The sequence below is a fragment of the Haemaphysalis longicornis genome, unplaced genomic scaffold, assembly GCF_048455015.1.
Source record: "Haemaphysalis longicornis isolate Haplotype H1 unplaced genomic scaffold, Haemaphysalis longicornis Haplotype H1 scaffold_12, whole genome shotgun sequence".
Lineage (NCBI taxonomy): Eukaryota > Metazoa > Arthropoda > Arachnida > Ixodida > Ixodidae > Haemaphysalis > Haemaphysalis longicornis.
Window position 1 is genome coordinate 88,643,274 of NW_027526225.1, and position 72,089 is coordinate 88,715,362.

A 72,089-nucleotide genomic window follows, 5' to 3' on the forward strand; every position below is an offset into this window, starting at 1 on the left:
TGAGTAGAATCTACGTTTTCCCTCTTTCAAAGATAACTACCCGGTTCATAGCTGGCGCTCTTTTCAACAACCAATTCAAACGCGAACATTGTAATTTAGATGCAAGGCATCTCTTACACTCGGCCTGTCCCTCCATCCGGCGTCCATCCGCAACCCTCCTCCTTTCCCCTCGCCCGCCAGCTGCGTTAGCGCGTTCTCCTCCCCATGCCAGCTGTGCGTCAGCGCGCCGTTAGCGCGCGTATGCTACACTCTCTCTCGTTCTCCTCGCCATGCCAGATGTGCGTTAACGCGCATGCGCGTCTCTCTCTCATCACTCTCTCTCGCGGAGCGACTATATAACCGCGGTATCTGGGGCGCACTCCGCAGTTGCTCCGTCAGTCGCTCTTGCTGCTACTGCTAAATCGCCCAAATAAAGACGTTCTTTACGTAATTGGAAATCTACGTGTGATTGAGCATCATTTAAGGTTCGCTACACTTCAACCACATTTGGGTAACCGACACAACGGAAACGCGAATTGAACCCCCGTGAGATGCCTTGCATCATCCCAGGGTTCCCCCCGCGGGAAGATGGTGTAATTTTTTTGGCTCGCAGACATAAAGGTACTGTGACGTCGTGTAAATATTAGGAAGCAGTTATTTAATATTAAAATATACAGTGATCACGCAAGGATAAATCAGGGGTCACGGGAAGAAAATGACTTACAATTGCGGCCTCTTTTATGTGTTGCATGACACTTCGAGTGTGAGCTTCCCAAAGCCAGGGCGCTTCTGTCCTTCCACCGTTCTCTCATGTCGGCGTAGTTGTGACTCAGGACCCTGAATATACACAGCTCTGGGCAGCCGCCGCCCAGGCAAAAAGCGGCCGTGGACGCAATGGAGGGGCTTTAGTTGTGACCGAGGTCGAAGATGGCCATCGGGTATTAGTTACTGTCGCGACCGCCGTCTGCCCGCAGTAGGGCTGGTGACTAGGGTGCCTGGATGTTCCTCCTCGCCGCTCCTCCGTGACGGGTGGAGACAACTGCGTCGTCTGCTACGGAAGCCGCCATGTTGAGTCCCGCCGCTGGGGCAGCGCGCTGCAAGCACGGGGATGTCCTATCGGATTCTTATATGCACACGCATTCCGTGGCCACAAACCACTTCCAGAGGGAAGGAGAACTTATTTGTGGGCTTGTTTGTACGTCTTAACAGTGAAAACACTGCGCTAGCTAAGTCGACAAGACGAAATAGCGGGAGAAACACGGCACACAGAGGCGCATCCGTGCCTACCGCCTATACGTGCGTCTCCTACTTTTTTCTTTTGTAAACTTAAGTCAGCGCAATGTCTCTACACTTTTAAATGTAACACGCATAATAATGCATCAATGAGGCTCGCTTCTTGATCGTTAGTTTTGGTGTTAAATCTCATCTGCGAAAAAGTTGCGTCTTATATAAGTACGTTCGACCGGCAATGTATTGTGAAAAGACTTCGCGGGAGAGGTATGTTACATGAATCGCCCTGTTCTTCCACTAAGTCTCTCTGATTTCGCAGTTAACTGATATTAATCATGAGCCTTCTTTGCCGAAAATCATAGCCTCAAAAAGCATACCTTGTATATGCAAGATAATGCGCAAATGGCGAAGCGAGGACTCAGTTGTTGTAGTAGTGTATGTAGTTGTTTCTCCAAGGGGAAAACAAAAGCTAAAAGTGAATGGACGAAATAGCAGATGCTTATCTAAAGCACCGCGGTTAACACATAAAGAAAAAAAAAGAAAAATCTGCCAAGAAGCCCCAAATGTAAACGCTTTGTAAATGAACAAAAATGCCTAATCGGCGAAGCCATTTAATAGGTACAGTAAATAGTGGCGCAGCATGGAGAAGTTAATTTTGGGTGAGGGGGTGGACCTTACAGCTGTGCACGGGCCGAAATTTCTAGGCCCGGCCCGACCCGCCCCGATAAAGACATGGCCCGGGCCCGGTCCGGGCCCGAGAAATTTATAAAAATTGAGCCCGGCCCGAGCCCGACGAATATTTAAAATCTGAGCGCGAGCCCGGCCCGAGCCCGCCAGAGTGTTGTTAAATATCATCCCTAGTCCGACAGGATATTAACATGAACTTGAAGATGTTTGTTGTTAACCTAAGAAGCGTAAGCACAAAGCGAATACGACTGTCTAAAATTTAAATTTCCTTTAAACTTGGACCGAACTTTGTACAACTTATCCTCATTTAGAAGCTTTTTTTTTCGGTAGCCGTGTAACTTCATTTGGTAGCCTTCGAAATCAAGGCACACCCGAGTATACCTTAAATGATTCCGAGTAAGGTGATTTTTTTTTATTATTGTAATTCTTCAACAGATATTGCACCTGGCGTTCTTCCATTCCCTGCTGAAATTTGATCAGACGATGCGTCCGGTTTCACCGTTAATTTTTGTCTTTCCCTCTAGTTACGTTGGCAGCATGATTTTATCTGCCCTTCAGTTCTTTCTTGCCTTTAGTCATGGCTCTAAAGAAATTCTAGCGCGAAAAAATTATGGGCTCTGCTTAGAAAATTGGTTTTTCAAACTCTGCACACACTGCGAAATCCAGGCCACGTTTGTTCTGTTTGTTTTAGTTTGAAAAGGAGACAGCAAATACAATCATGTTGTAGTCGGTGGCTGGAGTGTCCTCGTTTCCTGGCCCGCTCTCTCCCACTAAGCTGATGGTTTGATTGATTGTAGGGTTTAACGCGCCGACGCAACGCAGGCGATGAGGTGCGCCGTAGTGGAGGGCTCCGGATTAATTTTGACCACCTGGGGATCTAACGCGCGCCGAAATCTCGTACACACGGGCGTTTCTGCTTTTCGCTTCCATCAGAAAAGCGGCCGCCGCGGCCGGGAATCGAACCCGCGACCTCGTGCTCAGCAGCACGAACTAAGCTGGTGGGACCCAGACGTTTCTTTTATTGATGTGAAGGCTTTCTAAGTGCAATCGTTTTTTTATCATATCTTTTAACGGCGCGGTAGTGAATCAGCACTTCCTTTTTTTTTTTTTTCACATTACCGGAAATATCAACAAAAAAACTTTCTCTTGCCAACAATTTAGAATTTGCTGCACAGGATAGCCGTGCCTCAGGAACTGCCCGGGCCGGATCGGACCGGCCCGGCCCGACAAAATTTTTGGTTCAAGCCCGAGTCCGTCCCGGGCCCGAAATATTGCATGCTACCCGGCCCGAGCCGGGCCCGCGGGTCGGGCCGAGCTCGGGCTTTCGGGCCGTCCCGGGCCCGTGCACAGCTCTAGTGAACCTACCTCCAAAAATGGAGGAGGGGAACTTGTGAGAAAACTATAAGAAAAAAGAAAAATCGATTCACAATCGATTCATAATTAAAAGTAAAAGAATTGGGGGTCATTTGGTAAAAAGTTAAAAACAAACAAACACAACCAAACAAAGCGAGAAGTCATGAAATATAATTCAAGGGGAACTGATTACAACAGAAAGTCTCCCAGTTTGCTACACACAGCCACATCTCGTTATAATACTCAAAATGATGCAATGAAATCCCAAAAGTACGTGTCTGGTTCAGCACCTTCACTTGATCAATTAAAAATATTGCACAAGATACCAATACAGAAACATTCGCCAACCATTCCTGCAGTGGTTTGTGCACAGAGGCACGCAGCAACCAGGCATTTTGAGCCGCTAATCGCGGCCAGACAGTTGGGGTCGTAATGGCGGTCGGTGGCTCCGAAAACCGGTCGAGGCGGCGAGGGACCCTGCAAAGAATGTCTCCACCCTTCACGGAGGGGCGGGCGAGGAGGAACATCCAGGAACATCCAGGCACCCTACTGGTGACTGTCGCGCCTTCGCGCTTACAATAAACCCGCGCCGGATTCGCCGAACCAATGCGATACGCTGCTGTCGCATTCACGTAAACCCGCTTTGGGACTCGCTCGGCGAGCAGCAGCGCGCCCTTTTTGTCAAGTGGGTGTTCCCCAGTTTCCTAGGTTAGCGAAAAGCTGAGACCATTCAACTATCCCACGCCAACACCCTCCCGGGCTCCACAAAAAAAAAAAAAAGAATGAAGGCGTGACGTGGAGAAGAGGGGCATACTTTGCTGTGCGCCTCTCCCACAAAGGCCCTCTGCCCTCTGCCAGGCAGAGGGCAGAGTCTGCCCCCCCCCCCCCGACAGTCATCCAGCTAAAGCAGACGTGTCGCCCAATACGCAGACCCATCGTTTTCTAGAACTACCACCGCTTACACCGCTTACGCATACAAAGATCGTCTTTTCCCTTTCGGGCCTTCATCGTGCCAGTCTTCACCCATCAATGACCACGTAGAAAATTTTCTCCCTGGCTCCAGGCATTCCCGAAAAAATTCCCCCGCATTTCCCCGAGGGGGAGAATGTGAAAGTGCGAATGCACGGTTGTCGGCCCGCTTGCGGCGCTTGCGCTCGGCCCCCGCAGCCCACCGCCTCGCCGCCTTCTCTTCCATCTCTTCCATCGGGTTTGTAGTATCACGTGTACACCACGCAGTTATCAAGCCGCTATAACGCCGCTGAGTCGCCAACGCACGCCGCTGACGACGTAGTTTGAATGCGTTAAAGATATAAAGCGCGTTACTAACACTGATATCAGCGTCGCGTCCGTGCTTAGTCGGTAAAGCGTCGCGCTGCGGCCGCAAAGTCCTCGGATCGAAACCTGGCGCCGGATGCTGTTTTTTTTTATATATAGAGAGGAGGACTGCGGACGCCGCCGCCGCCGCCGCCGCCGCCGCCGGTGGATGGTTTGGGGTCACTTATAAAGTGCATTCGCACTTAAAAAGAAAATGCTCCGACTCTCTTTGCTTTAGCGGCGTTGCGACTCTACATCAACCGCATAAGAGATAATCTTCGTTTTCTTCATTTGTCTGAAGCGATTATCGAAAGCGTTAAGATCGCGAAGTATGCCAGCTTACATGCAGGCCAAATTCTTTGCAAACCGGGTCCTCGTTCGCTAATCGCTAAAACGATAAGCAGGGCAGAAAAGAAAGGAGTGACGCAGAAGTTGTTTACTTATTGGGAGTAGGAATGCTATCTTGGAACTTGCGTTTTCACCAGGAACACAGAGCCCAGAAACGGCACAGGCCCGTCCGTCACGTGGCGTTTCGTCATAATCCTATTCCTGGCAAGCCCTTTGCTCACATAGGCCATTCTTCATACATCAGTTCGTCAGATACGGCAATTCGTCATCAGGTGCAAAACCAAATATCCGAGTTTTTTTTATTCTTTTTAGGTAAGGATGTGAGCTTTTTGAGATACAGTTGTCTGAGATCTGACGAGGCTCATATTTCATCGTTCTGTACTGACATGCATGTACCGTATTATCGAAAGCGTTCAGATAACGATATAGGACGAATTCTTTACAAACTTGGTCCAAGATTCGCTAATCACTTCAAACAAAAGGCATAGCAGCGAAAAAATGGGAGCAACGCCGAAGTTAACTTGCGCTTGCGTTTTTACTGAGAACACAACGCCCCACAAACATAACATGGGAGGCTGGGTGCGAAGGCTAACGCGGTGAACAGTCTCGAAACAGCATGGCAGAAACCAAAAGTGCACGAAAGAAAATTGAGCAGTGAGAAAAAAGAAAAAAATGTGGTTGATCCCTCTGTCATAGGAATCGGTAAAACACGAAAGTAAAACGTGCACCGAAATCTGCAGGTGAGCATGATTTTCGGGTAGGCGGCTGTCTTGTGGGTGTACTTGGCGAACGTTATTTCGTGACGTATATGACGTCAGTGAAATCTTGGTGTATCCCGGCATAAAACACTGTCGTGTTGAAATATAAGAATCCGGCGTGTATCTATACATTTAGTTTCCCCTTATGCTGATTAGCAAACTTCCGCAATAAAAAAAAAACCCTAAGTGCAACGTACTCTTTACTACTAAAGGTTGCTTCCCCACAAGAAGACCCTGTGTGCAGGGGTCTTACAAGGGGTCTTACCCTTTACATGCCGCTTGCATCGTTGTACTGGCGTCATAGGCCGCTTCGTAATAGGCCGTTTGGTCACATAGGATCCTTCGTCATAGGACATTTTGTCACTTAGGAAAGTTCGTCACAGGAACGGTAAAACTAAATTTTCGGTGTGGTTTTCGACGTACGTGGTGACAAGGCATCCCTCATTACCGTTTGTACATGTTGCGTATTGGTTACTGAGTAGGAATGTGTAATTATAACTAATTTGCACACGTTTTTCTTACGAACTACGTGATTCTCGCAATCCTTTTTCAGCAATGTGGAGATAAAAAGTTTTGTACTATATCTTTACCTACCCGCCCGTGTGACACATTTATTTTGGAAGGAGAAGTAAGACAAGAGACAGCGTGTAAGACAAGAGACAACTAAAAAAATCATTCCAACCACCACCTTGTAAAAAAAGCAAAAGGGAAGGCCAACCCACCAAATGCCAAAGGCACAACTTTTGGTACGAATTATCAGAGTTGAAGCAGCTAATAACTCCCCCCCCCCCCCTCCCCCTCCCCCTTCTCGACATCCGCCCAAAATGAAACTTCCAGACGAAATTTCCAAGAGCGAGAAGGTCGGTGCTACCACTTTCCCCGTTACGGGACCACTTATTGTGCAGTTTTCCCATTACTAGAGGGCTGTGACGAGTGGGCATGTTTCCATGGAGGGTGCCCAAGCCGGCCGCAACACTGAAAATGCGGACGCGCGTTCTTGTAGCTCGTCTTCCAAGAACTTTATTAGGCTTCGTCCCTGCCCGAATTTTCTGTCTAGGGTTGTTGAGCTCTATCCGTATACTTGATCAACCCAGCTCACCCTACTTGCACACTCTGGCTTGCACTCTTTGCTGAACTTTCCCAGATGTACGGCCGAAAAGAGGGGACAAAAGAAAACTTGTTTGCCTCGTTTGTAACTTTTGAAAAGAACCATCCTACATAATTCGCTGAGACCCACATGTATACAAAAAAAGCACGTGGACATTCGTTTTGTGCACCTCTGACGAACTTTCCCATGTGTCGCACCGGCCTATGACGAACAACCCTATGTGACCAAACGGCCTATGACGAAAGGCCATGTGATGAACGGGCCGTATCCCCAAAAGGAGCAACGCTACAAAGCGCTCGTGCTATGTTGCTCTCTCTCTCTCTCTCTCTCTCTCTCTCTCTCTCTCTCTCTCTCTCTCTCTCTCTCTCTCTCTCTCTCTCTCTCTCTCTCTCTCTCTCTCTCTCTCTCTCTCTCTCTCTCTCTCTCTCTCTGCGTTTTTTTTTGTTGTTGTTTTGTGCTCTGAAGATGACTGTCGTACAACTAGCTCCATTTTCTGAACTTACACGAGTGGTTTTGCCAAACATGTCTCAGTGGTTCCCAGACAGTTTATCGAACGCCGTTTTATCGAACGCCGTCTTATCGAAAAAATGCCCGTTTTATCGAACGCCGTTTTATCGAACGCCGTTTTATCGAATGCCGTTTTATTGAACCACCTACGTCCGTTTTATCGAAAGTGCGGGTTTGCGGCTTTCATTGTAATTTTCGGTGTTTATATTGTTTAACTGGCCATCGCATTAACCTAAACTGCAGTAACCTTCATTCTACATTGTCTCTGTCGTGCATTACATTTTACCGTGTTTTCGTGTTTACCGTGCGCCTTTACCGTGTTTTCGATCACCTTTGTTTTATTAAATTATTTTTAATTTTTGAGTCTATTGAATTCACTCAAGCATGTATGACCTCCTTGTTTATATTACAGAATTTGCCCCTATAGTACCAACCCTAACCCCGATGCGCAATATTCCTTAGATGTGTATCGGCGTGTTTAGGTTAGTGGTGCCAAATATATCCCTTGCGCCATGGTTCATCATTACGTCATCCAGAGTCTTGTCCCCCCTAATTGTTCTAGTCACGTGGTTTACACGCGACTCCTACTTGGACATTAGGGTCACATTGTTTGCATCTGGAGAAATATTGGGCCAAGAACTTCTGAAAGATTAGTGCTATACGACTGGAACAGGGGCGTTCCGACCGTGATAGTGAGACCCCAACAGAGGTGGTGGAGTCTAGGAGAACTCGTCACAAGGGAACCCGTCACAGCCAACGCATCATAGATGAACTCGTCAAGTAGGACAAGTCGTCAGAGGTCATCTCGCACTAGGAAAACTCGTAAGCTAGTACAACTGGACAATTGCCCATCCCGTCACAATTTACGTTTTTTGTTAATCATGCTCAAATAAAAAAAAATACAGGATTTCGTATACTTTTCTACTTTTGCGTCAACACTCTTCGCCCCTCTTTCGATTCACCAACCTTACGTTTTCGTGGTGGCCTTAAAGGAACGCGCCCGACCAGGAAACGCATTTCGTTGGTTTTTGTGTACTTTGTTCAGGTAATCGCATGGGCCATAGTATTGCTCGTCCCCATTTTTTTTTTATTTTTCCATTTTCATTTACAGGTAATCGGGTCATGGCGTTGTATTTTGAGTAGACCTTCATGATTTCTCTATTTTTGGTGTTTACTATTTTGATCTTAGTGTTTTTATGCTTTGTGATAAAAAGGCAAAAGTATGCACCCCAGCAGACATGGTGGGGTGCAACCGGAGGAAGATGAAAACGAACCAACCTGCAGTACGGTGACAATTTTGTAACTAACGTTTTTCTCGTTAGTTCATGCAAGGCATGGAGAACAGTTGTACAAGGCTTGGTAACCTCTTAGCAATTGAACTAAGTAATTAAAAATTAGGAATGCAGAAATCAGGAGAGACTTTTGCTAGCGTTCAAGTTAAGCTTTTGACATTGGACCCTCAAGCGCCAAGAAGTGCCTTTTTTATGTACAACATACGCGGCGAAATAATTAGATTATATGTCGACACGGGATCCGGACAGTTTATCGAACGCCGTTTTATCGAACGCCGTTTTATCGAAGTCGTTTTATCGAACGCCGTTTTATCGAACGCCGTTTCATCGACGGACGTTTTATCGAAGCCGTTTTATCGAAAGTATTCTTCTCGGCCTTTTCGAGTAACAGAATTTCCAGTACGTTTTTTTTTAATTTCCTCCTTGCTATGTAATTTGCAAATTTGTAATTTTTTGTTTTTGTGATGCGCGAAAAATGTCACCAGAATTTTTTGTTGCGTTCATTGCGCAATTGGTACTGCCATAACGAATCTCCTTGTGTCTCTATCCCCTCTGATCCGAAGCATATCACGTCATTGTGGCGTATTGATTAAAATGCCTCGATATGCTTCGTACCTTTTTGTATACACCACTTTTGTGTCGACACATATTCTAATTATTTCCCCGCGTATGTTGTACATAAAAAAGGCACTTCTTGGCGCTTGAGGGTCCAATGTCAAAAGCTTAACTTGAACGCTAGCAAAAGTCTCTCCTGATTTCTGCATTCCTAATTTTTAATTACTTAGTTCAATTGCTAAGAGGTTACCAAGCCTTGTACAACTGTTCTCCATGCCTTGCATGAACTAACGAAATTGTCACCGTACTGCAGGTTGGTTCGTTTTCATCTTCCTCCGGTTGCACCCCACCATGTCTGCTGGGGTGCATACTTTTGCCTTTTTATCATAAAGCATAAAAACACTAAGATCAAAATAGTAAACACCAAAAATAGAGAAATCATGAAGGTCTACTCAAAATACAACGCCATGACCCGATTACCTGTAAATGAAAATGGAAAAATAAAAAAAAATGGGGACGAGCAATACTATGGCCCATGCGATTACCTGAACAAAGTACACAAAAACCAACGAAATGCGTTTCCTGGTCGGGCGCGTTCCTTTAAGGCCACCACGAAAACGTAAGGTTGGTGAATCGAAAGAGGGGCGAAGAGTGTTGACGCAAAAGTAGAAAAGTATACGAAATCCTGTATTTTTTTTTATTTGCGCATGATTAACAAAAAACGTAAATTGTGACGGGATGGGCAATTGTCCAGTTGTACTAGCTTACGAGTTTTCCTAGTGCGAGATGACCTCTGACGACTTGTCCTACTTGACGAGTTCATCTATGATGAGTTGGCTGTGACGGGTTCCCTTGTGACGAGTTCTCCTAGACTCCACCACCTCTGTTGGGGTCTCACTATCACGGTCGGAACGCCCCTGTTCCAGTAGTATAGCACTAATCTTTCAGAAGTTCTTGGCCCAATATTTCTCCAGATGCAAACAATGTGACCCCAATGTCCAAGTAGGAGTCGCGTGTAAACCACGTGACTAGAACAATTAGGGGGGACAAGACTGTGGATGACGTAATGATGAACAATGGCGCAAGGGATATATTTGGCACCACTAACCTAAACACGCCGATACACATCTAAGGAATATTGCGCATCGGGGTTAGGGTTGGTACTATAGGGGCAAATTCTGTAATATATAAACAAGGAGGTCATACATGCTTGAGTGAATTCAATAGACTCAAAAATTAAAAATAATTTAATAAAACAAAGGTGATCGAAAACACGGTAAAGGCGCACGGTAAACACGAAAACACGGTAAAATGTAATGCACGACAGAGACAATGTAGAATGAAGGTTACTGCAGTTTAGGTTAATGCGATGGCCAGTTAAACAATATAAACACCGAAAATTACAATGAAAGCCGCAAACCCGCACTTTCGATAAAACGGACGTAGGTGGTTCGATAAAACGGCATTCGATAAAACGGCGTTCGATAAAACGGGCATTTTTTCGATAAGACGGCGTTCGATAAAACGGCGTTCGATAAACTGTCTGGGAACCTGTCGACACAAAAGTGGTGTATACAAAAAGGTACGAAGCATATCGAGGCATTTTAATCAATACGCCACAATGACGTGATATGCTTCGGATCAGAGGGGATAGAGACACAAGGAGATTCGTTATGGCAGTACCAATTGCGCAATGAACGCAACAAAAAATTCTGGTGACATTTTTCGCGCATCACAAAAACAAAAAATTACAAATTTGCAAATTACATAGCAAGGAGGAAATTAAAAAAAACGTACTGGAAATTCTGTTACTCGAAAAGGCCGAGAAGAATACTTTCGATAAAACGGCTTCGATAAAACGTCCGTCGATGAAACGGTGTTCGATAAAACGGCGTTCGATAAAACGACTTCGATAAAACGGCGTTCGATAAAACGGCGTTCGATAAACTGTCCGGATCCCGTCTCGGTTCATAGCAAAATTAAAAAAAAAAGAACTTGATTCGCCAACGACCTCAAAAAAAACTCATACAAATTAGCGCTGACGAATTATTCTTTTTTAAAATTATTTATCACGTTCGAAGAATGCTAGCATCATTCTTGCCGCGTTGGAACTTGCAGACCACGACGAAATGCCAGGGTGAGCGCGACCGCGTGTCATTAGCCACAAGAACCCCCCTAGACCCTTTAGCCAGCGGTCATCAGGAGAGGCTGCGAACAAACCCATCTGCAATGCGAAGAAGCTGAGATTTCGTCAACGTGGTACCGGAGCAGAGAACAAGTTACGGACATTTTCTTTGTTTTTCCTCCGCTTTCACGGGAGATTCAAGGCTCTCAAATAGCGTGCGCACCAACGAACACAGAAACTGGTTTCTTCGAACACCTTTTTCGTGAAAAGGCTGACGCAGCCGAAGTTTGCCCAAAGCTGTTTTTTTTTTTTTTTTTTTTCTTCCCTTTTTCTTCCCCTTCTCGGGGTTTTTCCATCCAGAGGACGGGGCCGTGACGACGACCTCCCGGCGACCTTCCGACGAACCCGCCAATCGACTCCAACCTTTCTCGTTGTGTGCATGTATCCGGGGCTATGACAACGAAAACCGCGGGCATTGTCGGCTGAGCAGCGGTTAGAAGGCCGGCGGTAGGGGAGCATCGTGCCTGCCATTGAAAACGGCGACGGCCCCAGGGGGACCCGAAGTGTGTAGGGATGAAACCCGGCGACTCCTGCGAGATTTCCGAGGAGACGAGCTTGTCCGCGCTTTCAGGTCGCCGTACTCATGGTACAGGAGAGCGAATATCTGGGGAAAGGTTGGCACGTGCCCATGTGAAAGCTGCGCGTGCGAGTGCAATGTGGCTTTGCGCGAAGGAGGACAGAGAGGAATTGAGAGAGGCTTTGGGGGCGAATGGCGGCGGAGGGGTGGGAGCGCGGAGATTGGCGAGACAAAAGGTACTTCTGCTGACGGTCGGCTGCGCCCGCGGTAATGCATTCACTGGAAAACAAGTTCGATGGAGCAAAACCAGGGAATGCAGCTCAAAGAAGCAGTTCGAGGAAATGGCCCACTTCTTGCGTTCATTTCAATAAAATTTCGCTCTCTTTCTTCTGTTACATTAAGCAGTTGAATGTAAGAAGCAGCACGGGTTCGAAACGCTTAGAAGCGGAAGAATGCGGTATCTTTTGTGGAAGCCATTGTTGAAAAATATGGATAGAAAACATCGGGCGAATAAAAATAACGTCCGAATTTGTTCCCACGTGTGGGAAGAAAGGTTTCATTGTCCTGATTTTGGATTAAAACATTTTCAATTAGTCGTTTTGCCGTAACTGTTCATCGAAAGATTTTTTTTTTTTCGTGCGCGCTTTTGCAAGTTGTATGCCACAAAATCACTGTTTGCAGCCTTAACCAACTCGACTGAAAACAAAAATAAATGCGTACATTGCATTTTCGAAGTGTGTCATGAAGCGTGTGCTAAGCATCGGACTAGGGATCTAGCCTTCCACGGGGCGAGGCCCACTCATCAGCCTCTGCTCGACAAATAACATATTTATTCTCTCTCTCTCTCTTGTCGGTATAGCTAAAGTAACTACGAAGTAGTTAAAACAAGAACCGGCATGAATCCCACTACAAAATGCATGAATCCCAGTACACCAACATAACGCACTGAATGTCATTAAATCTGTGTTATAGAAAATTAGCATGCACCTCAAATATCTTCAATGCGAGAAAGAGCGTCATTATAGCATCTTGTTCAAGTTCTGTGCTACTGATGCCTGTTCTATCATAGTGTTCTGTTTAGTGCTTTTGAGCAGCACTCTCTTTTTTGCCTTCGCTGTCTTTCAAATCCAAATAAATGAGAATAAAAAAAAACTCCAACGATTTGTCCTGGCAACGGTCATTTGGAGCATTTCCTGCCACTATTGCGTACGGTGATTGTAGCTGTAATAACAAACCAGCAACAACGCCAAGAAAAAAAGAGCACGGGTGAAAGCTGGATTGAAGCAAAACTTCGCTGCCGCCAACGAACATGAAACCACCCGTGCGAAGCTTCGAAGCACACCCTTTGCGTTTTTTTTCTTTCTCAGGTAATTGTGGAAGAGCTTGCAAGGCACAAGGCACAAAATCACTAGCTAATTCGACTTAGAGCAAAAAGCCGCCCCGAGCGTCCACTCATCTGTGTACCCTACATAAGAGTAATCAGGCCTTCACCGTGAGCCTATCAGTGAAGCGACAAAATATTGATTGGAGAAGATGCAAATACGGACGCCAAAATATGCACCGAACGTAACTTCACAATCGAAAAATATCTGTGGCGTTAAACTATGCAGGAATACAGGCTGTTCTTACTGCAAGGCCTTCGTTGCAAATCTTCGCGGAAGTAATCATATTGTTTTTCTTTTGAGATGCGCAACCAGGTAACAATGCGAAAACGGGATTGTAACCTGCTGTTGCCTTCTAGTTGTCGCCCTCGTGGTGCGAAATGGACCTCAAACACTTTGCAATAACTTTAGTGGGCAAACTGGGTCGTGAATGCGTCAACTAAATTGTTTTTGTGTGTGCGGTTTTGTGTCATGCTTTCAGATCACTCCAACAAGTTGTCACACTGTGCCCAACGCTGTTCACCCAAAAATGTCTAAAACTTTCTTTTTATCACCATTAGTTTTAACAAGTCTTCAACGTGCTTAGAATCAATTTCCGCATCGTGTGACTCAGCGAACAGCATTTGTCTTCGCCCTTCCGAACAAACAAACAAAAACTCTAAAGTCGGGGGCACTCACGCTTTTCTATCAAAGCCGCGACGCATCGGTTGGCATGGCCAGTACGCGGAAGAGCAGAAAGTCAGGAGGGCGAGGGGAGGGGTGCGGTATATAGCTTTTCTAGGAAGAGGAGTGGAAGGGGTTGAAAAGCGCACCCCGTGACCCTGGCTGACCACTTAGCTTGACCTTCATTGTTGAGCAGCCTGGCACTGTCAGCCAATGCGGAGGCCACTCGCCCCTCCAAGAAGCTTCGCCAGCGCTCCCCAGCTTTCCTTCACAAGTTGAGAGGGCGAGGGCATATCTTGGCGAGACAAAGATTGCCGTGCGTATAAAATGCAGGGACTTCGGAGTCGCCGGTCTCGCCACCCCAGTATACAAGGATTGAAGACGCAGCAGCCCCCACCCTCGGACAACGGCAGACCGCGCACTGGTAAGTTCCTGCTGAAAAAATTGTTGGCGTTGTCATCATAGCTCTTTTTCGCCGTCTCGTCCGAATTAATGTTTGGTCACTCTCCTCTTGCGCTACGTCCAGCCCTCAAACTTTATTGCTCTGCCTGATATCCCGGTTGCCGCATTTGCACTGTAGCAGTTCCTTTCTGTGGGTTTGCTTCTCCGCCTGGGCATCTAAGCGTCTTCGAGTTTCTAAGCTCATTCTTGTCCAGCAAATGGGTCCTCGGTCGGCGTTAAATTTTCATCGTCACTGGTATCTATTTGCCCATACACGAGATGCTCCATCAACGGGCATGTCGGCCGATGGGTCAGTCCTTCTTGAAGAAAAGTGCTGCACCGGTTACTGTAGATTCATCCCTTGCGTGTTCGTCGCTAGCTCCGTGCGTCCACTTTGACTCTGCGCAATACGCGTTCTCCTGTTGCATTTTTTGCTCGCTCTTGTCTAGCGAATGGGTATCCGGTCGGCGTTGACGTTGGAATCGCCACCGGGGCCCCTTCGCTAGACCCGACGCTCCACGTCGACGGGGAATATCTCCTAGGCATTGCCGCAATGAGCTGTCTATACTCCGGACTCGCGCAGTCTTGGCGGGCGGGTTGCCGCACATGGGGCCCTGGTATATGTGTTCGTATATCCATAACCGGGCCCTATGAGCGACTATTCGTCCGCCCATATCTTGCGCCGTCTGTTTTTAATTCATGGGTCCTGAGCGGCGCGAATCGTCGCTAACGATTTTTTTAGCCATTACTCTCGAATATGCTTATCTTTGCTGCCTGCATCGCGCAGCCTCTCGGATCTAGCGCATGGGCCCTGGTTGACGTCTACCTGTTAGTCACGGGGTCTATCCGTCAAGACCCAAGACGGCGCCTCCCTTCGGCGTGTACTTCAGACTTGTTTCGGCGTCGTCGCAAAGCCATTCCGAGCGTTCTAGGATTCGGCAGGTGGGATCCCGGTCAACGTCTCTATGTATCGCCACCGGGACCTATCTACCACGACCCCAGACGCTACACCTCTTCGGCTTTTGTTCCAGCTGCGGTCGCAGTCACCTCTGTCCCGTCGCAGAGCCTTCCGGAACGCTCTCGGATCCGGCGCATGGGATCCGGTCGACTCCACCGGGACCTATTCTCTTTTAACCGAAGCCGGCAAACCGAAACGTTCGGGCATCAGTTCTGCGTTGACCTTGGCATGACGGCCCACATCAACCGGGGAATATCTGCTGGTGAATGCAGTAGTTCACTGTCTACTCAAGCGTTGCACACTCCTGGCGTACGTGTTGCCGCACATGGGTCCCTGGTATATGTGTTCGCAAATCCATAACCGGGCTTTATGTGTGTTTCTTCGTGCACCGATTTCTTCTCGCGGCTACCTTCCTGCTTCATGTTTTCGAATAGGGGTTCTCTGAGCGCGTAGCTGCACAACCTCGTTTGCTTACATGATTCGGTGGTAACTGCTTTTTCAATCGTGTAGCCTCTCTGCTCCGGCGCGTGGGCCCTGGATGACGTGTAATAGAGAGTTTTAGTATAGCGTTTTAGCTGTAGCGTTAACGTTTTGCGGGCCGCAATCGCGAACGGATAGCGCCTCGTTATGCTACGGTTAGCGTGCCCGCTAACGCTATGGGCGCGGTAAAGTAGTGCTTTCCGCTATACTAAAACTCCCTAATGTCACCGGGACCTACTCGCCAAGACCCAAGGAGGCGCAGCACTTCGGCGTGTATCGTCGAGCTGAGATCTCGGTCGCTCCTACTTCATCAAAGCCGTCCCGAGCGTTCTGGTATCTGCTTTTCGCCTTTGCGGGCCAACTGCATGCACTCAAATTTCACTTTACATGTAATGTGCAGTACGTACCTCCAAATCAGCTGGGGCACGGGCGGTAGCTCCGTGGAACGCTTCGGTAATCAGTGAGGAGCGTTTCAAAAAGCTCCGGCGCAGGCCACGCTGCACCTGCCGGCGGATTGCGTAAACAGCCATGACTCGTTACGGCCGGACTCTAGTCCCTTTCCGCCCCAATTCCGCGCTCCCTTTACGGCCTTCGTATTGGGGCGTCTTGGTGCCTGCCGCCGCAAGTTGGGGTGGCGCTGCCAAGGCACCGATAAAATTTAGAACAGCGAGGGTTTTAAAAAGGAGGGGGTGGGAGCGATGAGTTTAAAACAGGGAAGAGACGGAGACGAGAAAGAGGAAGCAAATATATTAGGTTAGCTGGGAGTAGGGCAAGTAAGCGTAATAAAACAGGCAAGACGGCTGCCACTAATCATCATCATCATGATCCGTCACCGCCAAGCGCGTTCACATGCAGAGTCTGCGCCGCAGCGCAGGGGGCAATTGTGAAGCGGAGAGTGCATAGTTTGCGCATCCGGTGATGGATATGCTGCCATGCGCTGCTTTTCAATACGCTGCCAGCAGCAAACCTAGTAACGCAACGAAAGCTTTATTCTCATTTTTCCTTGCATAACAATTGGCATGTGAATAAGGCGGCGCCGTTGGTTTTATTATTTCCAATTACGTATCGTGACATGAATTTCTTTATAAAACAAATTTAAGGGGTTCCTTTTGCGCTTGTCAATTATGTTTTGCTAATATGAATATCCTCAATCAAACCTTCTATGCTTGTCAAACGAAACTAACAAACGAAACTTCTATGCTTGTCAAACGAAACGAGACAAAAACGAAACTAACCGGCATAGGAGGCTGTCGTGCAGAAATGTAAATATTCAGTGACCCAATGCGAGTATCCAAGAATTCAATTTGATTGCAACTTCCCTTAATGAACAGCTCAGACAGAAATTCACATTCATATTAGAATTTATATTTATATTTATCGGATACGAATCGAATACCAATATCCAGCTTCGAATGTCGAATTGAATATCGACTAGTTAAGGAGGGACGTGACTTTCGAAATCAATTTTATTTCTTTGTGGATTTTGATGAAAATTAGCACAGCAACTGGTAATGCTTGTGTGAAAACACCATAAAAATTTGATACTACTAGTTCGAAAACTTGTTATAAAAAAATTCGTTCTTTTCACCTTGTAGTCCGTTTGTGAATGCACGAAAGTAAGAGACGGCTGGCACCGGAAAGAGGATTGTCCGGCCGATCCAGTGGTACCAAAATGGCCAACCCAGGTGACACTGTTGCGGCGTTTTTTCGCCCTTTTGCGCTGTCATTTTGTCACAGCGGCGTGCAAAGTATTTTTTTATGCCACTTTGCGACGGTTTTCGGCGGGGAAACTTTGTAAAACGCACATGATAGAAAACAGAAGCCGAATATGTGGCTCCCCCACCCCCCCCCCAAACAAAAAAAACGTTTGGTCATTTTTCAGAAGTCGAAAGCCGCGTCATCCCCCCCCTCCTTAAACTAATCAATCATATATTCGATGATAGCCGATTATTCGAACCCTTTCAAATATTCGAAATCGTTCGAATACATAGTTTCCGAAGCGAATACGAATATAACATGTTTAATATTTGAGTAATAGTCTAAATTTTGGTTTGGGGGCTCTGTCTGCGCCTCCAAATTTGTGCGCTTCCACTTTCCAGGCTGGCCGCTATATTATGTAGTTGCTGCAATTGCGAATTTGAGGTAAAACAAATTCATCGCAAACCAGGGAGCTTATCGGCCTTCGTGACACCATGACCTCCGAGATTCCTCCGCGCGCGTTTCGCTCCGGCCGTAGGAAGCAAAGGTTGGAAAGGGGGCATGGCGGCGTCTTTCGCCGAACCGCGGCGCTCGCCACTTATGCGTCAACTCGTGGAGGAAAGAAAAGGTTAGGAGAGGCCTTGACGTCACATTTGTGAAGCCGAGTCCCGCCATGACTTGAGCCCGCTGAGCCCAGCACTCTATCCCATCATCCTTTGCTGCCTCCGGTTTGATTTGACTAACATGGCGTCGCCCTGCCCTCCCGCTTCGAAGCGAAAACAGCTTCGTCGCTAATTCCCCGGTGCGATGTCATGTTCTAAGCTGTTCAAAGTTTTAAGATTAAGTACAGATTAAGCAGCAATCACCCGAACGAAGCACAGTCGGTTCTGGCACTCTATGCTGCGATTTCGCGTCCTTATTTTCAGTTTTTAAATTTTTAGATGTGTATTTACATGCGGTGCCCTTGAAAAATCTCTCGCGTCCGCCCATATCTTGCGCCGACTGTTTTTATGTTAATTAATAGGTCCTGCCATGACTCGAATCTGCTTATCTCCGCTGCCTGCATCGCGCAGCCTATCGGATCTGGCGCATGGGACGTGGTTGACGTCTACTTGTTAGTCACCGGGGCCTATCCGTCAAGACCCAAGACGGCGCCTCCCTTCGGCGTGTACTTCTCAGTCGTTTCGGCGTCGTCGCAAAGCCATCCCGAGCGTTCTAGGATTCGGTAGATGGGATCCCGGTCAGCGTCTCTTTGTATCGCCACCGGGACCTATCTACCACGACCCCAGACGCTGCATCTCTTCGGCTTGTTCCAGCTGCGGTCGCAGTCACTTGTGTTTCGTCGCAGCGCAAACCCAAGCGTGCTCGGATCCGATAAATGGGATCCCGGTCGACGTTGGTCTAGTATCGAAACCGGGTCCTATTTACCCGTCCCAGAGCGCTGCCACACATCGGTTTCTATTGGTGCCACGGCCTCGTCCTTGATGTCCAGCCCAAGTGCGCTAAGATAAGATTCGGCAAATGGGGCTGTACTCGTCGCTACAGAGACGCCTCTTCTAGGCGTCCAGTTTTTCATGTCATTGGTTACCACACTGACTGAAACGAACAGGGTTCAGTTCTGCGTTCAAATTGACGTGACGTCCCGCGTCAATGGGGGAAAATCTGCTGGTGAAGGCCTCATTTCACTCTGCTACAGACTTGTGCACTTCTGGCGTACGGGCTGCCGCACAAGGGTCCCTGGTATGTGTTCCGCAAATTCATAAACTGGGCTCCATGTGCGTCTAATCGTGCGCCGATTCCTTCTGGCGCCTACCTTCGGCTAAGTTCGGGTAATTTAGCGAGGCAAAATCCGACAACAGACCCGACACCAGGGATTTGTAAAGATTTTATTTGCTGAATTCAAAATGTGGAAGCGAGATCTGACGAGTGCTTCGTATACTTGCTTATCCAGCTTCCGGATTAAGTTTAGCAGAAAACATTACAGCTGTTTGCTTGTTCTTCACGCCATTAATGTAGCATTTACACGAAATTTTTTCCCTGCTATGGGATTAGGCGGTCCATGGCTGATTAGGCGGTCCATCGCATCGTAAATAATCATTTACGGCGTCGTTTCTTCGTCTGAATTTTGGGTTTCGACAAAACGAACAATGAGCGGCCGCCGTGACAGGAGGTACCACGTCAAGTCTCCGTTCTTTCCGGCAAGACAGAACACGGCGCCTCTCTTCGGCGTATAGGTTTAAGCTAAGGTCTCGGTCGCTCCTGCTTCATCTGAAAGCCAACCCCAGCGTTCTAGGACCCGGTGGGTAGGATCTTGGTGTGCGTCTATCTGTATCGCACCGGGTCCTATCCTCCGCGTCCAAGACACTGCCTCGCTTCGGCTTTTATTCTAGCTACGTCGCCGCAAAGCCAACCCGAACGCTCGGATCCGGCGCATGGGATCCCGGTCGACGTCTGTCTGGTATCGCCACCGGGACCTATTTGACAGACCCAGAGCGCGGCGACACACCGGTTTCGGAAAATAGGGCTCTGCTCTTCGCTTTAGATAGGGTTTCCATGGCGCCCAGTTTTCCATGCTCATGCGGTCCACACTGACAGACATAGCGGGGTTTAGTTCTTCGCTGACCTTGACACGACGTTCCATGTTAAGCATTTTGTGCCTCCGCGACACCGCGCAGAGTTTTCGTACTGCGTTTCGTCGGTTTTGCTTTGCGGCCCTCTGAAGCCCGTACTAAATGGAGCGATTTCGCCTGCGAATTCGCTGATGCGGCGCCGCTCGTGCGGCAAAACCACCTTTTTTCATTGCTGCGGCAAAGTGCCAAACATTTGAAGCGGTCGAGCAAACGCCGCTCGTGCGGCGTGTGCGGCGTAGAGGGGCCGGACCTGCGGCCAATAGGAGCACAGCTCGGCACCACTTGCACGCTTGGAAACCAGATGGCGTTGCTTGTATGTGAGAAAGGCTTGTCGCGGGATGTCGCGGGATGCGGTGCGGTTCGGAGCTCGGGAGCACGAGCCTGTCTAGCGAAGTTTTCTCAGAGTGTCGCTGCTGGTGTGACTACGTGTGAAGACGCCGGGAGCACTGCAGTACCACAGCGATGCACTACGGTATGTCGGCAGGCGTACGCTGCACAGTGCTGCGACTCGTTTCTGGTGCTGGTCGGCTAGGCCTCACGCGGCGCGGGCGCAGGGCCATCGGCCTTCCGCCAAGTGGTGCACCCATGTGAGAAAGGGAGTCAACAAACTACGCACGCCTGTTCGGACGCCCGATACGTGACGTAGGGACAGCGCCGCTGCAGTTCCTTGCAAAGCGGGCCCGTCGGAGGGGCAGTTGTTTCCTCCTCAAGGACGCTCCCCTCTTCCCTCTTCCCCCACCGCTCAACCCTCTCTGTGCGCCGACTCCATCCGCCTCTTCGCCGGCGCGCTCGGGAAAATGGTACGAAGTACGGTGCGACGGGAGGATGCCGACACGCCGCAAGTAAAATGCGACAACTGCAACAGGTGGGTGTACCTGGACGAGACGGGGTACAAGACGCTCCGGGAGGCCCGAGCCGCGGACGGCTTCATGTGCACTCTCTGCGTCTCAGATGCCACTTCTGCTGCGAAACTGGATGCTTTGGAAACGGAGACAATGAAGCTGCGAGAGTTGATAACCCGACTGCAAGAGCAAATCCTGGTGTTGAATACACAGCTCGCAAGAAGTGGCGTGATCTCTGAGCAGCGGAGCTCTGGACCCGAGCTGCAGTCTTCTCGACCGTCTGAGTCAACGTCAGCCCTCGTGCCCTCCAGTCCATCAGAGTGTGCTCAAGAAATTGCTCTGGAAAGTCAACAGCAGCCACCCCGGCGAGCTGAACCCACAGTCCTTCCTATACAAGCGCTCGGCGCGGGCAGCAGTACGCAGGATGAATCTGGAATTAACAACCTGAGCAACGTCGCTGACAAGCCCCTTGCTACAGCACCGGAAGTAACAAGCTTCCGGGATGCGAATCTGGATGCAGCACCGAACTCTAGTGAGGACGAACCACCAAGGAAACATCTGGAGGAAAGGACCCCTGCGCGTAAGCCAGATATACAGAAAAGTGCCGCACATGAATCATCGGGAACAAGTCCAGATGAGGTGGCTTTTGGGACTGGGCAAGGTGACACGCAACTAAATGCCTCATCGAAGAACAACCTCAGACAAAATAGCCAAGAGAAGTTGCCCAATGCCCTGGATGTGGAAGAGTCATGTGACCTGGGACATGCTCAGCTAAAGGGAACGCGAGGAAAAACGCACCGGAAGCTGCGGCGTAATGAAAAGAACAAGGCTTCGCAGTGGAACACCCCAGAGCGCATCAGTGGTGGAGCTCAGGCTCTGACCACTGCTGGAAAGAATCCGGACAAGCCACAGGTTGCCAACGACCAGCACGGACACCAGAACGCGAGGGGGTGCCCACCACAGAGCAGGCAGAGGGAGGTTGTGATGGCCGGCGACAAAAATGTGAGCCTCCTGGCGGAGACCTTGATGGCCGAGACTGGTTCGCGGGGAACTTTTGAGTTCCTATACGGAGCAAAGACAACGATGGCAGATGCTGTCCGCTATGCAACTGATTTTGAGAAAAAGGCCCCATCTACCCAGAGACAGTACATCCTGCATGCCGGAATCCATGACGTCCTGCAAGGCACCTCTGAGGGAATCACAGACATCCTTTCGCGGGAATGGTCTGGTCGGCGCGGACAGCTCACTGTGTGCTCCATCCCAGAGATCACCAGCCGAGGCGGAGAGGTGCGCGCTGCAATTGTGCTGGCCAATGCGAAGCTCAAAAAGTGGTGTCGGAAGACCGGGCAACGTTTCATCGACATGAACAAGATAGAGCTGCCTATCGGCTATGGCAAAGATGGCTTCCACTACAGCGAGGACAGCACACGCCTCATCAGCCGACTCATTGGACAGTCCTTGGTGCGTTTTTTAGATCGGGGAGGCCCACCCCGACTGGGGAAACCAAAACCACTGACAAGGATGCTGTCCAAGGAGGGCCAGCTGCCTGTACAGCATGGGCACAAGCGTGGAGACCCAAAACAAGGTACAGGGGTGATGCACCATACCCAAAAAAGGCCGGTAAACAAAAACCAGCAGAGACGGAAGAGCGGGACAAATCAGCACCAAATGGAGCTGGTTCAGCTCATCGCACAGTCCCTGGAAAGCATCCTAGCCAAGAAATGGCCCACCCAGTAGGAGACACCTGCAACAACACCGATGGCCGAGGGAGCCCACCACCGCCACCGCCATCTCTTCAGCAGGCAACAGCCACCACCGTGAAGCCCCCAACCCAACAGACCAGATACATCCCGCAGAGGGAGGGAGCACCTCCTACTGACCCCCGGAAAAGTGCCCAACAAAAAAGGAAGCGTTCCTGTCGACACCGCACAAAGTGGGCAGGAACGGTAAACATCGGCTTGCTAAACCTGCACGGGGCAAGGAAAGCTTCAAAGTGGGAAGAGCTGTATGCAACTCTTGACCGGGAGGCCATTGCAATCTATGCAGTAACTGAGACGCACCTTCGGGGCTCTGAGGAACCGCCGATACATGGAAGTTGGCATTGGGCGGGTTGCAACCGGGAAGCTGACTGCAGAGGTGGTGGGGTGGGCGTGCTGTGGCGACACGGTGATGCATGGGCGAGATTGGAAGGATCGTGCCGGGAACATCTCTGGATCACCGGAAACATCTTTGGTAAGCCCACGATCATCGGTGTTGTGTACCTAGCTGTCACCCAAGGGCCACACGACGGCAACTGCAGCATACTGCAATGCATAGAACAGGATGTGGCACGGTGGGGAACCAACAAACAAGTGCTCCTGATGGGAGACTTCAATGGGCACATTCAGGCCATCGATGGGTTCCAGGACTATAATGGTAACCTTATGGTTGGCCTGACTGAGAAGCTCTCTCTCGAGATAGCCAACCTGCGAGGAGACTGTGAAGGTGACTTTACGTGGTGTGCTCGCAACAGTCGTAGCTGCATTGACTACGCACTGATATCGTCCTCACTGGCAGCACACATCAGACAGGTCCACATCGACGAAGGCGGCGTCTTCAGCCTGGGGAGTGACCACAATCGCATCAAGCTGTCACTCTCATCGCCCCACCAAAAACATGTGCGACAGCCTCGAAAACCTGCAAAGCGCTATCTGCCGGCACCTGCATACAAAACAGTTGCCAGCGAATTCGAGTGCAGCCCCATCCACGCAGGGAAGGCAACGTACTCGGAGTTTGTCGATGAGCTCAAGAGAATCATGCGCAAGCACGAGGTTCGCACAGGCTCTCGTGGAGGCCCTCAGCGAAAGCGGTGGTGGGACAGGGAAATCAAAGAGGCCCTTGAAAAGCGGCGTGCGGCGAACCGGGCACACAGGCATGCAGTGAAAAATCTCACAGCCAGTGAATGCCTCCTAGCCTGGGAAGAGTATCTGCGCTGCAAACGAGCAGTGCAACAGCTGGTCCAATGCAAAATCGCAGAAAACGACCAAAGGCAACTGGAGGAGATCACTGCAGCAGGCCGTAGCAGCACCCGGAAGTTTTGGACCTATGTTTCCTCACTCGACCGCAAATCGCCACTGCCAAAGCTCCGAGATGAAATGACGGGTGACACAGTGCTTGATATACGTCGGCACCTCCAATCGCATCTTGAGAGAATCTTTGACCATACACCCAACCAAGGTGACGTCCAGCACAAAGCCAGCCCGGTAGGAGAGCCGCCAAGTGAACAGGACTCGTACATGGCTGACTGCCAATGGGAAGTGACACCGCTGGCTCTCAAACGTGCTCTTGCTCGCATTGGGGCTCACACGGCAAGCGGACTCGATGGCATCCCTGCGGAACTGGTCAAGTGTCTGGGGGAAGTGGCGCAAGCACACCTTGCAGCAATCCTCACCGGCATAATCCACGGCGACCCCATCCCAGAGGCATGGCTACTGGGAAAAGTGTCATTAATACCAAAGAAAGGCGGTGACAGCAGCCTTCTCAGGGATCACAGGCCACTCACAGTCACCAGCGTACTGTATAGGCTTTTTGCCCAAGTGCTTAAGGCCTGGATGACCGCGTGGGCGGAGCAAAGTGGTCACCTGACGGAGCTGCAAAATGGATTTAGACGGGGTCGTCGGGTGGAGGACAACCTGTTTGTACTCTCCCAGTGCATAGACATTGCACGGAAAGAATCCCGCGGCCTGGTGACATGCTTTCTCGACGTCACTAAGGCATATGACAATGTCCCACACGGCCGTATGCTGCAGCACATGAGCGACCTGGCTATGCCATCCAAATGGATTGACCTTCTGCGGCGCTTATACACCAGCAACAAGGCAGTGGCATGCTTCGGAGAGGTCCACACGGAGCCAGTGGCAATACACCGGGGACTGAAGCAGGGGTGCCCGCTCTCCCCGCTGCTATACATGCTGTATGTAGCGGGGCTAGAGAAAGCCCTTATTTCGTCGGGACTTGGTTTCACGCTGCCCTATTCTGAAGATGGACTCCCGCAAATGTGGACACTACCGGGGCTGGTCTTCGCCGATGACCTTGTCCTGCTCGCTGGAAGTGTGGCTGAGCTACAGGGACTTGTCACCGCCTCGGCTGAGCATCTGTCAACACTGGGACTGGCCTTCAACACGCGCAAGTCAGCGGTCCTGTGCTTCTCCGACCCAGAGGACAAAGCTCGCATTGTGCTGCTGCCTGGCGGGGAAGAAGTTCCACCGATGCACAGCTATTGTTACCTTGGCATCACTTTCAACACCACTGGCGACAAGTATGCTACACACGAGGCTCTACTGAAAGAAAGGTCGAGACGCGCCAGCTGTATCCTGCGCAGACGGTGCTTATGGGGGTGCAACCGATACCTGTTGGTCCGTGACCTGTGGAAGTCGGTGCACGTCCCATGTCTCACCTTTGCGAACGCTGTGGTGTGTGTGTCGGCGCCAACACGGGGGTGGCTCGAGCGTGGTCAGCGAGAGGTGGGCCGCCTTGCCTTGGGCTGCCATGGCCGAGTGGCTGTGGAGGCCATACAGGGTGACTTGGGATGGTCAACATTTGAGGCTCGCGAGGCCACCAGCAAAATTGCATTCGAAGAGCGACTCCGAGTCATGAACGACGAACGCTGGGCGCGGCGACTTTTCCGCTACATGGCATTCAAGGGTGTTCGCACACAGTGGTGCAACCGCCTCTACCACCTCCGTCGAAAATTCGGCTTCACTACAAGCCCGATCGAGGTGGGCCCGCCGCACAAGATCACGGAGAAGGTGCGCTCCAGGGTGAAAGAAGAGGAACGCGCTCACTGGCAGACCACAATGCACCAAAAGTCTACCCTGGAACTGTACCGCAACCACAGGCAAGATATAGGCCGGATGCGTGTCTACGACAACAGCAGCGGCAGCACACTCCTCTTCGAGGCCCGTGCGGGGGCACTGCGCACGCTGCTGTACTGCCGGCACTACGACAGCACACCAGAGGTTCAAGCAGCAAAGTGCAGGGCATGCGGCGACCACGAGGAAAGCATGGAGCACCTGGTGCTGCACTGCCACAAGCTGCGCCCACCCGCCAGAGTCAACGCCACTATACAACAAGCGCTAGGGTTCGAGGACGGCGTCGACAATGCCATGGACGTACACACGACGAAAGAGCGACTGCAACTCTGGCAGCGATCGGTTCGGCTGGGTGCGGCTGTGGTGACGGTGCAGTGAACGCACGAGTGAACTGCAGTGAATGGTGACAGTGCAGTGGACGTACATACGCATGCAGTGTACCATATGCACAAGACTGCAGGAAAACTGCTACCTTTAGCTTTCTCGCTGGTGGGGACGGTGCAATGACTTTAGGCATTCAGCCGGTTTTTTTCTTTTTATATGTATTTTGTTAACTTTTTCACCTGGCTTGGACATTTCGGTGTCCGCCCGATACAAAGGGTTTCTGGCCACAACGATCATCATCATCATCATCATCGACAAAAGCTCGGGCAGCTCGGGCACACCAAAACGTTTGTCTTTTCTGCTGTGTGTGCGTATAATGATAAAGAATTGGCGATTCTTATATAAAACCGCAAATAAACTTATATTTACCGCAAACCAGGCAAGTAAAATAAAACCACCCTTGTTAAAATCACAACAACCTTTCCTGGTGGCAAACTTAATCCAGTCTGCAAACAAGGCGCATCTGAAATGCGAAAATCGCGGCGTTCGCAGGCCCCATGTAGACGACAATTCTAGGCATTGCGAACTTCGCAAGTGCGAATGTTTGTTCCAGAGGATTCGCAGGCGAAATTCGCTCCATGTAGAACGGGCTTAACGCTTATGGCGCCACTTGTTGAACCTTACTGTTAGTATTGAATGCGAAACGTGCAAAACATGATAGAAATATTCTTCTACATAATCGTACTCTCTAACGGAAGCACTTATGCCCCGAGGTGTCCGGTGATTGGACACAACGCGCAGACTGGGTTTGACTTGTACATTTTATTCGACTCCGAAACAATCCAAATATCCGTTTCGAATACACGTGACGTGACGGCGTATCTGCTTGCACTGCGAGTCGGGAGCGCAAAAGTGAATTGCTATCTTTTTTTGCCTCCAGCCCGTCGTAAACATCGCACTCAATTCACGGGGTTTACGGTGCGAACAGTAGGTCCCTTCACTCTGGCGCAAGCAGAGAAGGCGTTTAACCGCACACACTGGCTTGAGTCGTGGCCAGCGATAACTAATCCGCCTCTTTCATTGCGGTGTGCTGCCACCTAGCGTGCCTAGCGGAAGTTGAAGCGGTAGGGTTTTCCGGCGTTTCCTCCGTCTGCGTTCTCGTTGTATGACAGCCCCTGGTCATCACATAATACCAGGCGGCTTCTTATCACTGACAGAGGGCTGGCTACTCGGACGGCGCACGACAGATCCGTGAAGTGCGATCGCCATGAAGTGCGATCGCCAGCTCAACAAAGGCCGGCAGTTCGCAAAATGCCTTTAAGCGCTGGACCCATGTACGATTGGTACACGCGATTCGCATGCGACTGATGTCGCCACGACTCTCCGTTTTCATGCATGCGTGAAGGAACGCGTAAAATGCTACGTTCGGGTAGCATTTTCCCGCCATTATTTGTGGGGCTACCATGGTTGCCAGACGAGGACTGCCCTCTGTTTAGCTCGCATCATACATTCGCGGGTATTACAAACGTATTGGGACCCGTAAAAACCGCGGATCTGTCAGCACGCTCTGGTTACAAACCCCTGCGCGCTCGCGCCGTGGGCTCGAGCTCGAGCCAGGGTTTGTTTGTTTGTTTTCGCTTTGTCCCTAGGTGAGGTAAAACTTGTTCTATAAAATGCAAATTACTGCACACAGAGGAATGAAAACCTAACCTACAACTAGGCCACTTCGTACAGGTTCATTGTGTTGAAGCAGCGCGCAAAAACCAGGACGAGGACAACACGAGCGCTGATTCTGAAAAGTTTATTACACAGTGAAAAAGTATATGAAAACAATGCCCAGAACAACCTCATTCAACATCCGTCCAGATAGACTACAGTCTACCTCACAGTCCAGTTTCAACATGGAAGGGCAACTAATACAATCTTCTGAATTTTTTTCATAGTTTCAGCTATCTCCCTTGTTCTGTCTTTGTGAGTCTTTGTGAGTCTTGTGAGTCTTTGTGAGTCTTGTGAGTCTTTGTGTCTTTTGTGAGTCATTACAATGAGACTTATAACTTACAATGAGACGATAAATGTGACGAGTGCGTACCCATGAGTAACGTCCCCATCGCTACTGGCCTGCGAGTAGCCTCGAGCTCCTCGCCTTGAGTCGACAGTTGATAGTCAGCGCTCGTGTTGTCCTTTTCTTTCTGTCCTGGTTCTGCCCTGGTTGTAGTATTATCGTCACAATGACGATATACTACAACTTTATTGTCAACGGGGCCCCCTTCGCTTTCCACGCCATTCCACGTCTACTGGGAATAACTGCTGATGAATGCCGCAGTTCACTGTCTACTCCAGGCTCGCGCACTCCTGGCGTACGGGTTGCCGCACATGAGTCCCTGGTGTATGTGTTCGCAAATCCATAACCGGGTTTCATGTGCAGCTATTCGTGCGCCGATTTCTCGCGACTACTTACGGGTCGAATGTTTTCGAATAAGGGTCCTCTGAGTGCTTAGGGGCACAAACTCGTTTGCTGACACCATGAGACAACAGCGTCTGCTTCTTCAATAATGTAGCCTCTAGGACCCGTAGTTTCGGCCCTGGTTGTGTATATATGATACTGCTACCGGTACTTCCCCTCCAAGACTCACGACGGCGCATCACTTCGGCGCGTCGCTCCTGTCGGTCGCTCCTGCTTCATCAAAAAGCCAACAAGAGCATTCTAGGCTCCGGCGGATGGGATCGCGGTAGGCGTCTGTCTGTATCTCTACCGGGTCCTATCCACCGCGACCCTAGACGCTGCCTCGCTTCGGATTTTATTCCAGCTACGTTGGCAGTCTCTTCTGTTTCGCCGCAAAGCCAACTCTAATGCTCTCAGATCCGGCGCCTGGGGTCCCGGTCGACGTCTGTCTGGTATAGCCACCGGTACCTGTTCGCCCGTAACCGAAACGCGGTGTCCAAACCGTAAGCAATAGCGAAGCGTGTCTGCTCCGGTAAATGGGATCCCGGTTGACGTTTGTCTAGTATCGCCACCGGGACCTATTTACCCGTCCCAGAGCGCTGCATCATCGGTTTCTATTGGGGCCACTGACGTCTTTTCTTGATCGCGAGCCCAAGCGTGCTAGGATACGATAAAAGGGGCTGTTCTCTTCGCTACGCCAAGACCTCTCCTCGGCTTCCAGTTTTCCATGACCATGTGCAGGTGAATGCCGCATTTCAGTCGCGGGTTTCAGGCGCACGGGTTTCCGCACATGGGTCCCTGGTATATGTTCCGAAAATTCATAACCGGTTTTCATGTGTGTCTATTCGTGCGCCTATTTCTTCTCGCGCCTACCCTCGGTTAAGTTCGGGTGATTTCGGGTGTTTTATCACCGTCTCACTGTCTCTACCGTGCAGCTGCAGAAGACCTGACACCGCGTACCTGTAAAGTAGATTTTATTTGCGAAATTCAAATGTGCAAGCCACATATGTGCTTCATAAAGTGTCTTATCCAGCTCCTGCTTGGAATAGTTGTAGCGGGGAACATTGATGCTGTTTGGGCTCATTGCAGCAGCAGAAATACAGGGTGATCAAAGTTAAAAATACGCGCTTAGTTTTACGCGAAGACCAATGATTTCGGAGCCTTAACTAAAATTGATTATTAACTTTTTAGTGGCTACAGTAACCAGGTATATTTGTTAGACGCAATCATGCTTCTACAGTTTCAATCGACCTTTTTCCAGTAGCGAACTGCGCATGCGCGGGCTGCCAGTCCGCCATTCTTGGCAGGCGCCTCAGGCAAAATGAACAAAAGCGCGCCCCTCGGTTTTCTGCTTAGGGAGCGGCTACAATCGGCACGCTTTCTTTTATTTTCCCTTCGTACTCCTCGTGGGTTCGTGCGTGCATACAGTAATGGATTTCTAAGAAAAGGGGCGAAGACGCTTGAGTGACCACGCTGCCAGCACATGGCTGCCGCAAGTGAGGGGGTTACGAAAATGAAAAAAAAAGGGAGGGGGGCGCTTCGAACACGTCAGATTAGTCACGAGAACGTTCGCCTGCTACTGTGACATTCATGTGAAAGGCACGGGTGACTGGTCAGTGCGGGAGGGGCTGCAGGACAAGGATATTTTTTGTGCACCAGTTCTCCGAACACCAAACTTTCTTGGTGTGCCTTACTGCCATTTTTAGTTCGCCGTGGCGGCCGCTAGAGGGACCGGTACTGGAAAGAGGTCCATTGGCAGAATTCTAGCGCATCCGTACTCCGAGATTTCGAACTGCGAATTTTAATTGCCGCTAGCATGATTACGCATCCTAGCAATTGCACAGTACTGTAATAAAAATACTTGTGTACTCAGGCGACAAACTACTGGTTCAAATTGATGAAAAAAACTGGAATTTTCGCTGCGCCGCATTTCCGGAACGACATTACTGGGCGCCGCCATCTTGGTGTGGTGAATATTGGAAAACATGGTTGTCGGGCGAAGCAGTTGCTCGTGGTTCAGGCAGAGTGTTCTTCGTCGACTTCTACCGTGGTTTTGGTTAGGGGGTGGCTGGGTTTACATTTAGTCGTTTGATCTGTTGAGGGAAGTTGCGTGACTGGGAGTTCATCAAAAACGTGGGGCCCGCAAATTCGCCGTGTTTCGACCTCGAGTGCCAGGCGCGGTGCGTGCTTGGAATTGAAATTCCGAACTCATTGCGGTGTTATAATAAAACGCTCAGTTATTGCTGCCTTTGACAGCGAGCTTGCGAGCGGCGGGAAGGCGACTGCAGAAGTGGTGGCGCAAGCTACATCGCCGCAAAATGTTCAAGCAGTGCCCGATATTGATTGATTGATTGAGGGGTTTAACGCGCCGACGCAACGCAGGCGGTGAGGCGCGCCGTAGTGGAGGGCTCCGGATTAATTTTGACCACCTGGGGATCTTTATCGTGCGCCGAAATCTCGTACACACGGGCGTTTTTGCTTTTCGCCTCCATCAGAAAAGCGGCCGCCGCGGCCGGTAATCGAACCCGTGACCTCGTGCTGAGCAGCGCAACGCCTTAGCCACTGAGCCACCGCGGCGGGTGTGCCCGATATCGGGATGGGCTATTATTGCACGCTATTAATAATGGTTCACCTATCTGAACAGAAATTTCATGCCAAGAGGGAGGTGGCTAAACATAGCAACGTTACTGAAATTGCGATTGTCGTGATTGAGCACCTCGGGGATTGCAATGGAAGAGCTGGTGAGGTGCGACGTCTGTGATCCCGCTCTGCGCAACTTTTGCCGTGGCTCTACATGTGTGTGTAAAGCCGAGTCTGGGTTTTACGAAAATAATAATTTCGGCATTGAGATGATAATGAAAATGCCTTACAATTGCTTATTTCGATTCGATGTTTGCAGCAGCACTCCATATATCTATGCATAGATCCTAAGATCCTAAGGTGAAGACTGCGGGCTTTCGCCAAGGAAATGCAAGAAATATCCGAAGAAACTTGCCCAGGTGGCGACCACAGCGCCCTCCTGCTGAAGAGATTGATCGAAACAAACGGGGGTTCAGGTCTGCGTTGACCTTGTTATCGTTACCGGGGGCCCCTTCGCTAGCCACGACTCTCCACGTCTTCTGGGAATAGCTGCTGATGAGCGCCGTTGTTCACGGTCTACTGCTGAATTGCGCAGTCGTGGCGTGCGGGTTGCCGCACATGGGTCCCTGGTATGTGTGTTTGCAAATTCATAACCGGGCCCCATGTGTGACTATTCCTCCGCCCATATCTTCTAGAGCCGTCAGCTTAAATTTTTTTATTGCTGGTTCCTGAGCGCGTATTGTCGCAAACGCGTTGTTTGGTGACGTCATTACTCGGTCGAACCTGCTTATCTCTGCTGCCTGCATTGCGCAGCCGTTCGGATCTGGCGCATGAGCCCTGGTTGACGTCCACCTGATAGTCACCGGGGTCTGTCCTTCAAGATCCAAGACGGCGCCTCCCTTCGGCGTGTATCTTTAAGCTAAGGTCTCGGTCGCTCCTGCTTCATCTCACAGTCAATCCCGGCATTCTAGTACCCGGCGTTATTTTGGTCGGTGTCTGTCTGTATCGCTACCATGTCCTATCCTTCACAGTCCCAGACGCTGCCTCGCTTCGGTTTTTATTCTACCTACGGTCACCCCAAAGCCAACCCGAACGCTCTCGGATCCGGCGCATGGGATCCCGGTCGACGTCTGTCTGGTATCGCCACCGGGTCCTATTCGCCCTTAACCGAAACGCGGCCTCTACTTCGGCTTCCACTTCATTCTACTCCTTGATCGCAATGACAACCCAAGCGTTCTGGAATCCGGCAAAGGGGATCCCGGTCGGCGTTGGTCTAGTATCGCCACTGGGATCCGTTTGCCAGACCCAGAGCGCTGCATCACACCGGTTTCTATTGCTGTCACTGTTGATCCCTTGACCGCAAGCCCAAGCGTGTTAAAATTCGGTAAATGGGGCTCTGCTCGGTGTCCAGTTTTCCATGCCCATGCTGTCCATCCACACTGATAGAAACGAACGGGGTCCAGTTCTTCGTTGACCTTGACAGGACGTGGCCTCACTTCTGCTGCTACTTCATTCCAGTCCTTGATCGCAATGGCTACACAAGCGTGCTCTGACCCCGCAAATGGGATCCCGGTCGACGTTGGTCAGTATCGCCACCGGGACCTACTTGCCAGACCCAAAGCGCTACATCACACCGGTTTCTATTGGTGCCACTGCCTGACGCCTTGACCGTGTTTTAAAATTCGCAAAATGGGGATCTGCTCTTCATTTCAGACAGGGTCTCCTCGTAAGTTTTCCACGCCCATACTGACGACACTGACCGAAACGAACGGGGTTCAGTTCCGCGTTGACCTTCACATGACGTCCCGCGTCAACGGGGAAAAGTTCTGGCGAATGACGCATTTCACTGATCTACAGAGTTGCGCACTCTTGGCGAACGGGTTGCCTCACATGGGCCCCTGGTATATGTGCTCCGCTAATTCATAACCGGGAATCATGTGTGGCTATTCGTGCGACGACTTCTTCTCGCGCGTACCTTTAGTTAAAGGGAAGCTGAAGCGCTTTCCAAAAAATTTGAGTTAGATTAACAGTTATATAGTTTCTTGCGCGCTGATTCCGAATATCACATTTAAATTTATCGTACATGAGTCCAAGTGGCATTTATCTTGCAAAAAGCGCGGCCCCGTTTGAAAGACGCGCGCTTTTCGTCTTTTGACGCCCCTGATTGGTTGCGCCAGTCATGACGTCAGAGGAGGACACCCTTCGGCCGCGCGGGTTGTCAGAAGCATTGCGAACGATCGTACGGTTGCCTTTGCGGCAATTTAGCTTGCAGTTTAATTTTCGCACATGACTGGAAGTTTGTTTTATATTTTCTCGTGCTGTTGGTTCAATTATCTTGGAGCTTAAATTTGCTTTACACGACAGACAACCCCAAAGAAGTGACTGTGACGTCGACTAGTGGGTTCCATCAAAATATTTTTGAATTAGGCAACCAGCATAGGGGGATTTTATACCTTATGTTAAGATTAGGTACTGCCTTAACTGTTTCTTATTATACACAAAACCATTTATGCCGAAGATTAATGGGCGTTTTCTAAACAATGTACCAGCGAAAAGCACGTACGTGCACTGCGCGAAAAAATAGCGTTCATGCGCTGTAAACGTATATGCGAGACACATCTTGCCGGTACACGCATAAACCAACAAGCAGACTCTGCTTCCGCATTTCCTTTGTTCGTTGTCGCCCACCATACTCATCCCCGTACACAGACCCACACGCGCGCGCCATTTCGGCAGCGGCGCTACGGCGCCTCCGCGATTGCTAGCTGCACTTCGATGAGTGGCGTCTTACTGCTTCACATGCATTTACTCTGAAAACACTGCAGCATACTAGTGCCTGCTCAGCATTATTGGCTGTAGTAGGGCTTGATTTTCGCTTGTGCGTTGCGCTTTCTGCTACAATATTACGGCCACCTCGTTATAATTAACAGACCAGTCGGACAAGGCAGTTACGTTGTAGTTACGTTACTTTAGGTAACAATCACCAAACGTTTGTGATAATGAATCGTTGGCCTGTTTCAGCATTACTAGATTTAAGCATTTACCGGGCTAGTCGGACAGAGGCCGTATATTTACTCTTCGCTCCAAATTTTTTTAGTATCATCATTATATATATCACCGACTATCACTGGAGCACACTTGAGGTTCAGTGACAACAAGTGCTTGCCAGGTTATAATATGCAGCCACACGGAATCTTGGACGAAAAATTAGGCACCCGCAGTCAACACAAATTATGGCACGGTGGTGGTTCGGAGTGGTGTTTTTTTTTTAATTCCAGACAAACATCACCTGTGACATGCATACTTGCAAAATAAGTAATCTGGTTGTTTTGGTTCTTTTACTTTGTAAGAATACTGTTTAATTACCTCTTAGCCGGGAGAGAACTTCTATCAGAATTGGCCCCTTGTATTAGTTTCGCCAAAAAATTGTTTTTTTTTAACACTGTCCTGAGCCCATAGGGAAAGAAAACCGACGCGTTTAACGAAACAAGTATTTCCTGAACAAATGTGACTTGGTTTCTGGAATGGAACGAAACATCCCCGGCCAAAGTTCAGCAGTATTCCCCATCCTTCTTAAATCTAGAATCTAATGGGAACATTCACGTCCGTCGCATAAAAAAAAACCCGCATTGGAGCGGTTTACGAAGTATTTAACGTAGTATAGTATATTCTCTGTCATCAAGCACAGCCACCTCGGCTGTCGCTTCCGTATGTTATCAAGCATCCCGGCGTGGCATTATTCTGCTTAGGAATACGGTATGATAACGTGTGCCTCGTTTGCCGTTCGTGCATACTTTGTGAACACGAAAATTGTACAAATGAGTGCTATCAACCACAATAACAAGTATCATTCACAAGCAAACACGGCGAAAAGAGCCTGGCCGAGGCGGCCGATCCGGCCGGAAGTCCAGGGGTGACGTTTTTCAGCCGGTTTTCGCCCGCGCTCTGCGGTCTTCCGGCATCGCGCGGCGAGATGGGGGCGGGGCATCGGGCCACTTTTGTTTGCTCATTGCGCCGCTTCTATTGCATGCATTGCGAAAATATTTCGTACACATTAACTATTCAATGTGTACTTGCGGCTAGTCAACTTTTCTTTTAATTCTAAAACCGCTTCACCTTCCCTTTAAGTTCGGGCGAATTTCGCGCAGGAAAATTCGATACCATAATTTCCCATCGTTTCTACCGTGCATATGCGGAAGACCTGACAAGTTCAAATGTGGCCGCGAAATATGACGTGTGCTTCATAAACTTGCTTATCCAGGTCCTGCTGGGAATAAAGTTAAAGCTCAGAACATTAAAGCTGCTTGCTTAACCTTCAGAATTCAAAGCGTGACTGGCTCATTGCAGCAGCAGCAGCAGCAGCAGAAATATATGCATGAGCTGTCAAAGGTAGGTTTGAAAACACACTACCGGGTCTTATCCTTCACAGTCCCAGACGCTGCCTCGCTTCGGATTTTATTCTACCTACGGTCACCCCAAAGCCAACCCGAACGCTCTCGGATCCGGCGCCTGGGATCCCGGTCGACGTCTGTCTGGTATCGCCACCGGGACCTATTCGCCCTTAACCGAGACGCGGCCTCTGCTTCGGCTTCTGCTTCAATCTACTCCTTAACCGCAGTCACTACCCAAGCGTGCTCGGATCCGGCAAATGGGATCCCGGTCGACGTTGGTCTAGTATCGCCACCGGGACCTATTTGGCAGACCTTGAGCGCGGCAACACATCGGTTGGCGGCCGGCGGACTAAACGGTGGACCGACTCGGTCGCGGAAGGTCGGCGAGCCGTGCAGTAGCGCAGCCAATTGTCAGCTCCTCTCGTGCTGACGTCACACGAAAACGCCACAGAAAATGGGCGAGCGTAAAGAGAGGAGGACAGCATTTTCGAATTGATTTTTCTACTAAATAAATTCGCGTAAACGCGCACAGAGTGGTCGAAACAGGGCCCAGGGACTCCGGACTACAGTTCGCGCTCGTAATCCCGCATTGTTTACAAATCACTTCAGTGTCCCTTTAAGCATTTTGTGACTCTGCGACACCGCGCGGAATTTTCGTACTGAGTTTCGTCGGTTTTGCTTCGCGGCCCTCTAACGCTTATGGCGCCACTTGTTGAACCTTACTGTTAGTATTGAATGCGAAACGTGCAAAACATGATGGAAATATTCTTCTACATAATACGGAAGCATTTATGCCCCGAGGTGTCCGGTGATTGGAGATAACGCGCAGACTGGGTTCGTTTATTATATTCGTTTCGAAAAATCCGTTTCGAATACACGTGACGTGGCGGCGTATCTGCTTGCACTGCTATTCGGGAGCGCTGACACGAGCGCTGATTACTAACTGAAAAGTTTATTACACAGTGAAAAAGTAAAAAAAAACGAATAGCAGCCGCAACTTTTACAATGTGGCGATAAATGTGACGTGGGCGTACCCATGAGTAACGTCCCCGTCGTTACTGGACTGCGAAGTAGCCTTGAGCTAAGGTGTCGGCAGCTCCTGCCTCATCTCAAAGCCAACCCGAACGTTCTGGGATCCGGCTCATGGGATCCCGGTCGACGTCTGTCTGGTTGTTCTATGCACACGCGAGATATACGCCAAGATTGTTACACATGCTGCGATACTTTTTCACTGTGTAACAAACTTCAGTTGATAGTCAGCGCTCGTGTTGTCCTCTTCTTTCTCTCCTGGTTGTAGTATATCGACACAATGACGATATACTACAACTCTCTATTGTCAACGGGGCCCCCTTCGCTTTCCACGGCATTCCACGCCTACTGGGAATAACTGCTGATGAATGCCGCAGTGCACTGTCTATACAGGCTCGCGCACTCCTGGCGTACGGGTTGCCGCACATGAGTCCCTGGTATATGCGTTCGCAAATCCATAACCGGGTTTCATGTGCAACTATTCGTGCGCCGATTTCTCGGGCCTACCTACGGGTTGAATGTTTTCGAATAAGGGTCCTCTGAGCGCGTAGCGGCGCTAACTCGTTTGCTGATGCCATGAGACAACGGCGTCTGCTTCTTCAATAATGTAGCCTCTAGGACCCGTAGTTTCGTATACCCGTAGTTATGTATACAGTTGAACACGGATATATCGAACACGGATATATCGAATTATTGTCTATATCGAACAGTGCAAACATCCCCTTGAAAATCCCATGCAAAAGTATAGGGCTGTTGTGCGCGTGTATCGAACTCCTGATCACGGGCAAATTCGATATATCGAATTCCGTCGAAGGTGCCCCTGAAAGTTTGCTTCCTCTGATGGGGTGGAGTTGATGATAATGTTGACTCATCGCAGGAGCTGCCTGGCTTGGTGAGACAGAGGCGGCGTCCGCGGCATTATGTCGCTTCGATGGCCTTCAACAGCTGTTTTCACGCTACCACGAGGGGCAGCTCCATGATAGCTAGAACGCGGATAGTGGTTGGGGCGAAAGGACATAAAGGAGCGAAAGAAATTGACCGGAGGCACTTTTTTTCTGTGATTGAGCTGTTTGGTGGCTCGTGCAGGGGGACCGATGCGGCGTTGTATGTTTGTTTTGTCCAAGGCATTCATTTCGGAGAAACGAAGGCGGGAATTCGTCGGGTGCAGGCTGCTGAAAAGATGTTGGTTGAAAAGGCGTTCGGAATTCCTCGCAGTAGTTTTGAGGGCGATGCACGCATCAACGTTGACGTAAAGGCGAATGCAGCACAACCCGCCCCGGCTATTCCGGAGCGTGTCGGGTGCAAAGCGACTTCGTTGCACGCCTCCAGGTGGGGGAGGTGATCGGTTCGGAAACCTGAAGATAACGGCACTCAGTGCCTGACAACGTTCCCAAACGCCTACTGCAGCTGAGGTTACGTCAGCGTTATTCGCCTGTGTTGTGGCACAGTGTACAGCGTTGAGTTTCTCATTTGTGCGTGTTTGTAATCTTGAAGACAATTTGCCGAACTTTACGACGCAGAAGAAAAAACAAGCGAAGCTCAAAGACATTTCAATGATAAATAAAGTGCGGTGGTCATCATGCTGCGGTTCGGATTTTCCGTGCTTTGAGGGTCAAAACGGTAAACTACCGTTTTTCACGACTTCTGAAAACTCTTAGTGATGTGCGGGGTTGTCAGATAATCTTCAGATAGGCGTATTTTATATATCGAATTATCGATATATCGAATTCTTTCGCGATCCCCTTGGAGTTCGATATATCCGTGTTCCACTGTATATGATACTGCTACCGGGACTTCCCCTCCAAGACTCATGACAGCGCATCACTTCAGCGTGTCGCTCCTGTCGGTCGCTCCTGCTTCATCAAAAAGCCAACAAGAGCCTTCTAGGCTCCGGTGGATGGGATCGCGGTAGGCGTCTGTCTATCTCTACCGGGTCCTATCCACCGCGACCCTAGACGCTGCCTCGCTTCGGATTTTATTCCAGCTACGTTCGCAGTCTCTTCTGTTTCGCCGCAAAGCCAACTCGAATGCTCTCTGATCCGGCGCATGGGGTCCCGGTCGACGTCTGTCTGGTATAGCCACCGGGACCTATTTACCCGTCCCAGAGCGCTCAATCATTAGGGCCACTGCCTGGTCTTTTCTTGATCGCGAGCCCAAGCGTGCTAGGATACGATAAAAGGGGCTGTTCTCTTCGCTACGCCGAGACCTCTCTTCGGCTTCCAGTTTTTCATGTCTATGCTGATCGAAATGACCGGGGTTATTCTGCGTTGACCTTGACTTAACGCCCCACGTCATGGGGAAGGGGGGGGGGGGGAGGAGGTGGCGAATGTGCAGGTGAACGCCGCATTTTAGTCGCGGGTTTCAGGCGTACGGGTTTCCGCGCATGGGTCCCTGGTATGTGTTGCGCAAATTCATAACCGGTTTTCATGCGTGTCTATTCGTGCGCCTATTTCTTCTCGCGCCTACCTTCGGTTAAAGGCCAACTGCACTCAAAATTTCGACCTCTTGAAAACCCTATTTCCGTATAGTCTGCTTAAGAAGAAAGCAACATGCGAAATATGCAGCAGCTGAAATACGCGCGTGGACGCCGCAAGCGGTCAGCAAAAATCGCCGATTTGGAAACCGAAACTGAGGAGAGCGCGGACATTACAGTGACGTTGCAGCCGTCCAGCGAGCGGCCGGACGGTCAGCCGTTCGGGAGAAAGTCTGCGCGCAAGCTCTACGCGCGCACGCGGCAGCGGGTGGGTGGAACTCTGGTGGAGCGTACGCAGCAGAGCTCGACCGGTCCTCTAGTGGCGTGGCTGGCCAGAGGAAAAAGCCTCCGTCAGCTGGAACGTCACAGGCGCGTCATGGCTGTTTACGACATCCGCCGGCAGGTGCAGCGTGGTCTGCGCCGGAGCTTTTTTAAACGCTTCGGACTGATTAACGAGGCGTTTCACGGGGCTACCACTCGTGGCCCAGCTGATTTGGGAGTACTTACTACGCATTAAAAATAAATTTCGTCGAGGTGAAATTTGTGTGCAGTTGGCCTTTAAGTTCGGATGATTTCGGATGTTTTATCACCGTCTCACTGTCTCTCCCGTGCAGCTGCAGAAGACCTGACACCACGTACCTGTACAGTAGATATTATTTGCGAAATTCATAAAGTTTTTTTATCCAGCTCCTGCTAGGAATAGTTGTAGCGGGGAACATTGAGGCTGTTTGGGCTCATTGCAGCAGCAGAAATACAGGGTGATCAAAGTTAAGTCGACAGGTTGTTTTAAAAATATGCGCTTAGATTTACGCGAACACCACCTCTACAGTGAGGTTATGCGCCCAGGGGGACACATAAATAGGAGGTAATTAATGATTTGGGAAACTAAATTACCTAAAATTACCTGGTGGCTACAGTAACCAGGTATATTTGTATTGGAAAGTTTCTCATGTTTCTACGCAGTTTCAACTGGCAGAATTCTAGCGCATCCGTACTCCGAGATTTCGAACTGCAAATTTTAATTACCGCTCGCATGATTACGCATCCTAACAATTGCACATTAATGGGCGCCGCCATCTCGGTGTGATGAATATTGGAAAACATGGTTCAGGCAGAGTGTTCTTCGCCGACTTCTACCGTGGTTTTGGTTATGGGTGTGGCTGGGTTTACATTTAGTCGTTTGATCTGTTCAGGGAAGATGCGTGACTGGGAGTTCATCAAAAACGTGGGGCCCGCAAATTCGCCGTGTTTCGACCTCGAGTGCCAGGCGCGGTGCGTGCTTGGAATTGAAATTCCGAACTCATTGCGGTGTTATAATAAAACTGAGTTAATTGCTGCCTTTGACAGCGAGCTTGCGAGCGGCGGGAGAATGCGACGATCGACACTGCAGAAGTGGTGGCGCAGGCTACATCGCCGCACAATGTCAGACAGTGCCCGATATCGGGATGGGCTATTATTGCACGCTCGTAATAATGGTTTAATCTTATTAATGGTTTAAATTTAGTGCCCAGAGGGAGGTCGCTAAACATAGCAACGTTACTGAAATTGCGATTGTCATGATTGAGCACCTTGGGGATTGCAATGGAAGAGCTGGTGAGGTGCGACGTCTGTGATCCCGCTCTGCCAAACTTTTGCCGTGGCTCTACATGTGTGTGTAAAGCCGAGTCTGGGTTTTACGAAAATAATAATTTCGGCATTCAGATGATAATGAAAATGCCTTACGATTGCTTATTTCGATTCGATAGTTTGTAAAAAGGTGGTGCAGTTCGTTCCTTGTGATACTCTGGTAGAAAAGACTTTATTGAAAGGCTGTTCCAGTGCTGTTACGTTCAAAACCGATTAAAAAGTGCACCCCCCCCCCCCCCCCACCTTACCCCCGAGTCAAGGTTCTTCTGCTCCAAAATTGACATTTCGCTGCTCCAAAAACTGCTCCCAAATCTGACTCTGCTGTCTAACCCCAGCGCAGTTCACTGTCTACTGCAGACTTGCGCACTCCTGGCGTGCGGATTGCCGCACATGAGTCCCTGGTATATGTGTTCGAAAATCCATAACCGGGTTTCATGTGTGACGATTCGTGAGTCGATTTCTTCTCGCGCCAACGTTCGCGCTTCATGTTTTCGAATTACGTTCCTCTGAGCGCGTAGCGGCACAAATTCGTTTGCTGAAACCATGAGACAACGGCATCTGCTTTTTCAATCATGTGGCCTCTAGGATTGGGAGCGTAGGCCCTGGTTGACGTGATACTGTCACCGGAACGTCCCTTCCTAGACTCAAGACGGCACATCACTTCGGCGTGTATCTTTGAGCTGCGGTGTCGGTCGCTACTGCTTCATCAAATAGCCAGCCCGAGCGTTTTAGGATTCGGCAGATGGGATCTCGGTCGACGTCTCTTTGTATCGCCACCGGGGATCTATCCACCGTGAACCCAGACGCTGCCTCGCTTCGGCTTTTATTCCAGCTGCGGTCGCAGTCGCTTCTGGTCCTTCGCAAAGCCAACCCGAACGCTTTAGGATCCAGCGCATGGGATCCCGGTCGACGTCTGTCTGGCATCGCCACCGGGACCTATTCGCCCTTAACGGACACGCGGCATCTACTTCGGCTTCCAATTAATTGTACTCCTTGATCGCAATGACAACCCAAGCGCGCTAGAATCCGGCAAATGGGATCCCGGTCGACGTTGGTCTAGTATCGCCACCGGGACCTATTTGCCCGACCCTAAGCGCAGCATCGCATCGGTTTCTATTGTTGCCGATCGCCAGCACAAGCGTCCTAGGATTCGCCAAATGAGCCTCCGCTCTTAGCTTCACAGGGAGGCTCCCCTCGGCGTTCCCGTTTTCCATACGCATGCTGTGAAGATTTCATGTCGCCCCAAACCGCACTCCAGTCGAATCTCTTGAGGCTCAGGTCTGCGTTGACCTTGTTATCCTCACCGGGAGAGCCGTGATGCTGCACCCCTTCGGCGTCTGTTTCTTCTTCCCTACGTCGGTCGCGTTAAAAACTGCAGCTTCCTTTGGGCTGCATGCGTTTAATGTTTCGCCTCCAGATCGCTCAGAGATCATTGTCGTTGCACGAGCTTACTGTAGATGCTGTTTCTATCTTCACCGGTGTCTGTTCTGCGCCAGTAACGAGTGCTCTGTTTCTTCGCAGGATATTCCCCTTTGGAGTGCCGGCTGCAGCGACAGATTACAACAGAATGAACCTTCTCAATAAAGGCCTGTTTTGTGGAAATCTTGTGTTTGCTCTAAATTTCTTGGCCTGCTTTTCCCCCAAACTGCCTGTTTGGTGCGGTAGAGAGGTGGGCCAGTAAAAAGCGTAAGGTGCCCGATAGGTGCACGGTAAAAGCGTAGGTGCCCGGTAAATAGCGTAAAGGGTTACGGGTACATTTTTTTCTCTCGCGGAGTGCCGCCACTTTCAGTTCGGGAGCTCTCCTGGCCTCCCGTACGCCGTCGGCTTTCACGCGCGTGTGTGCTTGCTGTTTATCTCCTCACCAGGCCAAAAACGCGCTTGCATGGGGAATTACATTAATAACAATGATTGACCCTAGTAGTGGTTCATCTGACAGGGAAACTGAAAAATACGCGCGCACACACGTCGGAAAGCCGCCGACGTACTGGAGGGCAGGAGAGACCTTGAAGGGGAACCGGGAGCAGACGACGTACCGATGAAGCTTTGCGCGAGGCAGCGTCATAGAGGTGCTGCAGTTCTTTTCAGGTGCCTCCTTTTAATTTGACACTATATCGACGTACCTATACAATACCACTACATATATTAAGGTATCTTTGAACGCTTTGTCTCGGTCAATGGTTCTTGTTTGAATCAGTCAGTGCGATGGGATTTTAGGAAAGTTAGTAGGTCAACAGAGATGGTCAATGAGACCATCTCGTTCTCGGTGACCCCGTACTAGGGAAACACCTAGCCCAACATGGCGGTCAATTGCGGCGTTCACTTGTGACTGCGCACAGGCACCTGTCCGAAAAAAACCAACATGGCAAAATGGCGGCGCCAACGTCTCGGAAAAGAAAATGGTTAAAATCGGTAGTTCTTGTAGTCTTGTTTTCCACGGTAGTCTTGTTCTCCACGCGAGCAAGTTAAGGCCCAACCACATGCAGCGTATTTTCGGCGTCGCGCGAGCGTCAGCGTCGTTCGGCGTCAACGTGCGCGCCCGCAGGAGAGGGCGAGTAACCGAATGGGACCGGCGAAATCACGCGCCGGCGTGCGCGCTCGACGCTGCGTCTGTGTGTGTTGCCAGACTTGCTTGCCTAGCTCTGTGCCAACATAAACAAGTTGTGCAGAGTTTTTTGTAATTAGGCTTTAAAGTAAACGTTTATTTTTGTTTATAAATGCACTGAAGCGACTTTAACGTTGCTAAACCGCATCCAACTGCGTTGTTTAAATGCTGAAGAAAAACTGCCGGCTGCATCAAGCCGACGAAAGCCTTTCGTTCGAGCAACAGTGGCAACAATGTGCCGCCATATTCGCCACGGGCGCCACGGCTGCTGCCACTTCGTCCCACAACGCCTGTTTGCGGTGTTTGTTTTTGTTGTCTGTATGTTTAGCCTGCCATAGAGCGGGGCGGGCAGCGACTGCACTTATTAGTGCCTCAGCGTTGATTTTCGGCATGTCGGCCGCCATTAAAACTGCGAGACGGACTGGCACAACCGGAAACTGGCACCAGCGCCGCTTCCGGCGCTCGCGCCGAGATCTGCCGAGCGTAGATATCGGCGTCGCCGGAGCGTCAGCCCGCGTCGCCATGCATTTTGGCGCGCGCGCTGACGCTCGTCGACGCCGAACGACGCTGACGCTGGCGCGACGCCGAAAATACGCTGCATGTGGTTGGGCCTTTAAAGGCCAAGTGCAACGAAAATATACCTGCCCCAAATTCTGTGTCAACGTGTGGTATATATACAACTAAAGTCTCTTGTGAACTAATTTTAGGCTCCACACACGCGCAGTATTTTTTATTAAAACCGTTTCACAACGCGCTAATTCAGCCGATGCAGCACCTCGCGGAGCGTCGCCACAACTGGTCGCCACTGCGGCGAACTTACGGATGTGACGTTCCAGCCAGGCCTTGAACAACATTGTCTTCAACTTCAATGCCATCATCATCGTCAACTTGCCGCTGGAGGAAGGAAGGATAACACAGTGCATGAAAGGCAGGTTAGTCCGGTTGGCTACCCTACACATGGGAAGTGGGGAAGAAGGGATTTAAAGAGAAAGGAAGGGTATTGAAAAGACAGGGAATAGAGCTTGAGGAGCAAGAAGAGAAAATAGACTGGTCTAAAGTAATCCGCAGCCATCAACTACGGCCTTCCGGGAACGACGCGTGAGCTTCGATGCGCAGAAGATTCGAATAGCGTCTGTGCGGCATATTCCCATCACTCACTGTTTTTAAACGGTCCAACCTTCCCGTTCGTCCTGAAAAACAGCTTTTTACACGTTCCGTTGCGAGACTTGTGTGCGCGTAAGTTTAATCAAGGCCCGACTCGGGACGTCTGCAAACCGTCGAAGTACTCGTTTTCAACAAACAAATCTCACTCTGTATTATCATCATACAAACTCGTCTTGTCGAAATAGACTCAAGACCACTGACAGCATGTGCCTCTGCTTAAGTAAGCAACAATACGCTACTAATCACCTGAGCCCCGACTGGAAAGATTACTTCTGGTTTTGAAGCGGTTTTAGAATTAAAAGAAAAGTTGACTAATAGCAAGTACACATTGAATAGTTCCCGTGTACGAAATATTTTCGAAATACATGCAATAGAAGCGGCGCAATGAGCAAACAAAAGTGGCCCGATGCCCCGCCCCCATCTCGCCGCGCGATGCCGGAAGACCGAAGAGCGCGGGCGAAAACCGGCTGAAAAACGTCATACCTTGACTTCCGGCCGTATCGGCCGCCTCGGCCATGCTCTTTTCGCCGTGTTTCCTTGTGAATGATACTTGTTGTGGTTGATAGCACTCATTTGTACAATTTTCGTGTTCAAAAAGTATGCACGAACGCCAAACGGGATGCTTGATAACATACGGAAGCGACAGCGAAGGTGGCTGTGCTTGATGACAGAGAATATACTACACTACGTTAAATACTTTGTAAACCACTCCAATGCGGTTTTTTTTTTGATGCGACGTACGTGAATGATCACATTAGATTCTAGATTTAGGAAGGATGGGGTATACTGCTGTACTTTGGCCGGGGATGTTTCGTTCCATTCCAGAAACCAAGTCACACTTGTTCAGGAAATACTTGTTTCGTTAAACGCGTCGGTTTTCTTTCCCTATGGGCTCAGGACAGTGTTCAAAAAACAATTTTTGGCGAAACTAAAACAAGGGGCCAATCCTGATAGAAGTTCTCTCCTGGCTAAGAGGTAAACAGTAGTCCTACAAAGTAAAAGAACCAAGACAACCAGATTACTTATTTTTCAAGTATACATGTCACGATAAGGTGATGTTTGTCTGGAATTAAAAAAAAAAAACACTCCGAACCACCACCGTACCATAATTTGTGTTGACTGCGGGGGCCAAATTTTTTGTCCAAGATTCTGTGTGGCTGCATATTATAACCTGGCAAGCACTTGTTGTCACTGAACCTCAAGTGTGCTCCAGTGATAGTCGGTGATATATACAATGATGATACTAAAAAAATTAGGAACGAAGAGTAAATATACGGCCTCTGTCCGACTAGCGTGGTAAATGCTTAAATCTAAAATGCTGAAACAGGCCAACGATTCATTATCACAAACGTTTGGTGATTGTTACCTAAAGTAACGAAACTACAATGTAACTGCCTTGTCCGACTGGTCTGTTAATTATAACGAGGTGGCCGTAATATTGCAGCAGAATGCACAACGCACAAGCGAAAATCAAGCCCTACTACAGCCAATAATGCTGAGCAGGCACCAGTATGGTGCAGTATTTTCAGAATAAATGCATGTGAAGCAGTAAGACGCCACTCATTGAAGTGCAGCTAGCAATCGCGGAGGCGCCGTAGCGCCGCTGCCGAAATGGCGCGCGCGTGTGAGTCTGTGTACGGGGATGAGTAACGGGGCTGGGGTGGGCGACAACGAACAAAGGAAATGCGGAAGCAGAGTCTGCTTGTTGGTTTATGCGTGTACCGGCAAGATGTGTCTCGCATATACGTTTACAGCGCATGAACGCTATTTTTTCGCGCAGTGCACGTACGTGCTTTTCGCTGGTAGATTGTTTATAAAACGCCCATTAATCTCCGGCATAAATGGTTTTGTGTATAATAAGCGACAGTTAAGGCAGTACCTAATATTAACATAATGTATAAATTCCCCCTATGCTGGTTGCCTAATTCAAAAATATTTTGATGGAACCCACTAGTCGACGTCACAGTCACTGCTTTGGGGTTCTCTGTCGTGTAAAGCAAATTTAAGCTCCAAGATAATTGAACCAACAGCACCGGAAATATATAAAACAAACTTCCAGTCATGTGCGAAAATTAAACTGCAAGCTAAATTGCCGCAAAGGCAACCGTGTGATCGTTCGCAATGCTTCCGACAACCCGCGCGGCCGAAGGGTGTCCTCCTTTGACGTCATGACGGGCGCAACCAATCAGGGGCGTCAAAAGACGAAAAGCGCGCGTCTTTCAAACGGGGCCGCGCTTTTTACAAGATAAATGCCACTTGGACTCATGTACGATACATTTCAATGTGATATTCGGAATCAGCGCGCAAGAAACTATATAACTGTTCATCTAACTCAATTTTTTTGGAAAGCGCTTCAGCTTCCCTTTAAGCCGCGAATGAAACAAGCAGAACAGCCGCTAGGCCCAAATGGTTCAATCGTAAGAGGCGTCCACCCCAAAGGTTTGCTGGAAAGCCAACCATCTCGCGAATACTCCGTAGCGGTGTTTCTAAAACAATAGTATGCCGGGTACCCCTCTCGGGCTAGCAACAGCAGTGGGGGAAACAATGGTAACTTTCAACTAAATTAGCCAACATATTTATTCAATGCCGGCCTTTTGTGCCTGGCCTTTATGATGAGGCGTGTCATTTTGTCAAGCAATGTGCTCTTGCGGATAAAGTCGCCGATCCTATATGCAGCTGTCTGTGTCTGGCTTTTTTGCATAGCTGTTGTGTTTTGCAAAAAGTCAACTTTACACTCTCGCTGCGCTGAGAAATTTAACGAGCAAGGCATGCAGCCACGTTTTTACAAACCCAGCGTACTGGGTATGTAAAAACATTTAAAAGTTTCACAGAAAGGCGAAAAGGATGGGGAGAGGGGGCAGCTTCGGAGAAGGCTTTATATACACGTGAAATGCCTTTGCGGATTTGAGAAGCATTGCTCTCTAGAACTGAAACTAGACATTGTCACGAGATACGTAGGCGGGCAATTCCCCATACTGCTCACGACAGAAGACGACACGGACGGCGAAGTGGTTGGGTCCTTGAGGGCGCTATGTAATGACCGCCATGTAAATACTGTAAATAGATCGTTCATCATTATTCGTCATGGTTGGCGTCATCTGTCCTGTCACCACGTTATAACAGAAGGCGACAAAAATCATACCGCTATTGGCCGCTACGACGACTTTATCACTTCGCCGAGTTTCGTTTACTTGTAGTAATTAATTCGCAGTGAAATTGTAAACGTCTCAAAATTCCCGCCAGATATCAATGCATGACCATCAACGTAGTGACTATGGTTATAGAAAATGGCAGTGAGTATTGTTCTAGCTAAACTATCCCGCAACAGATTATATGGGTAATGACCGCTAAGACGACTCTATGTTTACGGCGAGTTGCGTTTAGTTCTCACAATGAGTTAGTTCTCCATTAAGTTTTTCACCTGAGTGGTACTGTAAGAAAGAAGGGTGAGAACAGTTTTCTGTAACAATACTTTACCCTTAGATACCTTTTGGCAGGACATGACATTCTGCAACGCTTACTTCTTCACTGTCTATGCGATAAGCAAATGAAAGTCTGCGCAATAATACAGACATCTTAAGTGCCAGTTGTCATATACTTTTTGCTAAGAGCGTATTGATAAAACGAGACTAGCAGCGTTTTTTGAACCGTACTCCTTCCGTATATATTTTAGGCTTCCCATGCGTGACGGAATAAGGAAATTCTGTAAGCTTATGTAACTTCACTCTAAACTATACTTAGAGGGACAAGCTAATGAAACTGTGAAAGTAGAATTAACGAACATTTTAACACGAAAATGTTTTATTCCGGGATCCACGAGCATGACACTTATGTCATATTCGTCACGGAAATAACGCCAGTGACGCCAGTACAACCAGGGTGTCGAACCGGAATTTTTTCGGGTTCGGTTCGGGTTCGGGTTCAAGCCTTTCGGGTTCGGTTCGGGTTCAGTTCCAAAGCACCATTCCGTTCCGGTTCGAACCGGTTCGAACCGGTTCAAACAGGTTCAAACGGGTTCGTGGAAAAAAAGCAGGCGTGTTTTTTCTGTTATTTTTTTGTGCTCGTTTTTCGTTTCCTTATCAAGGCGGCATAAAAACAGAGTCATAATGAATGTTTCTTTGTGCAAATATTTTGTCTTGGCCAAACTAAAGCGACCCTGAAACACTTTTTCAACTTTTTTCTAAATCTTGAGTGCTTGCAGAAAGTAGTCAACCAACACATGCTGTACTTAGATTAGGGGGCCGCAAAGTGCCTCAGCCAAAAATTACTGCTCTCTCCTCATCAGATAACTTAGAAATTTGCTTTAAATATTTTTTTCTCCTTCCCGGTCTTGGCGTTCTTCGACCGCTGAATGACGTCATTACAGCGGTGTAGCGGCTATTTGCCGGCTTTCCTTAAGTTGCAGAATAGAACGCATTTGATAGCCACTTTAAAAAGAAATCCACAAAAGCGAAGCAGAAACGGAAGCTGCATCCGCAGCGAGGACTAAATCACGCACTTTTGCTGCGTGCTGGAAATAGCTATAGTTTTCGCAGTGCTTCCAGATGCGCAGAAGAGTGAAAGCGTTTATAGAAAGTGTTGATTGATTGATTGATATTTGTCATTTATTTATTTATTTATTTATTTATTTATTTATTTATTTATTTATTTATTTATTTATTTATTTATTTATTTATTTATTTATTTATTTATTTATTTATTTATTTATTTATTTATTTATTTATTTGTTTGTTTGTTTGTTTGTTTGTTTGTTTATTTCTTTATTTATTTGTTTATTGTTGTGTTTACCGCGCCGACGCAACGCAATCAATGGGGCGCGCCATAGTGGAGGGCTCCAGATTAATTTTGACCACCTGGGATCTTTAACGTGCGCCGAAATCCAGCGCAACGCCTTAGCCACTGAGGCACCGCGGCGAGTTTATCTAGTGTTCAATAGCTCCTTTAACTGTACAAGCTACTGCAAAACATTTTCTATGGTACTGTGAGGAGTATGTGGCGCCCCCCCTCCCCAATTTTCGTTGGCCGCTAAGTTCGGTGGCCCTGTCAGGGTCGGTGGGAAACATTGTGCACGGCTGGCGAACAGACACCGACGACCACAGCCGCTCGCGGTCAGTCACCGCCACCACCAGCACGCTGCGGGTCATCACTCGGGTTGAGGGTACTACGACCCTCCCACGTTCACGAATGCGGGACAAATCGTGACAGGTAGGTCAACGATTACAACAATAACTGAAGCGAAACAAAAGGTTCGTTGGGCACTTGAGGCTGCCTATTTGTATGAGTGTCAAAGCATTACTCTTTATGGCCGCAAGTTTACCTTTATTAATTTAAGCTCCTTCATTTTCATGATTTATTTTATATTATTCTTGGCTCACACAACTGCAATTTTATACACCACAGTTGTTTTCTTGAGGAAACGAAAAATATGGCAGTCAATTACGGTAGTCGCTAAAGCGAAATTTGAGCACAGCGCGTACTGTAGTCTTGTCGGCGACGGCGCATAGCTGCTGTGCCTTAAGAAGTGATCCTGTCCTCAACAAATGCACGACGGCATGCAGTATACTCTGTCGTTATCTCGTAAGGCTTTGCTGCCGTGGAGCATGTCTCGCGTGGTCTGGAAATTTCGCCCTCCCCTCCCACTTTCGCCATACTTTCGTCCTCCGCTTTTCTGCTCGCTCTATCTTCGGTGGCGTCTTCGTTCTCTCGGTTACAACGAGGCCGACGCTGAGAAACTACGCGAAACCACAGGAGCGGGCGCTTAAGGGCCGCACTCAAACGCATGGCTCTTCAGAGCCACCGCTGTGCCGCCCTGTGATCCACTCCCTTCGCCGACCAGTGACGGGCCGCACATCGTCTCCAAATAATGCGTCCTCGCTACAGCCTTCTCGAAGGTGAACATGTACCCTCCTGGCCTGCTGGCAGCGCCCCGGTGCCTCCAGCACCTCCCCCATCGGTGCATCCTAACCAGAATCTTCTGGCAATGGGCAGCCTCCCTGCAGGCTGCCTTTTGCCCCGACCTACTAAGCAGACGACCCGTCCGTACGCAATCGTTTTTTGGTAGCTTTGAGTGTCGCCATGGTGGGGCATTTTGCGTCTCCCCTCGCCACCCCCCCCCCCCCGGCGGCTCGTGACGGGCCGCCCCTCGTCCCCAAATCATGCATCCTCACCAGAATGTTCTGCCTGGCAGGCAGGCAGGCGGGCAGGTAGTTTACTGGCAAGCGGGCGGTCCCTTTGGCGGACAGGAGAGCCTACGTGCCCGCCATCTTTTTTTTTTTGATCCATCAAATGTTACGCACGCACGCACGCACGCACGCACGCTCGCACGCACCCCTATTTTCACACAATGAGGCAAAAAAATTTGCATTGTAAATAAATCGGTTGGTCTGCTACGCTTTTCATCTACCCCAAGTTCCAACGGCGCTTTAGCTTTAACACGAAATCATTAGCAGTGCTAGAAGTGGAAAACAGTCCGGCGTCGGCGTTAATTTCCGACTGCTAAGCGGGGCAGGTGGCATTTTGAAAAATTTTGCTTCTGCTCATCTTTTATCTGCTAACAGAAGTTAGAAAGAAAGAACTGCTATAAAGGCTCATTGGACGGCGTGTATAGGACGGCATTGGATAGGGAACCACCGCAGATAGGAACTTGCTAATGGCCCTTCAGCGACCGGTGACAGCGATTGGGCTCTAGGAAAGATGATAGCCAAGTGAAGACACAAGCGGCAGTAATGATCACTTGTAGAGAGAGAGAGAGAGAGAGAGAAAATGGAGTTTATATAAATCGAGGCAAAGGTGCAGAGAGGTGTCCTCATTCGAGGGGGCCGAATCGACAGCCGTTTCCATCAAGAGCAACAGATCTTGCAGGCCGGAGCTGGCCATGGCTGTCTCCCAAATCTCTATGGAAACGTGTAGGTTGGGTGGATCTACAGTACACTTGTCGCAGCCGCCGCCTATGTGTATGAGGTTCCCAGGCTCTCCACAGAAGCGACGAAATGGATAGAGTTGTGTCCCGTCAAAGAGGTGGAGTCTGGTGGTGTGTGGGAAGGTGTATGCCCGCAGGGCGCGGAGTAATCTTTCCTGGTTAATCGGTAGCGATTCGTGAGGGGAGGAATACGTTCTACGGAAGAGGCTATAGTGCTGAGTAACTTCCTGGTCTGTGACTGCAGGATGCATGCACTCGGGCCCGGCTTCATCAGCGCTGGCTAATCGGGTCAAATCTCGAGCCACGAGGTTGGTGATCTTGTTTGCGGGGCTGCCAGTATGAGCTGGTGCCCATACAATCGTGACTGTCTCGTTGGTTGTCTCCGATTGATCATTGGAAGTGTTGTAACATGCAATCGATCGTTGGCAAAGTTGGGCCACGCCTGCTAAGAGTCTGTTATGAGAGTTTTGGCGCCGCTTCCTCAGCTTGAAGGGGGCTGTGTTCGGGGGTTGAGATGCTACACCTGTGGGAGGCTGCAGAACGGTATCACAAAGAAAGAGAAGGTATTGAAGAATGCTGTCGGACGTCTCTTGCATTCAACCAGTTGATCGTTCCTCCTTTTTTTTCTTTCAGTTTAGTTTCTTTTCAACCGTCTCCCCTCATATATATACACGTTTTGAAAACCCTTTGATGAATATAAAATATGCATTAGGCAATTAGTTACTAACTTTAGTGCGAAATGTGAATTTTAATATAGAAACAACATAACAGCGCAATACGGGAATAAAGAAAGACATTTTATAGCAATCAGGTGGTCGTCACATAACTTTGCGGCTACTTTGTGCTTGACAAAACTTCCTGATTGGTCCAGAAGGATAACGCTGCAAAATTTCCAGATGCCAAGGACCCCAAAGATATCACGTGTGGTCCGGCCGTCTAATCCGCCTAAACTGACCCGCTAATTCCAGTAATCCAAATTAATCAACACACCAGTCCAACTGATTCACATTAGCTCATTCACTAACCTAACTAATCCATCCCAGTCTACCCGCTAACCCGCATTAATCGGCTTTAATCCACCCGCCTCTTAAGTTTAAGGTTGAGGAGATTCAAGATAACATGAAAATGCTATCAAATATCCTTTGAAAGTGGAGATTAGGATCCCCCATTTTTTATATCTCATGTTCTCTTAGAGCAGTAACCAAAGGACACAACGGCACTGTATACAAGAAAAAGTGACGTTAACTTTGAGAACTACGAGTGTTTGTGTCTCAGTGCTGTTTGTATATAACTGCCCATTCGAACTAAAATAAGTGGAAGATATGGATTTATTTTTGATGGTGCCCCTGAAGGCCTTTACAAGTGGACAGGGATGCATACGAATTAACAGCACATTGAAAACTTTACACGATTTTAAACACCCTGCCAGATAGAAACGATGAATAATATTCCATAATATTTTATCTCGTAATATGCGTTCTAACTTAAGTTATGCAAATGTAAAAGATAATTGGGAGAGAAGGGCAGTACCTAACACAAACTGATAGTATATACGGACAACTTTACATTAAATTGAGGGCAATAGTTAGAAGAGAACATGATGGGCCGTGGGAACTGCAGACTATGCAAAATATTCCATGGTGCTGTCTGGCGAGTGGCAAAATATCTTCAGACGCAAGGTAGGGTACCGAAATGGAAAACTAGAAATCATATTTTTGAGGGCCCGGAACCGGTTCGGAACGGTTCCTTCGATTCGTTCCGGTTCGGGTTCAGTTCCAAAATGGCGTAAAAACTACGGTTCCGGTTCAGTTCCGGTTCCGGGCAAAAATTCGGGTTCGGTTCCGGTTTTCGGTTCGGTTCCGGTTCCGGTTCGACACCCTGAGTACAACGAAGCAAGCGGCCTGTAAAGGATGCACCCCTCCACACAAGCTCTTCTTGCGGGGAAGCAACCTTTAGTGCCGAAGAGTACGGTATATTTAGGGTTGTTCGTTTTCGGGTTTTACATTTTGACACGAAAGTGTTTTGTGCCGGTAAAACACCAACATTTCACTTAGGTCATATTAGTCACGGAAAGGACGCCTGTACAACTTTGCCAAAGCGACCCGCCAGCAGGACGTCGCTCGCCAAGAACGCCCACAAGACAACCGCCGACCCGCAAATCACGCTCAGCTGTAGATTTCGCTCCACATTTCACTTTTAAGTGTAGAGCACTTTACGAGCTCACCTTGTCGTCTTAGCTCGCTAACGGTAGATGCGACTGCCGGAATCAGGCGGTGCAGCGAGATAACGGACCCAAGTAGAGCCTTCTGTACCGGGGTGAGGGAGTCACGCTCAGGCTTCGAAAACCACGCGGTTTAAGTAGTCATAACCGTTCAAACCTCGTGAGCCGCTGGCGCTTGTCATACATCTCCCCGTTATTTAGCGCAAAGAAAACTGCAGGTACATTTCAGGCAGAATCTGCGTATATACCCGGCAGCCCCCGCGTTCCCTTAGTTGGGGACGCTCGTTGGGTTGGTTTTTACGATAGTAAGCGAAAAAAGCGGCCGCGCAAGTAAGAAATGGCGCGTTCCAAATACCGCAGAAAGGCTCCAGCCGCGCAAGAAAAAAAATGGCGTGTTCGAAATGCCGCAGAAGGGCTCCAGCCGGGTAACAAAAGAATGGCGCGTTCGAAGTCGCAGAAGTGCTCCAGCCACGCAAGAAAAAAATGGCGCGTTCGAAATGACGCAGGAAGGCTCCAGCCGCCCTCGAAAAAAATTACGCGTTCGAAATAACGCAAAACAGCTCCAGCACACGAAATTAAAGCAAGCGCAACAATAACAGAACTCCTCCTGGTGTAGTTTGAGGCAGGGGGGCGCGCGAGCACTGCGAAAGCGGGAAATTTGAAATGCAGCAGTGAGCGGATGACGGCGCTGCAGCCCATTAGGGCGAATGAAAGCTCTGGGATTCCGACAGGTTTCACGTTCAGTGGAACAGCTTTAATTTTTTGTGTTTTACTGATTACCATGACAGAGGAATCAACCAGTTTCTTTTACATAACTCTCTCTAATGTTTTCGCTAAACAAAAGTTTCAGCTGAACCACCCTCTCTCTCTCTCTCTCTCTCTCTCTCTCTCTCTATATATATATATATATATATATATATATATATATATATATATATATATATATATATATATATATATATAGATTGCGAGAAGGGCTGTCTTTGGTTGCCGTAGCAAATAGTAAAAAATGGGTATAGCTTCTAACAAAACTGTTTATTGGTCGACGTTTCGATCGGATGCCGATCGAAACGTCGAGAAAGGTCTTGAGAAAGATCGGCATCCGATCGAAACGTCGACCAATAAACAGTTTTGTTAGAAGCTATACCCATTTTTTACTATATATATATATATATATATATATATATATATATATATATCGTGTAGGTGGCTATTTTTGCTTTACTGTGAACGAACTCATATTAGCAAGTAAATAAAACTCGGGCTAAGAATAGATTAGTTGTAGCGAAAAATTGCCACTTAATTGTTTTTGGACAAGCTTTGATAAAACAAGAATTGCAGGCGTTTTCTGTAACCATTCATACTCTGCCCGCATTGTTGCCAATTTATTGAACGTAGACACTAATTCTGTAACGTTTACTACTTCACTGTGGAGTTAGCAAGTAAATGAAACTGATAGAATTGATACTGTCTTTTTAGGGGCCTGCTGTCTTATAGTCTTTGTTACGAACGGTTTGATAAAACAAGTTGTACAGCCATTTTTTGTTACCATACTTCAGTTTCTCATGCATGACAGCAGTCGGGTATTCCATAACCTTACAGTTTATTCTGAAATACCTTTTAGCGGAAGTAAATAAATTGCGCGTAAAAGGGGTCCAAAGTCGTCTGGGGAGGTATTGCCATATCTCTTGGGAAGTTTTAATCAAAGAAGATTTACAGCCGTTTGTGTAACACCTGCCGTATAGGACCACAAATTACGGCAAACTTGAATTACGCAAACTTTACATTTTCACTGTCAATTAAGTGCTTAGTACAAGCAAATGAAGCTTGTGAGGGTAAAGGTGAAGTTGTCCTGATGGGAATTCGTCTTCACATAATTGTTTTGCGGAAGTTTTGGTAAAACAAGAATTGCAGCCGTTTTGTGTAGCCATATTCTCGCGTGCATACTTACTTGTTCATTTCTTAACAGCAGACAGAAGTTCTGTAAGATTTAAAACTTCGCTGTGAACTAAATATTCACGGCAAGTAAATGAAACTTGGCGTACCAATTTAGTCGTATTGTGGGCCACTTTTATATAACTATTTTTGAAATGTTTAGGGGAAGTAAGTCTCAAAGTCGTATTCGTGCATACTCCCTCCGTAGATGGCTGTATACTGACAGCAGACGGTAATAATTACTGTAACGCTTACAACCTCATTGGGAACTAGCTAATCACAAGTAAATGAAACTACTAACTGTAGAGACATTTTAACGCCCAATTGTAACATACTTTATTGCGGAACAGTATCCATAAAGTAAGAGTCACAGCCGTTTTCTGTAACCATTTATACTCCTACCGTATACGGACGGGCATATATTGACAGCAGACGAGAAATCTGCAAAGTTCGCGACTTCGCTGTGAACTAATTGACTACGACACGTAAATGAAACTTCTCTTCGGGCCATTTGTCACGTATTTTGTTTTTGGCAATGCTTTGATAAAAGGAAAGTTACGACCATTTCCTGCCAATCGTTTGCGATAAAGTTGGCTTTGCTGCAGCGCGTTTTTCGCCACTCAGAAAGCAAAAATGCAATAAATCTAGCCATATACTTCATCACTGTAAAACCGTGACTTCCGTAAACTGCCAAGCTATCGGAAAACTTTGATGAAGCAGGGTACAGCAAATAGAGTACAACAATCTTCCTAAAAGATGGAGGTTCGACCAGGTTCATAGAAATCCCTAATTGGGGCAGTCAAACGTTAATGGAGCATAATTGTTTATTAAATGGGATGACGTGAGGCTTTGTTCTTGTTCGCTCGTAAGAAATCCAACGCAAGAAAAAACAAAATTTTGTTGTTACGTACTCGGCAAGTGGGAACGTATACGGACGAAGGTTTCTTATGTTTCTTGGTATATAAACATGCCTATTTATAGAGATGTATCCTTAATTTCAAGTTTAGCTGCCATTTCGAAGGAGTCGAGGTGAACACAAAACCCGATGACACGTGCGCACAAAATGCGCTCCTCACGTTTTTGGGGGAGGAGTATACACAGCATTGTTCCCACAGAGACAGCGACAGCGCCGTGTGCTTTTCCTCTTCCGCTTTTGCTTACTCCACGCACAGAAGCTGAGGAGGAATGCGCTACTGTTGAAAGCCCTGCGTGGGCCAGTCCTCAACACCGCATCTTGGGTCTTCCACTTCTCATAAGGTGCTCAGCTTGAGACCAGCAACGTTATTGCGGCACGCCTATAACCGCCTTTGTTATCACTGCTTTTAAAAGCTGGCAACTAGACACTTTTGACTTTCCCTAGGAGCGTGAGGAAGATGGATGTGTTGACATTCTTGTCGGCAACGTCCTTGCAAACAGACACACAACCCCTCGCAGGTTCTCGGGACACCGCCAAGCAACGCGCACAGGCCGGTACATCTGGTTTCAATTACCGCCATCCGTCCAACCACAAAAGCGTCCGTCGCGAAAGGCCGGATTAACGCAGCTTCCACACAACCAATAAAAAGTAGGACAAAAGCAAGCAAAGCGGTCGCTAACCCAAACAGCACCAATAAGTAAGGTCTTTCCCGCGCCTTTCGCCAGGAGTGGCGCGGGGAAGGATTATTACTGCTTTGTTACGTCTTCCCGCTTAAAGTGCTTTGTGCCTCCGCAGCTTCGCTCGACCGCACAAAGCCGCCAGCACGCGCCTTACGTGCGCCCTGCAGGAGAAGCACTGTCCCCTGGGCGAACATTGCACCTGTGCTCTTCAAATGAGGGTCCCCCGCGGAGCAGCGGAACTGTATGCCCTCCTACGCTTTTCTTCCCACGTCTATCCCCGTCTTCCCCACCCTGAACGAAAGGTAGGCTTCTGTGACCACCGGGCAGTGCGTCTTGCTGGTGGCCTTGGTCCTTCCCTGTGTCGTACATCCGGTTGAAGGGGGTAACGACCCTTATACACGAGAGAGCACGCGTCAACGGCCTTTTAATCCGTAAAACCTCACCGAAAGGCGCGCTGCTGAAGCCACCGCGAGCACAACCGACGTTCGCAGAGCCGTCGTGGATCACAACAGGAGGTGCTTATGTCACAAAAGTCAAACCTTCAAACAGTGCACTGTCATGAGCTACGAAGTGGGCGCGTTTAATACGACTTGGGCCGGACACATGTCCGTCTTTGCAGCCGGTTTTCGGCGCCGGTAAACGTTCCGGAAACCGCTCCCCGCCGCCGTTTGGTGGAATTGGAGACACATGGTGCGCGGGCGCCGTCGACGCGTCGGGCCGCTCAGCTCCGCCTCGTTCCGTGGTGCGTGCATGCAGCCTTTGGCAGCCCGCACAGGGGCCGCATTGACGCTTGACGGAGTTCTCCTGGGTGCCCCGCGATGCTCGTGATTTCCTCTCGTAGTTGGTTTAAGTAATTCGGGCCAATTATATCCATTAATAGCGTAAATAGATATAATTGGCCACGCGGAGTTTTCAGAAACTAAAATGTACTACAAAAATAGAAAAAAATACATAATCACAACAGTGAACTTTCTAAAACTATGTCTTACATCTGCTCGAAAACGAAGACGTAACTTTAAAAAGCCGACAAAAGAACGTTGAAATTACGAAAAAAAAAATTGCGGAGACGAGCCAGTCATGTAACGCCCTGCAGTTCCGCAACAATGCATAACTGGCGGAAGTAACGCATTTAATCGTTGTAATAGCGTAATGAAGGTAAATGGTAAAATACAATATCCCCCCCCAAATAAACAATATAACCATTTCGCAAAAATGAGGACGAAATTAAAAAAATGCATCTTATACATGTCCTCTGAAAAACGAAAACTCAACTAAAATAGCCCATAAAAAGAACAACACGAATAAATAATCGCGCAAACGGACGAAACCAGCACTATGCCTGTCATCTGCGGAAAAACACACTATTGGTCAAGTGCTTAATCAATATAATGGTGCAGTTTAGATCATAGTCGAAAAGAAACAAAATAAAAAATCAAAATAAAATACCCCAACGTATTAGGCTACTCATAGCCAAATCTGTCTCTAAAAAACTCAATGAATACTAGCGGCGTAAGAATGCTACGCATTATTGACAATTATGTGGATTTCTGCAAATGCTTTTCTCATTCAATGTGGCAAGAATATGGTTTCGATGGTTGTTCTGTTCACATGAACTTTAGTAAAACCACCGAATCAACCACGGTAAAGGAAACCTTCGCTGACTACACGGAGAAAAAAAAAACACTGCAATGCCGACACTTCTCAGAGATGTTGCTCTTAATTTTACTTTATGCAGCGTGGTATTTTGCAGTTAAGGCAAGCGAAAGCGATACGCAGTTGTTTTTTGACCCCATATATTTGGTTCTGCTAGTACCAGAGACATCAGCAGATCGTTTTCGACGATGCGAGCCGCCGTTGCTCGTGGCTGCGGTGTAGGAGAAAGCCACCTCGCTAAATCCAGGAGCGCAGGCTCCACTTTGAAACCCGCGCGAAACGTCATGAATGACGCTTCCGCGCCTCGTGCTGTTATTGGCTGCCGCCCCCGGCCAGTTAATTGTCCACCACACGTTTGACGCGTGGCAGCGGCGGAAAATATCTAGCAGGTTTGACGCATGCGGAGAGCCGGTTTTGGGTGCCAGGCGGGGGCCGTTCCGGCTACCGGAACGGGGAATCGCGTGCACAGACGCGTCCCTCTCCGCCCATGTGTCCCCCGCTTATTCAGAAAAGCTGCTCCGTCTTGCCTTTAATCCCCTCACATTCCCACCGGGTTAGGGAAAAAGACTCCTTTTTACTTCTTTACTTTACTTTTTTTGGCAAGCTAAAGCGCTACGCACGTGAAGCGATTTGGGGAGCGACGCGAGAGGTATGCTTTCCCACTTGCGAATCGCGTGTGTTGCGAGACGGCCCGCAATGCCTGTCGGGCGGTGAAACCGTGTTCCCGCCTTTATCTATTAACTTGTTTATTTAAAACACCATCATAACCTAACAGGCACGAGAGAGGGGACAGTTGAAAACACAATCAGCCCACAATGTCAAACAGCTCCAGAAGAAACGCGTCCACCAGGGCAAAAGAAATGACCGGTACAGTGGTACAGTGGAGGGTCCACACAACAACAACACAAAAAATACTCGCAATCCAACACTAAAAAAATGAAAAAATACGCTAAATAAGTAACACTGAACACACGAAGGAAAAGAAAGATTACGCAACGTCAGCATCCACGCAGGGCGGAGTCTTCTATAGACACCATTATACAACATGCCCGAAGAATGACACAGCGGGAACGCAAAGAATTAAAAAAATTCAATCGTGCGCAATCGTGACAAGCAATCGTGACAAGAAAAGAACGAAAGAAAAAACAGTGCTTGAAAAGAAAAAACACAACCTCAGAATTCATGCTGTGATGCGCTTTTTACAAATACAATGCAACGACGATGCGACTGCTTGTAGCGTTGTTGTTGCCGTTCTTACTTCGCGGCTCCAACAAACATTTCCGCTCAAAAGAAAGTATACAGTTAAACGTGGATGTATCGAAGTTGACAAAAGTTCGCAATTTTTTGTCACATGTAGGTTTTGTTACATGCAGGTTTCCAGTTGAGAATCGTGGGAATGAAGCAGAAACGAAGCCACAATGCTAAACATCACTGAAAGTGAACTAGGTGTGTTTTTCATTAAGAGTGGCCTGGCAAGGGTAGTGTGAGATGGGGTCTACAATCCCCCTCCCAAAGAAATCACTGATCATCTATCTCCAACAAGTCATCTCTAACGACTGAGTGATCACCTCCCCCTCCTCCCTTCTTCCCCTACCCCAACTACGGCCATGTGGCCTCCCCCATGTTAATAAATTTCATTCATTAATTCATTCACTAAATTCACAGTACGTCTGAAGGTGAATTCAGACGTGCGTTATAATCACAGACAAGTGGGGGGGGGGGGGGGGGGGGGGGGGGGGGGCGTCGTTAGCGTGTCAGTTGCTCCCGCGGAAGCCGCGCTAATCCTCGATAAATGCTTCTGCTGCCGTTTCTAACTTGCCTTGCACCTTTGGAAGGCCATAGATCCGGACCAAATAACGTGTCCGAATTATTCCTTGCCAATAATAAAGGGAGCAGAATTTGTCTCCTTGCCCTTGGGATTTCATAGCCGTCAGATAAGTGTGATTACTTACTTGTTTTTTGTTCACGATTTATGAATATTGATTTCTTATTTTTTTTAGAACTACGGAAGCTATCGCAGTACCGTTCCGAAACCTGCCAGGTCAGCGGTTCTCAGCCATCACCGTGACACTCTAAGATGAGATATGTTGTGATAGGTGTCATAACTTCAAACAATTTACCCTTTCACCTGAAGTTGCCCGCGCACCCTTTGCCAAGCCCGCCTCCTGTGTCTTATGTTTTCCCGCAAAACTGCCGTGTTTCGCGAAAAAGCAGAGTTTAGAGCACGCGCTACACGGGGAAGTCAAACGTAAGCACGTGTCATGCGGCAAAGCCACAACTTTCGCGTTGGCGGCAAGGTTTGGCAAAACAGAGAAAAAGTAAGGGACTCGCGCACCCCCGGAGATACCACACTAACCCCGCGGAGCCCGCGGACTTCCATTTGCGAACCAGTGCATTACGTTATAACAGCAAGCGTGGTTGCGGGCCATCGCTAAAGGGAAACGAATCAGTGGCTTTCTTTTCTTTTGGAGTGATTGTGCGTGTGTGTGCTTTGCGATATGCTAACAACGCAGTGCACTTAACGCGCGTTCACGTGAACTAGGCCGACACGACGGCGACGACGAACGCCGACGAGTCGCCAAACATACGGGCCCCGAGAATAGGGGACCGCCCCATCGGCCGCCTTGATGGTGACCCCTCTATGGGCTCAAATAAAGTTCAACCAAGTGGCCAAACCATCGGCCAACTGCCGAGTTGCTGCAGAGCGCGTTGTCCCACTACGCCGACGGCGCCACAGACACGTCGGCCGATGGAAAGTCGCCGTAGTGTGACTGACTCGCCGACCGAAGACGCCAACAAAACAGGTCGCCCGACCGGTCGCCGGACGCGTCGTCGGGAATCGACCGAGAAGCGAAAACTGCTCCCCGACAACATTCGTGCCGCAATAAATGCGGCTCTATTTTGATAGTTTCTGGAGTGTAGTAAACTCAGTAACGTCCATGTAGCCCATACAACTGAACACTAGCGGTGATGCAATCCGTATTTTGGCTTTCGACGCTTCGGCCGTGCTCTTCGGCGACGCCGCTACCCCGTATACAGCTGCTAACTGCAAATGCGTGTGCGATCGGCTCGCCTGTAGAAAATGTAAGGTCAGTTTCGTGCAGAAGAAGAGTTACGTAGGGTAATTTGGGTAACAAGGGATCAATATCGGCCAAGGTTTTTCACGTGAAACGTAAAACCAAAGTACGGCAAGCACTATCCCCGCAGTGGGAAATCGCAGTCGCAGCCGCGCACACACATTTTTGCCAGCGCTTTCGCGAAGCAGCGGAGTTGATGGCGATAAGCTATTGTGGGGGCTTCCGGGAACCTTTCTGTGCAAGCGTTATTTAAGAAATTTCAGTTTACCAGCCAGGAATTCTGTAAACCAACTAGTACACACCGACGTACGACGCGGAAGGATGGGCCTCCATCTATTACCCAGCGTATTTCGCAGCGGGTCAGCGCTTGGGCGGTGGCGCAGTGCTCTCGCGCGTCGCACCCATTGCGCTCAACGTTGCGGGTTCAGTTCCCGGCGGGGTCAGTTTCTGTTTGTGCGTGCGTGCGTGCGCGTGCGTGTGCGTGTGTGTGTGTGTGTGTGTGTGTGTGTGTGTGTGTGTGTGAGCGGTTTTTTTAAGGGGTATGGTTTGCGTATCTAATTTGTGAATCGCGTGATTTTGAAAAGCAACTACTTTTGCAACGCAAAATTTCCTTCGAACAGCGAGTGGCGTTTGAGCCACAACAATTAATAGAGAGTTTTTGTATAGCGTTTTGTGCCTTTGCGTACGTTCAACGTTAAAATTTTGCGGCACGCTACGTCGGCACCGCACGGGGAGTTTTAGTACTACGTTTCGTCAGTTTTGCTTTGCGGGCCGCTAACGCTTATGGCGCCATCTGTCGAACCTAGTATTAACTGAATGCGAAGCTGCACTCATCTGGCCGAAGAAGCAGTGAGCACCCAGAATTTCGCACGACTACCCAACCAGCGGAATCAAAAGCCTTCCCCTTGGTATTGAATGCAGAACGTGCACAACATGATAGATATATTCTTCTACAAAAGCACACTCTATAGCGGAAGCACTGAAGCCCCGATGTTACTTAGTTATGACGATCGCATACAACGCGCAGAACCAAAGGGCTAAGTTTCACGTATACATTTTATTCGTCTCGAAAACAATCCAGAAATCCGTTTCGAACACACGCGACGTAACGACTGCACTGCGAGGCGGAGGCACAAAAATAAAACGCGGTCTTTTGCCTCCAGCCCGTCGTAATCATCGCACTCACTTTACGCGATTTGCGGGGTCGACCAGCATGTCACTTCACTCTGGCGCAAACCCAGAAGGCTTAACAGTGGCACGAGTACGTGTGAACGCACGAGTCGCCGCTAGTACGAGTACGCACGAGTCGCCGCTAGTGATTACTAATTTCGAACGTAGCAAGCACATTTCACCCACAGGAGCGCATCGTCGCCTTCACCGTGAAGCGAACTCGTCAACAGCACACACACAGCATCCGACGCCAGCCTGCAGGAGCTTTGTTCGGGTAGTCAGCGATGCCACGTTTTTCGCTCACCACGATAGCAAAGTACAAACAACCGGAGCTATTTGAGGATGCAGGAGCAAAAAACTTCTATAAGACGCAAACTGCTGCACACAGATGAAAGAAAACGTTTACGTGCTCCGCTCCACCTGCCACCATGTTGTAAACACAGGGACACGCAAGGGCGGTATCGTACGCACGCTATTTTGCTGAAATAGCGCTCGCTCGCTTTACGGTCGCTAAACGCAAAACCAACTTTGGGTGCTGCGCATGCGCAGTTCCACCGACGCGAGGGAATAGCGAGCGGTAACACTTTGCGTAAGGCTGAAAACGCTATACTAAAACTCTCTAATTTCCCTTTTCTTAATCGCACCGTGTTTCTCGAAAATGCGGTACCATGGTGCAAAGTAAGGCCTTCTCCATTAGAGGAGGTTAAATTTCTGCTGACGTACGCACTAATTTATATGCATATTTTACGTGCTACAGAGGTCTTTACGCCGGGGGTTAACATCCATATTATTACTGCCGGGGCAGCAGCGCACAGCTCTTTTTTTCTTTGCCCGTGATCTAACAAGAAGTTGAGGGGTACATACAGTACAAGCAGCGCACACGCCAGTACGCACGAATGGCTTCATTCGTGCTGCGGCGACACGATACTCCAAGTTTGACTAGAGAAAGAAGAGATCCCCTGCGGAGTCGGCCGTCGCGGGGCCGTCGGTGTGGTGTGACAAGCGCGTCGGTCGACATCGCGCAGACACCGACGCCTCGCCGATTTCTCGCCGACGCCGACGGTTGGGCAACGGTCAGCGTCGGCGCGGTGTGACATGGCTGCCGACAGCTCGCCGACACGGTGTTGGCCGACCAAATCGGCCGATGGTCGGGCTAGTGTGACCGCGCCTTTACGCGGCATGAGGTGGTGATGCATTACGTGTTATCGTAAATTTGCTATCAGCCTGATAATGCACTGCGTTGTGGCGCAACTGTCAGCGCAATTAGATGTGGCTCTTCTTGCGTTGTTACCGGGCGTGTTTCTTTCACGTTTTAACAAACGAAATAGCTCGTACATTTCAAGAAACAAACACGTACACACGTGAACAATGTAGTACCTTGCCCCACCTTGAGGGAAAGCCATTGCGTAACGGCCGCCATATGAGTAAGACGAAATCTTGAGCCACCCGTTCTAGTGGCTCAGTGACTAAGGCGTTGTGGTGCGGAGCCCGAAGGCACCGGTTCGATTCCGACTGGGGTGACCGCTTTCGAGATAGAAGCGAAAAGAAGAAAAAAAAAATGAAGGGAGCTCACACTAACGCGTAATGTCCGTGTCACACGGGCACTTTCAATCGCGATTGAGCCGATCGAGATCGAGATGAATCCGGACCGGCGCTGCTACACGGCAGATTCCATCTCGATAGAGCCCGATCCAGCACTTCTTTGTCGTGGTGCACTTAGCACGTGTCTTGTATGGGCACTTTGCGCTTACGCTGATTGTTGTTGCAGCCAACAACATCGTAATGACGCCCGGACGAGTAGATTCTTTACGCCGAAAGTAAAGGCAATGACGGCAACTTGCCAGAATTAAGCATCAATTGGTGATAAAAAGTCAGGCGTCCTGCTGGCGCGGCGAACCGTAGCCTCACAGGCAACCCCCCCCCCCCGTCAGGACAAAGCGTGCGTAGGCAGGAACGCCACCTTAGCGGGTTGAGACAACACCACCTATACTCAAGTCGTCTGTCAGACAAGGTTGCCCCCTGTCACCATTGCTGTTTGCATTGTACCTCGAGCCTCTTTGTCTCAGTATTCAGCAGAGTCAAAGAGTAAAAGGTTTTTGCTTACAATCGTGCGAAGTTAAGGTGCTTGCTTATGCAGATGATATAGCGTATTTTTGTGCTGACAAAAGGAGTGTCCAGGAAGCCCTTACAGTGACTAAGCAGTTCTGCGATGTGTCTGGAGCGGATGTTAATATGGAAAAAACTAAGGGATTTTGGATCGGACAATGGGGAACAAAACCATCTACATTCGCTGGTATTATTTGGGATAGCGCCCCACTTCAGTACCTCGGCGTGCCGTTACATCAAATACGGAACACAGGGCCTCATTGGTCATCAGCGCTCACGCAAGTTAAGCGCGCATCGCAGGCATGGAATGGGCGAGACCTCTCTGTGTTTGCACGTGCAAGAGTGTGTAACGTCTTCCTTGCCACAAAGCTCCTTTATGTGCTTCAAGTGCTTCACTGTGCGCGAGCAAAAGTTCAGGCCCTACATAGAGTTTTTGCAACATTTGTGTGGGGCTCTCAATGGGACCCTATGCGCAGGGACAACTTGTTTCTTCCTTTAAAGGCAGGGGGTGTTGGGCTCATGCATTTGTTTGTGCACCAACTTGTGTCTCGTTTTTTCTTCTACAAATTGGTTGATCACCCACTTTTACTGACTGTACTTCAGCAGCGCATAAGTTTCCATTTGCCTTTTTTGCTTGTATGTGTTGGAAGGAATGCCTGCCCAGCACCACGCGCATGACGTCAAGGTCATGGCGCGAGGCGCGGGGCGTGAGAGCTTTATTCTCTTCACTATGCTACACGTGCGGGTGTAGCAGATTGTCCCACATCCTCCCCTTTCAAGGAAGGTTACAGCTTGTAGTCCGATGGAGCCGCCTCTCTGGACCGGCTCGCTGCTGTACGGTTCCAGCTCGGTCGGATCTACCGCAGCGATGGTATGGACTTGGGGTCGATCCGCTTTTCGTCCGTGTCGCCCTGGTGAAAGCTGTCGCCTCCGCTCGCGTCCTCGTTGCTTTTTCTGCGAGCGTCCCCTCGCTTCTGCTTCTTGGCCGTCGCTGTGGGGTCCGGCAGGAGAACCTCGGTCGATGCGGACAGCGACTCGTTGCTCGGGGTGTAGTCTGAAAACTGCCTCATACGCGATGGTCTGTGCTGCTGCTCTGATGGTCTGTGCTGCTGCGCTATGGATGCTCCTCGCACGGCGGCACGGGCCTCTTCACTATTTTCCAGCATCGTCTCCGTATCCGCCGGGGGTGGCCGCTCTAGCGCGCTGGTGGTTCGAAAGAACTCACCGTCAGGCAGCCAGGAGACCGAAGGTTCGAGCAGCGATTCACCCCTGTTGGCGAAATTGTACCACGGCTCGCTCGTCTCCCCGCGAGGGTGCCGCGGGCGCCTGTCAGCAGGGCTGCCACGCGGATGGTGCGGGCACTGCGCCGGTTGTGGCACGGAAGCTGCCGGGGGAGGTTGCGGAAATTTCCAGCGCTCGGGCGTTGCTACGGTGAGAAGGTGAACGGGTCAGGTGCCGTGATCTGGAACGAGGCAGCGCTGCCGTTCTTGTTGGCCATCGAGGGTGAGTCGCTCGCGAAGGTCGCACGCAGGTCTGTAGTCGAGGGAAGGCCCGTAGACGAGGCAGAAGCGGCTTCAGAACGAGGGTTGGTTGGGTGTGCTGACGTGTCGTTCAGGCGGAGAGCAGCGGTCAGCACATCCCGCTTCTGACACCATGTTGGAAGGAATGCCTGCCCGGCACCACGCGCATGACGTCAAGGTCATGGCGCGAGGCGTGAGAGCTTTATTCTCTTCACTATGCTACACGTGCGGGTGTAGCAGATTGTCCCACAGTATGTACGGGCGAGGTCAATACGAAGCCTCCATGGGGATTTCTCAAAGAGGTCGTGGAGTCATTTAACTTTCTTACCGCGCGGTTTTCCTTGGAATATCTGTTCAGCATGTCAAGGAAAACTATGACGAACACTCTTATTGAAAGTCTATTCCCGGTGCCTGTTTATCGCCAGCCTTACTTAGGCCACCAGAAAAGCAATGTTTTAAAACGCGTAATGAGCATGTGTATCCCGCCAAATGCAAAAACATTTTTCTTCAAGCTTCATTCTTCCACACTCCCAGTTAAGTCATGGCTGCGCGAAAAAGGAATGTCTATTCCTTGGTCGGACAATTGTAGCCTCTGTAATCAACCAGAGACAATTGATCATTGTTTTGTGTTGTGCCGGGACGCTGTGTTCTTCTGGGACGTTTTGCAGCGGACACTAAAAAAGGACATCGACATCACCCCGTACACCATTCGCTTCCTGCCATTTGAAGATGTTAATCGGGTGCCATATGACGTTTTCGTTCTCCTAGGATTGTTTAGCTTGTGGAAGTGCCGTATGACTGATCGGCATGCGGAACCCCCTAGGCCGACCAAGTGCATTTTTCGGGAACAGGCGGCGTTGGTGCGGAGCGTTTATGCTGCGCAGAGTGATCCACCAGAGTGGCTGCCTCTTTTGGATGCGTGCGTTTGCTTGCCTGAGTTTTGATCTTTGTTCGACTGTCTGTTAGTGCTTAAATTGTGTGTTAAGTGTCTCGTCTTTTGAAGTTTTCTAACATTTCAATGCATTAAAGAAAAAAAAAAAGCTGTTTTGTAGCCGAGTGGTCTAACGCGTCGCTCTGGAGAAAAGAAGCTGAATTTTGAAGTACATGGGTTCGAAACCGCGTTCCCACGTTTCTTTTTTTTTTTTTTATCACATCTTCTGCGAGTTCAATTCTAAATCTTATTTCGTTCCCAGTAGCTTAAACACTACGCGCATGAGGAAATGAACTGCACGGATGGGTTCTGGATGCATACCGATGTTTGACCAGCAATTGCTATTTTGTCGCGATTCTATACCATTGTCAGCTACCTAGTTGATCCTAGCGAGAACTTTGTGTAAGAAAAACACGTTAATTCATTAATTATTTAGCACAGCTGCTCTAACCAGGGTGAATTACCAACAGGTGTTCACTTTCAGCTTTCGTTTTTGCCGTTGCCCTGACGATCCACTTCTTTATGGGCCTAGCTCTTAACACACTCAGCATGTTATTGATTATACCGGGCCGCCAGCAGAGCAACGGGTTCAGTTTTTACCAAAACATTTGGAACCGACTTTGGCACTGCACTCTGGAGTAGCCCGAAGCTCTTGGTGCGAATAACGTATCATTTGTTCTTCATGGGAAAGGACAGAAAGCAGATTTCTGTACCTTAGAATACTGATTTCTGGCGCAGAAACGCATAATATATATTTTAAATTTGTTATTCGCTCCTTTCCAGTCCGAATAAATGCAACATTTCTGTGAATTCTTGTGCGTGATTTATTTATTTCTTCACTGCAATATTTCCCCCCGGAAGCAAGAGTTATACATTCTTTTGTGATTGGAGAAAGAGCTCTTTAAGCTAGGCACTTATTCGCAAGACAATCATGGATAGGTCAATTGTTTTTACATACGGAACCCTGATATGGCCAGTTTTTCTGTGTCAAGGAAATGTTTATGGTATAGGTTAATGCTGCGACAAATAACAGTACTAGCTCATGAGTTGGAGATTTGTTGCCATACATAAATACATACAGGGGCAATACGAATTGTGTGTCATACACAAATATTCCAAGAGGAGGCTGACTTTCGCGGTTTAAAAAACAAACTTTATTTATAGAAGAGCACCTCTGGTCGATTTCCTGGTGGGTTCCGACTTCTTACTTTCCTTCCTTTCTCCCACCCAGTTTTTGCGGAGGTTATATGACTGCTCCAGCTGTATACACTTCACGACCGAACAGGACAGCACTACAATGTAGTGTCTTTCATAGCACGGGTCACTTGGTGACGTTAAACTCCACAAACAAAACCACACGACGAAGACACACAGTTTGCTTTGTCGCGGTAACAAAGCCTTTTCGGGGAATCGGCGCAGAATGAAGAAGCGCGAGCAGGCTGGATAGAAAGGTGTCCACGCTCCAGCTCTACCAGTTGACCCTCGTGAACAAAGCCGCCACTACTGACAGGACACACATTGCTGGGAAGTTCATCAACGATTCCCCCCCGCCCTGCCTTCGAATTCCTTGATCGCCCGCCGGTACCTGCGGCGCCAGACAATGATGCCAAGATTCCGTATTCTCCTATCATAGGTGAAGCCCATGTCCTTCATTAACCTCCACAAGGTGGTTTTCGTGAAGTTCGGCAAGTCGTCGTCTTCGTGGACAGCCTTTCGCACACTGTCCAGTGTCGGGATCTCCCTCTTGGCGTACATGCTCTTCACATTCAGACGGATGGCATGGACTGTGAAGCTGTCATGCTTGATGGTCCGCGTGCTTGATATCGTCACGTCGCGAGGTCTTCTCTTTGGAGACACCAAATTCCCACGCAGACACTCCGGCTTCAATTTTGCCACGGTACGGTCAGATACTCCGGTGTCTTCGCTCACAACACTCAGTACTTCCTGCACAGATTTCACCGCGAAACGCACCCTGGTACGGGCGCACACATTTGCAATTACTTGCTTGGCGTTATTTGACAACTTTGATGCGCAAACCCTCGAAAAAATACGTACAGGAGACGCGGTCGAAGCCCGAGAGCTGGACGCCATTTTTTCAACGCTGCCTCAAAGAGTAAACAAAAAACGGCGTTCAAGGTTGCGCGCAGAGGGAAAACCTGATACGAAAGCGACAAACATAAAATACAAACTCGCATATTTCGATCGTTTGTCCGGCAACACGGGCGTTTTTTGTCAAGCTGATAATAAATATTTATGCTTTAAGGTTGCCGGCGAAGCATTTATTGTATCTGGCGCACCGCAAGCAACCCACTACTTTTGGTCGCGGAAGCACACAGCGCAAACAAGAGCGCTAGCTTTGACAGCGTTGCACCTGATGTATGAAACGGAGTTGAGAACGGAATTTATGGGCAAACCTGGCAGCTCTCGGACGCTTTGAACGTTCTCCTTAAAGCAACTTCGCGCTACTGACATGCAGAATAAAGTACACTTGCCGATTTTTGATGCCGCTGGGACGTATGATATGCACGCACGGAACGGAACAACAGCGTGTGACTGCGTCGTCGTCTGCTCGCACACGCGCGCGCCGCTCGCTCTCTAGCCCGGCCGTGGCTCGCAACGCAGTTCCCAAGAAATGCCCGCCAGATGGCGCACCAGTCGTTAAAAAATGGCGGCGCCCAGTGCACAGTGGAAATTCTTGTCATACGTATACGATCATAGAGTTTCTTAGTAAGTATACTAAAGAGGGAACTGCGCCTCGTAAGCCATGTCGTCGTGGGGGTTCATGGGAAGACCCCCTTTTAAATGCGAATGCATTTCTTAGTCGGGGTAGAGTCGGGGGTTGTGCGTTGGCCGGCGTGCGCCCCGCAGGTGTTATCTCTCCGCGCCCTAGCAACAGCTGTGGCGCGCCTAGCAACCGGAGCAGGTGGTAGCTCGGGCGGGAGTAGCGGAGGGCAAGGGGAGAGGAGGAGCGCGCTCGGCGTGTGAGGGCGCTCGCATCGCGGAGCCGGGCGGAGAGAGAGAGAGCTCGCGCGCGGGCTGGCGTGTTTCCGCGTACCCCTCTCCGCTCGCTGCGCTCGGAAATATATATAAATGCAGTGGAGCGCGCGCCTCTTTCCGTGACTGACTCGCAGCGCACTCATCGGTGCACCCAATGCATTCGCATTTCCGCACAATCCCCTTCAGGGAGGTGGGGGGATTTTTTTTTGTGTTGGGCTTGGCATGACAATTGGATTCTTAAGCGGTTTTCGGGATTTCCTTTCTTCGCTATGCATTAACAGGTTTACGAGCTACAAGAAAGCCGAAATTCTCCCTGTTTTGTGGTAGCCGTGTTCGGTGAAACAGCAGGCAGTGCGTGATCGCACCTGACGTTGCTCATGCTGCAATCGAAGTACGCATGACTGAGTGGGTAATATGCCGCCGCGAAATTTGTAGCCGACGAAAAGAAGAAACAAAACGTACTTCGACGAAGACAAGATACGACAGATACGGGCGCTTGTATGCGTCCTATCTTGTCATCGTCCACGACTGTTTAACGCCACGTTTTCTTTTTTCTTGTTAAACTAGCTGGCGGTCGCGGTGCACCGGTTCACCACGAAGGCAACGTTTTCGTAGGCACGCTCAAAAAACTTTCCAGACTCTTCAAGCAACTTAATATTTGAAATAATGGTAAAATTAAAAAAAATCAGAGTCGCTAGTGAGTTCCCCCCCTCCCCCCCCCCCCAAATATTAACCTTGTTCGTAACTACAACCTTGTACTGCGGAATATAGCAGGCACAACCGTTCCGGCAAAAATACCCTTTACTTCCTTTTTTCTTAGTTTTAAAACAGCCTGGTTTTATTTTCCACTTACATAATTGCGCAATATTCTTCGCGTTTTGTGGCACTTTGTTTAAATTTGCGGTCACTAAAACGTTTCAATCCAAGCCAATGGTGAAACTGAGGCGAGCGCGATGTATAATGGCGGCCCATGACGACATAGACGGCCGTGATGTGAGTCGCATAGACGCTAGCACCAGATTCCTCTCTAGTGTATATTGTAAGAAACTCTATGCTATACGACCGCACAAAGGTACCAGACGCCGGCCGCGAAGAACATTTTTAGCGCCATCCGGCGTACTTGAGTTATAGTGAACTAGACTTCTAGTTCACTATACTTGAGTAGAACCGGTGCAACTTCTCCACCAGGATTGAAACGTGCCGTGCAGCAGCGGCGGTGCGTCGGGCGCTCTCGAACCTCAATCACGCTTCGCTTCAATCCGGATTAAAAGTGCCCGTGTGACAGGGGTGCAAGACTTGAAGGTCTTGCACGCAACCTTTACGACCATCACGATCGAAGGTTGATGATGATGATGATGATGATGTCCTCAAATATTTTGGAACGTACCCACAAGGGGGGATTGGCCACGGCTAAACCGGTTAAATACATAGGGACTTCAAAATACTTATTTCCGGAAAGAGGCGGTAAAAGGAAACTTAGTTGAGAATGAAACCCGAATTACCCATTAATCAGCACCGTTTAGCAATTCAAACGACCTGAGGCAGAAAGAAAATT